The following is a 72,089-nucleotide window of genomic DNA, read 5'->3' on the forward strand; positions in this document are numbered from 1 at the left end:
TCAACCCTTACCAGGATGTACCGGTACCCATTTTGTCTAGGTAACTCTGAAAAATCTGCTTGCCAATAATCTCCAGGTTCTGTACCAGATTTCAGTCTACCCATTTGAACCTTTTTCTTAATCACTGGATTATTTTTCAAACATACCTCACACTTTGCAGTTACCATTTTAGCTATTCCCAACATCTTAACTGATATTTCTTGCTTTTGTAAAGATGTTACTAAGGCTTCTGTCCCCCAGTGACATTCTTGATGTCTCATTTGAATTATCTCTCTCATCACAAGAGGTGGAATTACTACCTGTCCATTAGGAGTTATCCACCATCCAGCTAAGTTTTTCTTAGCATTTAATAACTGACCCAATTTGTCATCTTCCTCTGAATATCTCGGTTTTTCCCTAGGAAGGGTTACTGTTTTAGAAGGAATTATTGCCATTTGCAATGCTTGTTTCTTTGCTACCTTTTTCTTTTTTTTTTTTTTTTTTTTTGCTGTTCTATCAGCTAAATTATTCCCAGCTATCATTTTTGTATTCCCAACCTGGTGTGCCTTACAGTGCATGATTGCTACTTGATCTGGCTTTTGAACTGCTTGCAATAATCGTAAAATTTCTGTTTGATGCTTAATGTTTGATCCTTGAGAGGACAATAACCCCCTCTCTTTCCACAAAGCTCCATGGACATGCACTACCCCAAAGGCATATTTTGAATCAGTCCAGATATTTACTCTCTTGTCTTTGCTTACCTCTAAGGCTCGAATTAAAGCGATGAGTTCTGCCTTTTGGGCTGATGTGGTACTCGCCAATGCTCCTGCTTCTATAACTGTAGCCTCTGTTGTTACCGCGTATCCGGCGTATCGGACTCCTTGTTCCATAAAGCTGCTTCCATCAGTATACAGTTCCCAGTCTGGTCGCTCCAATGGCACATCCTTCAGATCTTCACGACTGGAATAAACATACTCGATGGTAGCCAAGCAATCGTGTTCCAGTCGTCCTTCTTCCTGTACGGAACTTAAAAACACTGCAGGATTTACCAGGTTAGCTGTCTTTAGAATCACATCATCCTGTTCAGTCAATACCACCTGGTATTTCATCATTCGGCTGGGGGACAGCCAATGTCCCCCCTTCTGTTCTAGGACAGTTATCACCATGTGTGGAACATAGACTGTTATTGTTCTTCCCAAAGTCAATTTCCGAGCTTCTTGTATGAGCATCACTGTTGCGGCCACTGCTCGAAGGCAGTTTGGCCACCCTTTACTCACTGTGTCCAGTTGTTTAGAGAAATATCCGACTGGTCGTTTCCAGCTTCCTGTCCTCTGGGTTAACACGCCCAGTGCAAGGTGTTGTCTTTCATGTACAAACAGCTGGAAATCTTTGGTTAGATCCGGCAGTCCCAAGGCAGGTGCAGACATTAGGGCACGTTTCAACTCTACAAAAGCCTTTTGTTGTTGTGGGCCCCATACAAAGGGAGAGTTCTTTTGGGCCTCGCACAGCGGTTTAGCTATTAGCCCATAGTTCATGATCCAAAGGCGACACCACCCAGTCATGCCCAAAAATGCTCCGAGTTCATGAATATTTCTCGGCTCAGGTACACCACAATTAGCTTCTTTGCGATTTTTTCCTCATTGTCGTTGTCCTTTTGAAATCTCAAAGCCGAGATATATCACAGTCTGGCAGGCTATTTGGGCTTTCTTCCTGGATACCTTATACCCATTTAGTCCCAGGAAATTCAAAAGGTCAATAGTCACCTGTATACAAATAAATCTTTCTTCTGTAGCAATCAATAGATCATCCACATATTGTAAAAATAAATGCCCAGGTCTTGGTTTGTCCTGTTTCCAGATTTCAAGTTCCTTTGCTAAATGATTTCCAAAAATAGTTGGACTGTTTTTAAATCCTTGGGGTAATCTAGTCCATGTCAGCTGCATCTTTCGGTTTGAGGATTTTCCCATTCAAAAGCAAACAGTTTTCTGGTTTCCTTTTCCAAAGGTATACAAAAGAAAGCATCTTTTAAATCAAGCACTGTAAACCACTGATAATTCTCCCTCAATGCTGTTAACAGTGTATAAGGGTTTGCTACTACAGGATAAATATCCTTAACTATCTGATTTACTGCTCTCAAGTCTTGTACCAGTCTCTATTCACCCGAGGGTTTTCTGACTGGTAAAATAGGAGTATTATACTCAGATTCACATTCTTCCAAAATTTTATACTCCAAAAATTTATCAATCAATTTCTTCAATTCCTGTCTCGCTTCCGGTTTGATTGGATATTGTTTAATTCTCACGGTTCCTGCGCCTTCCTTCAAATCTATTTTAACAGGTTCTGCTAGTTTCGATTTACCAGGAATATTTGTTTCCCATACAGTAGGGATCACTGCCAAATCCACCTCCGGTGGAATTTCTTGTTCCTTTACCTTTTCTTGTATCATCAGGATTTCTCCCGTTTTTGACTCAGGTATTTTCAAGAAAAGTTCTCCTTCGTCAAAAACAATCTGTGCATTTAATTTGGATAACGAATCTCTTCCTAAGAAGGGTATCGGACATTCTGGTACATACAAAAATTCATGTGTAATTATCTTATTTCCAAATTTCAAATCCAGGGGTTGCAGGAATGGCCTGGTTTTGTTCCAGTTTTTCCTTTACAGGTATTTAATAAAAAAATGTCGCTCCTGTATCCACTCCCAACCTCACAATTTAAACAACATTTTTTTCCACTTTCTTATTATCACAAGTTATAGCCATTACCAAATTATCCCTGATAGTTAGCTTACATTCATCCTGCCAATCCTTTCTTTGTCTTAAGTAAAAAAACAAATCCACATCTGGCATTTTATTCCATTTCCCTTCTCTTTTACAATACAGCATTAACTGCAAAATAGTGTTATAATTCAGTGTCCCATTCGTGGGCCACTTTTCCTCATCATCCAATATATACAAAGGCCACCAATTATTACAATACTCAAATTATTACAATACTCAATCATCTGGCTTTTTTGCAGATCATCCTGTAAATTTCCCCAATGTGCCAATAAACATCCCAACAAAGAATTTTTCGGGATTTTGTCATTTACAGCAAGATTACCCATGCTTTTACTTTTAAACAACCGAGTTAACTTAGTTGCCATGGTGTAATTACTCACAGTACAATACACAATTATTCAACTCTGTCACTCCGATCCGCGGATCCACACTCCACACTCGCTTTCATTCTCAATTACACGTCTCACCCTTACAGCCACACTCACACTTTCCCACAGTTACTTTAAACAAACATATAACACAATATTATACCTCTTCATTTTCTTCTTAATACACAAACTCACAAAACAACAAAGAACACCAAAAACTTCTAACTTCTTGTTAGAGGCACTACCTTAGAGAACACTATAGCATATAGTTTCTCTTGTCTACACTTTTGTCCAACCCTGCAACAGCTTTCGCTTATGTCTTACGGGCAGAGTCCTAGTCCTACCCTGCGCAGCTCTTTCACCGCCTCTGTCAGGTAGACTTACTCAGTGGGACTCCAACCCACTCTTTCCCATACAATTATTATAGTGGGACTCCCACCCACTTCCTCTAGTGCACTTACTTACTACAATTAAAAAAAGAAGTGTCTTACCCAAAAATCCCAGGAACGTCGCGAAGAGCCTTACGGATCGGGGATCGATGGGTATCCCCGAGAAATCCTCGGTGCCGGCTGGAACCGACCAGGTCCCCGACTCCTCCGGTCTCCTTCAGCGAGGTCCCATCTGGGGTGCCAAAACTGTTACCGAAATCTCGGAATGAAGAACTTATCGACACCAATGTGATGTAGATAAGCAGACACTTCTTTATTGACGGCCGGGTGCGTGAGCGAGTCCTCTCACAATCAACGCACGCCAGGTCCCAAAATCAGACACCATATATAGAACTTATTCATACATGTTCATTAAGTATTCAAGCATAACCATGATATTTCCCGTAAATCATTAACATATTCTCCTCCTAGATCCGATTCTGCGCAGTAGAGCTTAGAAAGGTCTAGAAATGGGTCTGGGGTACGATTTGGGTAGGTGGTATATGAGTGGGTGGTCGCGATCTCCCCCTGCCGGAATCACCTTTTACTAAAGTTCACGGTTTCTTGGCAGGTAACTACAAGCTGTTCCAGTCGACTCTCCCCAGTTCCCATTCATCTCATATTCTGACATTTCAATACACCTCTGCATACAGAAGACTGGTTAATTACAAAGAAACCTTTCAACCCTAAAGTTATTACCTATGTTTCCACAATAGTTCCAGCCCCTTCTTCTAGCCTTGGTACAGGACGTACAGAAGATCCCATAACAACTTTTACTGTGTAGCTATAAGTTTCTTATAAATTATTTTTTTTCTTATCCTTCTATATTTTAATTTTATTAAATGATTTTATAAAATCAATTGATCAATCAAATAAAGTCAATCAATCTTAACTTATTAACAAATCGATAACAGTGGCTCCCACAGCCACTGGGGACTTGGGGACAGGCGCTGTGACGCGTGGAGGGAGGGAGCGTGGCAGGGGCTTGTTGTGCTCATCATCTCCCTGCCCCCTGCAGTGCCCGACATTGCAGCCGGACCAGACTCTTGTCCCCTGGCGCAGGGACCCTGGCACAGCGCTCCCAGTAAGATCACTGGCACAGGCTGCCCAGAGGCTGTGGAGCCCCCTCCTCTGCAGACGTGCCAGCACCACCTGGACACAATTCTGTGCAGCCTGCTCCAGGAGGACCTGCTTTTGCCGGGGGTGTGACTAGACGATCTCCAGAGGTCCCCTCCAGCCCTGACCATGGTGTGGTTCTGTGACCCCTGGCACTTTGGCTGAGGAAGAAGAGGCCAGGCTGCTCGAAGGACAACCCGACACACCAGTGCCTTTCCAGCTGCTGTGCAAGAAACCTGCCAATCCTCGCTAACAGAAGCTGGAACTTTGCCCGTGGGCTTGCTGATGTGCATGAGCACCGCAGGGCAAGAGCCTTCGCTCTTCCCCATCCTCCAGTGCCGGGCAAGTGCAGATGCTCTGAGGAGGGAGCGCCAGTCCCTGCAGGCCCCGCTGCCATCCCTGTCATGCAGCGTCTCGTCTTCCCTGGGCTCCCTCTGCTGTGTCCCGGAGCCCTGGCCTGGTGCGATGGCAGAGCCAGCCGCAGTAACGCGCATGGGACTTGCCCGGTCCCCCAGAGCCACCTGGGTGCTGGTGGGGAAGCCGGGGCTCACCCTTGGCCAGGCCATCGCACTGGAGCTGCCAGAGGGGCCAAAGCACAAGGAGTTCCCCACGGATGGCAGGGACAGGCCGCAGAGCCCCGTCGATGTGGAGCCACCCCCTGCAGCCCCTCGGCCACGGTCACGCATAACCTCGCTGAAGAGCTCATGCGCATCGTCCAGGACACCCTCGTGATGGCCATGGGGTACCAAACGTTTCTGCAAGTGCTGATGGCCAAGTGGCGAGGGGCGGCCTGTGCTGGGGCCCTCCCCAGGGTTCCTTCCCCCCTGCTCACCAGGGAAGAGGAGCAGCCCCAGCCAGGGGGTGCCAGGGCTGCTGGGGACCAGAGTGTGGCCCCAGGGCCTTAGAGCCGAGCTGCCGGGGGAAGGTGCGCACACGGACAAGGCTGCGGATGGGGACAAAGACCAAGATGAGGACACGGGCCCGGGCACAAGTAGCCCTGTGCAGCTTCCGTACCAGCATCTGGCAGAATGGCGGCATGGTGTCGGCTTCGGAGAGCCAATTACGGATTCGTTGTGAAGCCGCTGTATGAGCTACTGAAAGCTTCCTGCAGTGGCTGCATTGACTGGACAGAAGGGGGTAACGCTGCTTTCAAGCGCCTGGAGCGAGCTCTGACGGAGGCCCCCGTGCCGGCATTACCCGTGCTTTTAATAAAGACCTTTGATCTTTTCACCCAGGAGAGAGAAAGTACGGCCTTAGGAGTTTGGCACAAGTTTTTAGGGCCCCAGTGGCACGCTGTAACTGACTTCTCCCAACAGCTGGATGAGCTGAGCTCAGGATGGCCTGGATGCCTTCAAGCAGCAGCAGCAACTGGGCTACTGGTTCACGATTCCCCAAGTTCACCGTGGGGCAGAAGGTTACCGTCTAGGTACCACACTTGGTCATGACGGTACTGAAACAAAAAGGAGGACATCGGCTGGCCCCGGACCATTGAGGAAGTCTGCTCCAGCCCCCAGATCTCAAGAAGCAGGCTGGGAGCTGTATGCTGACGGCAGCAGCTGGCCCCGAGAGGGATAACAATTGCCTGGGTGCGCTGGAACTACCATCGACGACCTTAACAGAATCACAAGCTTTGCCCGCAAAGGTCTCTGCTCGGGAAGCCAAACCGAATGCCCTCGCGAGGGCACGGGCCCTGAGCAAAGGGAAATGAGCCCCCACACGGGCAGGCTCCAAGTATGCCTTTGGATCGGTTCATGCGCATGGAGCTCTTTGGAAAGAGAGAGGACTATCATCTGCTCGAGGAACTGTGCTCAAATATGCGCCTCAGATCCAGGAATTATTAAAGAGCATTCAAAAACCAGCGGCGGCCGCAGTTACGCATTGCAAGGCACGTCAAGCTGGTAAGACCGCTCCGGGATTAGGAAATCAGTGGGCAGGTATGGCTGCAAAGGGGGCTGCAGAGAAAGGTATCCTGACTCTGACCCCTGCAGAGGGGAGAGTCCCGCCGGAAGCAGCGCCAAAACATGATGAAAGAGGATAATAAGTGAATAACTAAGTCACTGGCCGAAGATCGGCTAAAGGGATGGGCAGTTCCACTGGGGAATTGAAAATTCAGTGAAACTCCTCCGCAAGGCACTTGTAAGTAGGGCCACGCAGAGGTTATCAGATCCATTACAGGGAGGTGTGAAATACACCTTAGAGACAATCCAAATGCTACTAAGAAGCTGATCATGGGGGTGACTAAGGTAGGAAATTCTCCTGGAGATTATTGGCAAATAGATTTCACCGGCTCACCCAGAAAAGAAGGATATCGATACATTTTGGCCTTGGTCGATACCTTCCCTGGATGGCCTGAAGCTGGAAAGCTTGTTGAACCAACAAGGCGGGGGACGTAGCCCAAATCCTGTTACAAGAAATTATTCCCCTCTTTGGTATGCCTTCAGGAGTGCCATCAGACCATGGGTCCCACGTTATCGCTGGAACCGTAAAAGAGTTGAGTAAAAATTTGTTCCTAACCTGGGATTACCGCACTCCATACAGACCGGAATCTAGCGGTCAAGTGGAGCGGGTGAACTACGCCCTTCAGCAACAGCTAGGAAAAAAATGTCAGGAAACACCTATGACTTGGGTTCAGGCACTACCTCTGGCGTCACTGAGAATCAGGTTCCAGCCTCGAGGGAAGGGCGATTTGAGCCCATACAAGCTGTCGCATGGATCGCCCCATCAGGCTGCACATATACCCTCTGATACCCATCTAACGGGGCAATGAAACGGGAAAACTCAGCTAGTTTCTTTAGGGAATATTTATTTTTAGGGAGTATTTTGCAGGAATTTCAGAAGTACGCGACGGCGCGTAGATCCTTGGAACTCGACACACGGCTCATCCCCTCCAGCCCGGAGACCGGCTGCGTATCGAGTGGTGGAATGCGGAACCTCTAAGGGGAAAGGGGAAAGGACCATATCGCATCCTTTTAACAACCTCTACAGCCGTCGAGAGTTGGGGCAAAGGACCCTGGATACATTATTCAAGCATGAAACGAGCCCCTTCATGACGGACGGCAGAACAGCTGGCCCCTCTCCAACTTAAAGAAACGGCATTAATGAATCGATGGGACAGCAGAAAAGGCCAGATAAATTGTTAAATCAATAGCTATAGGCATTTGTAGCGTGGTACAGTGTTTCCCACTGAAGCAGTTAGGAGGAAGTTGCTGTTCATCCTCCTACTGAGCAGCATAAGCCTAAGCGAAACACAGGAGAATGTGATCGCAAAACTGGTGCGAGAGCTGGGAAGAATGAGAAACCCGAGCGGCATCGGTGCTTGCGTTCCTGTACCTCCGTCTGTGGGAGACCCAGCACCTCAGGGCGTTCTCCCAGTTGATGACAGTTATTTAGAATGGGTAGGTCACGTCACCGGCAAGGCCCACAAAGCTGGGGCGTCCCATTTTCCTGGCAAAAAGGGCCGGTGTCGACAGCGAGGAGGCGAGGGACTTCACGCTCCATTGACCAGAGGGAATAGAACTCTGTTTTCACCAGGAACTGGTGAGTGCCCCCTCAATTCACCAGCCCTAGGTTTAGGATTTGCTTCCGGAAGCCTGGATGCAGTGCCACCTAACATTCCGTATAGGAAAGGCTACCCAGTGAAGTACAACTAGCCGGCAGAATGTGAAGACTTGAAGAGGTCCCCAAAACCATGGTCTAAACGAATTGAAGGGCAATGGAACTGCACCTCGCGTGTTTGAAGGCGTCCTTGACGGGGACATCAAAACACGTGGAATCTGACCCTGTCGAAACGGAACTGCACGAAGGTTGTTGATGGAAGAAAATGAGGATTTTGAAAGAGGGATTCTGGATAATGAATACCTGTAAGCAAAATCAAAATCAGGGAAAATCTTGTTCCCTAGGCCTCTCTGCTCCGAGCCTCTTGGTACGGGCAAGTGGAGATGGATACTAGACAGCGAGACTAGAGCTTGCAAAAATAACTCGACCAGTCACTCTAGGTGGACTGACCTTATTCCCCACCATGGAGACAGAAACCAATTGAATGTAAACATTGGGGAAAAACTAAAAGAGCTCAAAATGCAGAAGAGCCCTGGCATGGACCCCCCACTTTGGAACTGGCAAACTGGGGTCTTGGCAGCTTTATTCTAGCTGGCTTAATGGCACTAGAGGATGGATAGTTGCTAGAACATGGAACACGGCAAAGGGAAACACTAGCTAAAGCAGCGGAAAAGGGATTCAAACTGATGGGTGAACAAGTACAAGCAAATAGCAAGTGTGCTTTACAGAATCGGCTGGTGTTAGCTTTAGTACCGGCTGAAGCACATGGAATATGCGGGTACGTAAAACTAGATGTTGCTCACATGTCCCAAATGCTACCGAGGATCTCCAGAAACAACTGGATGAGATGCAAAGGGCTGCTTCAAGAGTTAGGCGGGCGGTCAATAACCGGGCGCCTAGCGAATCCCTTACAAACTATCCTTGTTACAACTACCGTTGTCGCAGTGTTGTTGACGACACGTAGCTGTATCAAATGGAACCTCCCCGGAAATCTATGTTGCAACGCGAGCAAATGTTATAACTATCCCATCTAAATGAGGCTTTTGATTTTGGAAAGATTCAAAGCCTCCAGAAAAAAAAAATAAAAGGGCGTGGGGGTGGTATTGAATGATGCCACCACATAGATAGGGCTCTATACACATTTGTGGCGCACTGTTCTGTCAAGGGGGGGTTGCTGGCTGAGCAAAGGGACAAGACGACCACGCTCTGCTGCAGTGAGTGGCTGTAAGTTACAGAAACCGGGCCACAACGCTGAGGCCGAGCTGACTCTCTAAAGCTGTTGGAAGCGACAAAGGAAGGGGCTTCTAATCGAGGGAGGCAGCCTTGGGAAGGGGGGAGCCAGGAAGGGACGGGGAAAAGAACTCGGTTGTCCAAGTTACGCAGGAAGAAGCCTCCGAGTGAGGGAGCTCTGGCCCCGAGGGGAGAGCAGCCGATAAGGCCTTGCAACCCACAGAAAGTTGGTCGAAAGTAGGGCGAAGGTGACTGTGGCAGTGGGAGATCGCAACCTCGGACTCACATGGCCCCCGAGAGAGGGCAGCCCCCGCCTGGGGAGATGCGCCCTCAATAAAAACCTTCAGTAGCGCTACCTGAGGGTGCGCACTAGTTTGCACGACTAGTGAGAAACTTGTGAGCAGTCCTGTGCGTGAATGGAAAGGAATGTGTAATGCACGCTGAATGTGCAAGTGCTCTGCGTGTAGAATGTGTACCCTCGAGCAACCTGGTGAGCGTGTTAGAGGGAAACATTGCCCCGTGCTGCCAGCGCTGTAACGAAGAATGCCTGCCTTCTACAACTTCAAATCCAGTCTTAGAGGGTTTTTCTCCGTCACCAGCTTTACAGTATCACATAAAGTGGGCAACTGCTGCCAGGGCTCGGGCACGCGCACAGGGAGCAGCCTTTCCTGATGGTCAGAGGGACCCTCCTGCGTTCCAGGGTGTGCCCATGGCCTCTGGGCCGGGCACTGGGCGGGCACCACTGTGAAGAGCCTGGGCATGGGCTGAGGGGCAGGGGCAGGATCTGGGGGTCTCCCCTGCCCTCCCCCCATCTCCAGCTCAGCGTGGGCTTCTCCACCCAGCAGCATGCCGGGGGCGAAACGGGCCCTGGATGCCAGGGCCACTTGTGTTCCCCAGGCATAAGTCTCGTTTCCCCCGGCTGTCTTTCGGGGTCAGTAGAGGCCAATGTTCTAGACGGGCGCGTGGTCGGGGTACCGATGGCGCAGCGTCAACCGCCGTTCTGTGCACACGCAGGTGCGAGTACATCTTCCCACCTGAACATGCCCAGAAGGGGCCCGGAGGGGCTGCATATTGAACGGTGGAGGGTGCTGATGGGTCGTAGGTTTTTTCTTTTCCTTCCCACACAAAATTCCACTGTGCTTCGTGGGTAGGTGAAAGTCTACACTTCAACGCTGTTTCTCGATGGGTAGTTTTTCCATAACACGTGGGATCTCCAGGTTTAACCCTGGTGCCGGAAAACTCCAACAAGTACACATATGCTGAATATGGGTTTGCAGCTCTGGGGCACAGCACGTTTCCTTTGGGTCCCATGACAATGTTTTGCAGCTCATTGTTCATGAACAATTTCTTAGGGGAGCATTCTCATGGGCAAGGGGATTTATTTCCCATGTATCAACTCTGTTCCCTACACCGCACAAAAAACTATTGAAGGGACCAAGCCCATACCCCATTTGTTACGAATCTCAAAAGGCCAAACCAGGGATAATGGGACGTTGCATTCGTGGTATATGGGCTCACCGTGGGGTCTCGATACAAACCGGATCCCGCCTTTCCAAGGGGTCCGGGTCCCCTGCTCAACGGGCAGCTGGTTGAGGTGCCCACCAGGCCCCTCTCTGCCAAGCTGCTTTCCAGCCAGGTGGCCCTAGCCTGTGCTGGTGCCGGGGCTTGTTCCTCCCCAGGGGCAGGACTCGGCACTTGTTGCACCCAGTGAGGTTCCTGCCAGCCCCTTTCTCCAGCCCAGCCCGGTCCTCCAAAGGCAGCGCAACCACTGGGGTGCCAGACACGACCACCCCCCATTTTGTGGGTGCCAGCAGTGCCCAGTGCCAGCCCGTCCCCACTGGGGCTGGGCACTGACGGTGTCGCAGCCCCAGCTGTGGGATGGATGGACGAGCCACAGCACCAGGGATAGAGAAAACATTTCTTTTTTAATATTTCAGAGGGGGGGAGCTTCCCAGGCAGTTCCCAGCCCTGCACTCCCCCAGCTGCTCACTGGCAGGGGATCGTGCTCCTCTACTGCAACTAGCGCTGCCACGGCGGGGTCTTGCAGAAGCAGATGCAGCATGGTCACCACAGGCGTCTCCACCAGTCCTTTAGGCAGCTCCCCGTGGGCACCTGCTGCTGGGGACTGGGCTCTGCCGGGGTACTCCTGCCCACGGAGATGGTGTTGTCCTGGCCACTGGTGCTGCTTCTGCCTGGCCCTGTGGGGCAGCTCTTGTTAACTTCCTTTGGGCTCCTCCTGCCCGCTTGTACAGGGCTGCTTCTGCCTGGTCGCGTCTCCTTATGTTTGTCCTTGTCCCCATCTGCAGCATTGTCCTTGTCTGCATCCGCCCCCGGCAGCTCCACTCTAAGGCCCCTCTTGCGCAACACTCTGGGTCTCAGCAGCCCTGGCTGGGGCTGCTCCTCTTCCCTGGTGAGCAGGGGGGAAGGAACCCTGGGGAGGGCCCCAGCCCTTTCCGCCCCTCGCCACTTGGCTGTCAGCATCTGCAGAAACCTTTCGTACTGCTCGATGTTTTCGAGGGTGTCCTGCATGATGCACATGAACTCCTCAGTGTGGTTCTCTGTGACCATGGCCGAGGGGCTGCCAGGGGGTGGCTCCACATCGATGGGGCAGCTTCTGCCTGGTCGCGTCTCCTTCTGTTTGTCCTTGTCCCCATCTGCAGCATTGTCCTTGTCTGCATCTGCCCCCGGTAGCTTCACTCTAAGGCCCCTCTTGCGCGACACTCTGGGTCTCAGCAGCCCTGGCTGGGGCTGTTCCTCTTCCCTGGTGAGCAGGGGGGAAGGAACCCTGGGGAGGGCCCCAGCACAGGCCGCCTTTTGACACATGGCTGTCAGCCTCTGCAGAAACCTTTTGTACTGCTCGGTCACTTTGAGGGTGTCCTGCGTGATGCACATTAACTCCTCAGTGCGGTTCTTTGTGACTATGGCTGAGGGGCTGCCTGGGGGTGGCTCCACATCGATGGGGCAGCTTCTGCCTGGTCGCGTCTCCTTCTGTTTGTCCTTGTTCCCATCTGCAGCATTGTCAGTATCTGTGTCCGACTGCGGCAGCTCCACTCTAAGGCCCCTCTTGCGCGACACTCTGGCTCTCAGCAGCCCTGGCTGGGGCTGTTCCTCTTCCCTGGTGAGCAGGGGGGAAGGAACCCTGGGGAGGGCCCCAGCACAGGCCGCCCCTTGACACTTGGCTATCTGCATCCGCAGAAACTTCTTGCACTGCTTGGTCATTTTGAGGGCGTCCTGGACGATGCGGATGAGCTCTTCAGCGAGGTTCCCTGTGACCATGGCCGAGGGGCTGCCAGGGGGTGGCTCCACATCGATGGGGCTCTGCGCCCTGTCCCTGCCATCCGTGGGGAACTCCTTGAGCTTTGGCCCGTCTGGCAGCTCCAGTGGGATGTTGAAGCCAGTTGGGAGCCCTGGCTGCCCCGCCAGCATGCAGATGGTTTTAAAAGAATACTGAGGTCCCAAGATGTTCATCGATGCTGGCTCTGCTGTTGCAGCCGGCCAGGGCTCTGGGAAGGAGCAGGGGGAGTTCAGTGAAGAGGAGCTGCTCCGGGACAGGGAGTGCGGCACGGTCTCTGGGGAGCAGTGCTCCACGCTTGACGCTTCCAGGCTTGCCCTGCAGAGGGGGAGAGGGAAGAGACCCCCGCTGCACCCGGCCCCTCCGGCAGGACTCACGGGCAGCACACCCTCCTTGGCCGGCAGGCAGCGCTGCCCAGCGTGGGCAGGGGCAGGGCATGGGCTGAGGGTCTGGGGCAGGACCTGTGGGTGTCCCCTGCGCTTACCCCATCTCCACGGTTGGTGTGGGCTTCTCTGCTGCTCCATGTGCCTGGGGAGAAGCTGCCAAGAGAGGAGATGGTGTGAGTGGCCAGCAGCCCAGAGCCCCAGGCCAGGCCTTCTGCAGGGTGTCACCCGTTTCCAGGTCAATTGGGGCCGGAGCCACTCACCGCTCTCCTCCTCGAACCGGGCTCTTGTCGTGCTCGTCTGAGGCTTTGTCTTCTTCCTACGCCCCTGCAGGACCCCAGCAGCTGGGTGAGGAGACGGAAACAGCTCCCGGCCCCACACCTTAACCTCCCACCCTACCCCTCCCTGCACTGAGGGGCAGTGCAGTGCAACTGTCACCTACCCGGAGTCGCCTGAACTGCAGTATGGCCGAGACCAGGCTGAGCTGCAGCACGAGCATCATGACGTGGAGCATGTCAGACAGCGTGGGGATGTCATGATGCCCCATGGCGCTGGCTGTGGTGTGGCCACGGTGCTCCGAGTTCTCAGCCCAGACCCACGGTGCAGATCCCCAGTGACCTACTGGGTCCCCAGTGAGAGGACACCCAGCACTGCTGGAGTGTGGCAGAGGCTGCAGTCTGCAGCCCGCCCAGACGGTGCCAGACGGCCCACTGCCTTCCCCGTGGGGCGCGCACCCCCCTTTTATAGTACGGGAGGCAGCCGCCCCCGCCCCCCTTTGTGACATCACTGGGGCAGTCACAGCCCCCCTTTGTGAAAATTCCTGGGGCAGCCAGAGCCCCCCTTTCCCTTTGTGACACTGGACAACCCCTGTGACCCGTTGCGACAGAGGGAAGACACAGTCACTCAGTATGAGTGATCAGCAGACTTCGTTTATTGCCTCTTACAGTCACCTTTTATGCCTTCTTATAATTAGCTCATACATATTACAAAAGTTAAGCTCATTATTGGTTAGTTGCCTAAATACCAAGCCCGCCCCTTGTTTCTCTTCTGTAGTTATGTGTTCCCACCTGCAACGTTCTTTTCCCACCGAAATCTTCCTGTTATTGTGTAACAAGGACAGCCAAAGACAGTGTATTTTTGCTTTACTTCAGATCAGCTGAGAGCCATGTGCATTTTTGTCCAGCCAGCTGGACTATGTCTATGTGACCCTTTTCAGCTAGGCAGTTATCCACAATTCCCCCGTTTTTATTTTGGGCGACATAGGCTTGGTTGACCATTTTCAATAACAGCTTTTAAACACAGGAAAATACACAGCCAACTTATAAAATCTCAGTTCAGAAGTATAATTCCTGAAATACTTGAAAAATAAAGTTAGCTTGAAGCTTTAATTTAGATGCTCTTTCTGTTCCAGTAATATAAAAAGTTTAGAAAATTCAAGGGTAATTTTAAAGTTCTGAACATGGACTAATGCAAGCTCAAAACCCAAAAAGAAACCAAACTGATGTTTGACTAGGAATATTTGCAAATATTTTAGTGGAAAATCCCCGACCATTAACAATTTTCTGTCCAAATAACAACTGCCCTTATGCAACCAACCAGTCCATACATTTTCTGAAGAATACCTCACTGATATCAAAGAATTAACAAAGGGGAAAAATTAGTTCTAAGCTATATACATTCATAAGTGGATTTTTCAATAGTTACATACAGATTTACACACTAAGCCATAATGGCTTGTAGGTGATACACACAAGAAGAGTACGTTGCTTATCTGTCTGAATGTCTATGCTAAATTTGACAACTGTGCCACAAGCCAAGCCTACATGGATGCTGTGTGTTATGCACGTTCCTTAACAAACAGAAGTATAATAGACAAATTCCCAAGATCTAGTCCCCAACCTAATTATATTATTTTGTAGCCAATTAAGGAAAATAACACAAATGTGCATATCTACATGTGCACACACCTTTTAGTTCAGAACCAATCCGTGATAAAAGGCCTTAGCCTTATGGCATCATCGAATCTTAACGAGTACAGTAATTAAAAATGCAGTCTTACTGTAAGTGCGATTTATGCTGACATTCCCTCAAATGCTACACGTGAGTATTTCTCACTCAACTGCCTCAAGTTAAAATAGTAGTGTTTGTTAATATGTATTAAAAAATCATTAATTCTCTACAATAGCAGTTGACTTACATAACACTATGTAAGCAAAAGAGGCCTAAGATGGGTCTTCTGAATACTAACAATTTATTTTAGACTGTCTAAACTCAGGTCTTCAAAGATTTCACTCTGCCAGACGTAGAAACACTGTTGCACTCCAGTTGTGATATCCCTTTTCCCAAGTTGTCACATGCACATCTCGCTCAAGCAGCATTATTGTTAAAGTTTCTCTCTGCTACATAAAAGCATATTGCACTTGTAGATACAAAAGACAGCACCCTTACTTAGATCATTACCTTATTACCTCATAACTCTTAGTATACCTTATATCTCTGATTTCATCACTTCAAAAATTCACCAGAAGCAGATAAAACCACAGCATCAGACTAAACTACACCTTAACTGCTGATTCAAATAAAGGCATTCTCTTCAGATATGCCTAATACTTACAAATAATTTTGGCTGGTTTTGATCAAAAAACCTATTATTACAATAATGATCAAAAATAATAATCCCGTTTGCAAAATGCCTTTAAGCCAGCCTCCTAGTCCCAACCAATTTCCACATTCAGAATACAGCATAAATACAGAATACAGAATAAATTATCTCCATCAAGGCAAAAAGGCTTCTCGTTAAACACAGAGATGTTTGCTAGTTCAAGGCAGAAACCCATTTCTTGTAGGGGACATCTGAAGCACTTTTTTTTTTTTTTTTTTTTTTTGGTGGGTTTGTAATCAAGTCCGTATTTTTCCTTGAGGAGCTTAAGCTGTTCCTCTTGTTTCAGGAGTGTTTCCAACTCTGATTTGTCCAATAGGTCCGTATTTCCCAAACATATCATACATTTCCTCCGCCGTGATTTTATACGGCAGGTTCCGAATATAAAGGATCCGATGGATCTCTGGGGGCAGCCGGATCTTAGCTCGCTTGGCCGCTTGCATCGCCATGGCGCCGATCGGAGCGGGGGGGGGGTGCCGCCTTGGAGAGAAACCGCGGCCGGGAAGGGGCCTGCCGGGCTGCGCCGCCGCTCGCTGCTGCCGCGGGGGTCCCGGATGCTATCCCATACGCTAATAACCCGGGTAATTCCTTTTTACAATCTATGTCCTGAACGCTCCGCTTTTCTAAAAAGCATATGAACGAACCGTACGTCGCTTGTCTCTCCATACCGTCTTCAGCGCTGTTGCAGCCTTTGCGAGACTTCGGCGACACGTGGCCGGCGGGACCCTCTGTAGGTGCTCCCGGGCGCGGGGACTGTGCCCTTCCACCTCCTGCGCTGCTTTCAGGACCGGTACCCGAATCTCCGTCAAACCGTGGCTCGCAGGTTCAGCCCTCTCTAGGGTCCCTGTTCGGGCGCCATTTGTCGCGACGGAGGGAAGACACAGTCGCTCAATATGAGTGATCAGCAGACTTCGTTTATTGTCTCTTACAGTCACCTTTTATGCCTTCTTATAATTAGCTCATACATATTACAAAAGTTAAGCTCATTATTGGTTAGTTGCCTAAATACCAAGCCCGCCCCTTGTTTCTCTTCTGTGACGTGCGGAATTAGACTCTATAACTCGAAAGTTATAAAGTAGGTATGTTTATTGCGCGCAGATGCACGGGGGATCGCTCCTCCACAAGCGTGCATACCCCAAGTGACGAACCATCTCACATTTATACAATGAACAAATGAATATTCAATTAACGCCTATACATATTCGTTACCTAAACCCCGCTTCGTATGTTAATTAGCTTATCAGTCCCTTTCCTGGAATGTGGTGGTCTTGCAGGTTTGTAGGTGATTCATGTTCTTGTGACCATCCGATCTTCTTCAGGTGATTCATGTCCTTGTGACCACCCAATCTTCTCCAGCAAGGAGACTTAGCACTCCCTCCCTCTAGATAGCGTTTGAATGTCTCTCATCTTTTCTCATTCTCTTTTAAATAGCCCCTTTGTTAGAGGAAGAGGGGCAGGCGTCTCCTCAAAACTGTAGTTGTCACCGCACCCATGACTAGTCACCATACCCACATTCCTTAAGCAGACACATACAATCACAATCCATGTCCATTATCCCCATTTCGCACTATTTCTCCATATCAATCCCCCCTTTTCTATTAAATTAAGTAAATTCTTTTACTTAAGCAGTCTTCCCGAATGATATAAAGCATCATACATAAGTGTTACCCTTTTAAACATTCTCCAAACCCACAAATATAACATAATGGTTAGTATTAAGGAAATTCCTAAACTGATCAATAAGATCACAATGGGGTGTACCATAGTGTTAAGAATTCCTGTTGCAGAAGGTGACCAGCCAAAGAGAGTATCCCACCAATTATGGTTTCCATCCTGTTCTACCTTTTTAAAACTTTCTTGATCCCCTCTACATCATGATGGATCATAAGAAGAGTTTTGTGTCCCTTTTCTTTGGTTTCTTCCAGTATACGTTGTAAATCTGCATGTTTTAATAGTTCTTTTATACAGTCCTATGGGGGTAGGAATTATTATCTGTGATAGGGTAAAGTTGGATTTTAAGAATTGATGAGACACTACTGGGGCTGAGTAACTAAAATTGCATCCTGCGATAGTAGTAAAATTACAAATACAATAATTTGAATACTGTGCAGTCTCCTTTACCTCCCCATCTATGGTTATTGTGTTACACTTAGTTCTCAAACACGCACATCCCTTCCCTGCATATATAATTACTGTTTTCAAGTTTGCATTTGGTCGGGCCTCGAAATGACATATTTTCTGATCTGTATCTAAACAAGTATCCTGAGCCATTATAGTATTGCTTTCACAGAGGAAGCCCTGCTGTTCTCGCATAATACAAGATTCTAAATCTACTGTTTGCCACTTGTCGCCTATCTTTCTGGCCCATGTTCTATGTTCAAAAGGGTATAGGAGCACCCCATTACGGTTAATTCCAAGGGCTACAATGGGGTGTAGGGTAATTATTACTGCATTATGTATGGTTAACACAAAAGCTGTGATGGTGTGTGTGTTGGGGTCGTAGGTAAAGTTCACCATATTCCACCATGACTGGAGTTTTCTTTCTACCTCCGTAGCATTGTCCCAAACCATCTTTTGAATTTCTGTAGGAAATATGCCTTCCTCTCCTTCTCTTATTATGGATGCAGCTATTGATTGCATCCACATTTGGGCTTGGATACAACTTAGAGCCAGGGCGACGTCATCCTGTAAACCACCTAACGCCTTAGTGATGAGCTGATGATCTTCCATGTTTATTTGTTCCCACCTGGGGAGTACCTTCGATATCAACCATTGATGTGCCCCTAATGCCAATAATGAAGATTTTAGTGGTTGTTGTAGTTTTGATAGATCGGCCGTGGTGGCAGCTAGTTTATTCATTATCACCTCTGAGTCTATGGAATTTAATACTCCGAGTCCTGTTCCCAACATTCCAGTTACATCTCTCACTATTCTGTTTCGATAAATATTTCCCCTTTTTCTTAACCAAGTTGTCCATCCCTCATAAGAGGTTCGTAAGAAGGGGGAACAGGATGGCTTAACATCAGAAACATTGACTTGTATTTTTAACTCTATTCTTTTAAGAGACCATTCTGGGTTAAACAACATTTGTTGCTGACCTGTATTTCTGATTACATATGGTCCAATTGTATAAATTTTTGGATCTGGTTTAGTTAATTTAAGATCAAGCGTTAATGGGGTTGTTGTAACTGTGGTGGTGGTAGGAACAGTGGTTAGCATGATTGTTATTTTGATCTTATAAGTCAGAGCTGTTCTTGGGGATTCCTTTCCTAGGCATATTATAAAGATGGGCTTGGTTAAGGTAAAATTGTGCCAACATTCCCGTGAATTAAAGCACATGGTTGTATTTAGAAGGGTAAATTCCTTATCTACCTTTCTGACATTAATCACGGTGTCTCCCGAAATCTTGGTGTTATCCTTTTCATTATATGTTTGACACCCTACTTTTATCCTATCTCCTAATTTTCCCCATAATCGGTCGACTTTGTGTACATCCTCCCGATCCCATTGATTCCTTTGGTACACCTCATTTTCAGAAAAAAACACCATAGCTAGTTTCGTCTTTGAGTCCACCTTTCCCATTATTCCAGTGTGTTTTTTCTGGGCATGATTCCAAGGCCAATTATCAGGCTCTTGGTTGTAGGCAAGAGAGAGGGTACCAAAAAACACAAATGGTTTAAACCCACTATTGATCATTTTAAGAATCTAAATGTTCCTCATATATACATATAAAATCTGTTTTGATCAAAAATATCTTTGTTTGAGTTGGGGCTTACTGATAACAAGTTGGGCAAGACTGGCCACTGGCTCAGTCCCAGACTCTTTTGTTCTATATTGTTTGTTGTGGTGCCCTTCCCATCTGGTGGATCCGCAACCGCTCAGGTTCACTTACTTGCCACCCACATTGTTCCCATTTGTCCGAGTAAATTTGAGTTTCAGTTCTTTTTTATCTGGGGTTACTTTCCAGGAAGTTGCAGGGGCTTTCTTAATCCGGGTATGGTGAATCCAAGAATTCTGTCCCTCAACCTTGATTGCAGTGTAGGTGGTGAGTAGGACTTGAAAAGGTCCGGCCCACTGTGGTTCCAGGGTTTTATCTGCAAAACACTTAACGTATACATAGTCTCCTGGTTGTATATCGTGACCAGGTCCATCCAGACCCCTACTGCGTGTTCCCATCACAAGCTTCTCAATTCTTATTGTTTGTTTAGTGCCACCATATAGGAAGTCATTGTTTCTTCACCAACCTGTGAAGACATCCCCTTTTGTACCCCATAGGGTCGTCCATATAAAATTTCAAATGGGCTAAGCCCCTCTTTTGCTCTCGGTCTAGTTCGAATTCGTGTAAGAGCTAGTGGCAAAGACTGGGGCCAAGTTAGATTTGTTTCTTGACCTAACTTGACAATCTGTTGTTTGATTAGATGATTCATCTTTTCCACCTGGCCACTCGATTGTGGTCGGTATGGGGTATGTAATTGCCAATCTATTCCTAGATGGTGGCTGATCTGTTGCACTATTCTGGACACAAAATGTGGTCCTCTATCCGAGGACATTACCGCTGGGACTCCAAACCTAGGTATTATCTCTTGGAGTAGTATTTTGGTCACTTCCCGGGCTTTAGCAGTTCTGCACGGGAAGGCTTCTGGCCAACCTGAAAAGGTATCTGTTAGTACCAATATCGATACCCCCCTTTTCTAGGAAGTTCCGAGAAATCGATCTGCCAATGTTGCCCAGGAACATTTCCTCTCCCAATTTTTCCCAACTTTGGCCCCTTGGTAATCTTAGGATTAGTCTGGAGACAAAGATCACATTGTTGGGTTACTTGTCTAATAGTAGTATACAAATTTCGTGCTATTATGTTTTTAGTGAGATCCTTATATAGAGCTTCTGCCCCCCAGTGCCTTTTTCTATGTTCTTCCCTGACTACTGACCATACCATGTAGGAAGGAATCACTATTCTCCCCTGTGAGATTATAGCCCACCCTTCCTCATTATATGATCCCTTTAGGTCAGAAATCAGTTTGCGATCTTCTTTAGTATAGTCTGGTTTACCTTCTAGAGATATTTGTCCATCGGGTATTAGCGCACCCTCTACCTTGATTGCTTTTCTGGCTGCCTGTTTTGCTTCCCTGTCCGCCAGTTCATTTCCTCTTTCCAATTCTGTGCTCACTTTCTGGTGTGCCTTAATGTGCATAATTGCCACCCTTTCAGGAAGCTGGACCGCATTTAGGAGTTTCAAAATTTCTTCCGCATGTTTGATGATTTTTCCTTGGGAGTTTAACAGTCCCCTTTCTTTCCATATTGCTCCATGAGCATGTACCACTCCAAAGGCATATTCAGAATCAGTCCAAATATTTATAGGTTTTCCCCGAGCTCTCTCCAGAGCTCGAGTAAGGGCTATGATTTCAGCCTTCTGTGCCGAAGTGTCAGCCGGTAGCGGCCCCGATTCTATCACTCCTTCAGAGGTTGTAACAGCATATCCGGAATGTCGCTTTCCATTCAGCATATAGCTGCTCCCATCCGTGAACCAATGTTCAGCTCCATTAATAGGAACATCCTTGAGATCTGTCCGACTAGAATAAGTGGCTTCGATTGTTTCTAGACAGTCATGATGGACTGATTCTCCAATATTCCCATTAAGAAATGAGGCCGGATTGACGATGTTTGTAGTCACGATCTCAACATCATCTTGTTCCACCATTATGGCCTGGTATTTTAGGAATCTCTGTGGGGAGAGCCAATGCCCCCCTTTTGTTTCAAGGACTGCAGACACTGTGTGGGATACTAAGACAGTCATTTTCTGGCCCAGGGTAAACTTCCGGGCCTCTTGGATGTTTAGGATGACGGCTGCTACTGCTCTCAGGCAACCAGGCCACCCTTTTGCAGTGGCATCCAGCTGTTTAGAGAAGTATGCCACTGCCCGTCTGTATGGTCCCAAATCTTGTGCCAGTATTCCTAATGCCATTCCCTGTTTCTCATGGGAAAATAGGAAAAATGGCTTACTCACATCAGGAAGTCCTAGTGCTGGTGCCGACATCAAGGCTTTCTTCAGTTCATGGAAAGCTCTGTCTGATTCAGCATCCCACTGAAGATCCTTCTGATTAGCTGCTATCAGGGAATATAATGGTTTAACAAGCAAGCCATAATTACATATCCAAAGCCGGCACCATCCTGTCATTCCCAGAAATGTCTGCAGTTCCTTTACAGTTCGTGGTCGGGGGGCTTGGCATATGGCTTCTTTTCGGGCCTTCCCCAGGACCCGTTGTCCGGCACTGATCTCGTACCCCAGGTATGTGACCTGTTGTAACACCACCTGTGCCTTCTTCTTAGAAACTCGATATCCCTGTAGTCCCAGAAAGTTCAGCAGACTCACAGTCCAAATAATACAAGATTCTTCGGTTCTGGTTGCAATAAGAAGATCGTCTACATATTGTAACACTTTCCCTTCTTCTGACGGTGGTTCCCATAACTCCAAATCCTTTGCTAATTGGTTTCCAAAAATTGTGGGGCTATTTTTAAACCCCTGTGGCAACACCGTCCATGTGAGCTGGGTCTTTCGACCGCTTCTGGGATTTTCCCATTCAAAAGCAAAAGTTCTTTGGCTGGCTTCATGGAGAGGGAGGCAAAAGAAGGCATCTTTTAAGTCTAAAACTGTGAACCAAGCTAGGTCAGGTGTCAGGGTGGTTAGTAAGGTATAGGGGTTAGCTACTACAGGATACAGATCCTCTGTTATTTTGTTAATGGCCCTTAAATCTTGAACTATCCTATAAGACCCATCAGGTTTTTTAACTGGGAGGATAGGTGTGTTAAATTCTGACTCACATTCTTTTAGTAGTTTTAGTTCTATGAATCGCTCTATGTTTGGACAAATTCCTTCCCTATCTTCCCTTTTCAGTGGGTATTGTTTAATTCTTACCGCACTCTGTCCTTCCTTTAATTTTACTATTACAGGTGATGCATTCTTGGCACGTCCCGGTATGTCAATTGCCCATACTCCGGGATATACCTGATCAATAATTCTGGTATCAATTTCCCTTTTTGTAGGAGTATTGGCCAGAGATAGGCTCATAACCTGTATGTATTGATGATTATTTACCTCCAGAGTAACTTCCCCTTTTTTAAATTTGATTGTTGCCTCCAATTGTTCTAATAAGTCCCTACCAAGAAGGGCCTTTGGGGAATTTGGCATAAATAGGAATTTATGGATCCCCATCTGTTTTCCAACTTATATTTTAAAGGTTTACAAAAATAAGCCTTTTCAGTTTGGCCAGCTGCACCTTTTACTGAAACATAATCATTTCCCAAAGGCATTAAAGCCTGGTTCAAAACTGAATAGGTGGCTCCTGTGTCTATTAAAAATTCCACCTCCTCCTGTTCTTCTCCTAATTTTAATTTTATTAATGGGTCGGCTAGTCAATTTTCTTCTTCCCTGTGAGCTATTGTTTTCCCTTGATTATTGCGCCATTTAGTGTTTTCTTGATGTCTGCGTTCAGGGCATTCGTTTTTCCAGTGTCCTGTCCTTTTGCATATTGCACACTGATTCCTACCCAGGGGTGTCAGCCCACGCCTTGATTTAACTTTAGATTTTTGATTCTCATTTTCTCTTACTACTGCTAATATTTTCTTTTGGTCCTGCTTGTAACCTTCTTCTCGATTACTAAATATTCTCCATGCTTCCTCTACTAATTTTTCCAAGTCTCTATTTTCAGGAGGTCTCAATTTTTGCAACTTGCGCCTAATATCCCCCTGTGATTGTCCTAAAAAGAGGGATATTAGCTGCTGTGCGCCTACCTCCGAATTTGGGTCCAGAGACGTGTGCCGGCGCATTGCATCTCTTATTCTGTCTAAGAATTCTGAAGGTGTTTCAGAAGGACCCTGTCTAACCTCATATAACGCTGCCCAATTTATTGTTCTAGGAATTGCTTTCTCCATTCCTCTGAATATCCATTCCTGGTACGCCTGTAATCTTCCCATTTCAGCGGCTCGGTTTGGGTCCCATTCCGGGTCCAACAAAGGAAACCGTTCTCTATAATTATCTCCCTTTATATTATAATGTTCCTTTGCGAGATCCCCCGCTGTTTTTATGACTAATTGTTTTTCAGTTTCAGTCAAACAATCTAATAATAATTGTATATCACTCCAGTCAGGATTGTGCTGTTTTATTAGAAATTTAAAATTCTGTGCCGTCTTTATCGGATCATTACGGTATTCTCGGGCAGCCTCTTTCCATTCTCTCAGATCAGCGCCCGTGAACGGAACTTTTATTTTCATTGTTCCTCCGTCCGGATTTACGGCTTCTCGGAGGGGTGCCTGTAAAATAGACTTCTATCTGGTGCGTGAAGACACCGGACTATTTGGAGCCGTAATGGCAGTTTTTGTGTTTCCTTGTGTGGCACCGGGTGTTTGGCTTTCTTTATAAATAACTTGTGGAATTTCTTCCTCTTGTTCGCCTGGGGGTGGACTGGGAGCCCTGGCCGAACCTTGTCTCTCCACTCTATAAGGTGGATTAAATAAATCATTTAATTCGGGCTCTTGTTCTCCGTTTAATTTGATACACCTTTGTCCAATACTACATGCTGAGCAACATCTTTTCAACTTTCCTTTATGCTCCCTCCTGTCCTCTCTTTCTAGTGCTAGTACCATAGGATCCCGAGGGGGTACTAAGCCGCAGTCCTTTTGCCACTCAGGTTTGTCCCGGAGGACGAAGAACATGTCTGCATATGATACTTCATCCCATTTTCCCTCTCTCCTCAGAAACAACATTAATTGCAGGAGAGTGTTATAATCTAACGTTCCTCCCTCCTGAGGCCATTTCGCATCACTCTCCAATTTATACAAAGGCCACCACTGATTACAATATTTAACCAATTTCCTTCTGTTTTCGGTACCACCATGTCCTACAATATCACTCCAATGTTTTAATATACAACCCAAAGGCGATTTTTCACAGGGCTTACTACTTCCATTTCCCATTTTGCAATTTTAATTACTTTGTTTTTCTCTGGCCGCCTTAGCCACCCAAGGTCGGAAACGCGGATAGAGCTTCTTACTCGTTTTGCACTCAAACGCCTGTCTCAAGCACTCTTGCACTCACACTTAGTCAAAATAATTAAGCTATACACGGAAAATCAAAATGCGCATCTCAATCACACCATTCACACTCTCCGGGCAGCCCGCAGTCACACAAGCAGTATGTTATACGGTACCGTGCACTTATGTACAAACTCTTAGGAACACTAACAGTTCACAAAGTATGCATTTCAATGAACAATTGCCAAAAAGCAAACAACAAACAAAAAACAATTTTTCCTGGTCTTAAGCAGAGTGTTAAGTTTTCCGCTATTTGCCACAAATTACCAGAATATTAATATTTTTCAACATACATTTCATAACTCCGAGTTTTGAACATATAACAAGACAACACATAGAACAAACAAGACACAGAGCGCTATTTCAGTTGTTACATTCCAGGAATTCCCCAATTCTTAAGACAACCTAAAGGAAGTTTTTAGCTTCCTCTTTTTCCTACGCAAAAGTTTCCCTTTTGCTGTGAGGTCCCTCTTATTCCTGTGAGATTCCGCCTTATTCCGTCCCGCCCCCCGCTTTCCGTCACGAGGCCTCCGGGCTTTTAGGAATGGCAGTCACCTCGGGTTTGCTCGATCTGCCCTCAAGATTGCTAGCGGCCACCCCTTGGTCAGCAAACCCCCTCCCAAGGTACCTTTCCTCCTGGGGACTACGCTGCGCGCCGGACGTCCCCGTGCGTCTCACCAGCCGCCCCGTTACTAAACATACCGTTTTATCCGTGGATCCAGGGGTTTCTCTTCTGCTCCCGGGTGAACAGCTGAGAAGAGGAGGCTCCTCCGAGGAAATCTCCCGGGGCGCGCCTAGGAGCGTCCGCTCCGCAGCTGGTCCCTCAGCCGAGCAGAAATCCTCCTGGCTGGCTCGCCAAAACTGACGTGCGGAATTAGACTCTATAACTCGAAAGTTATAAAGTAGGTATGTTTATTGCGCGCAGATGCACGGGGGATCGCTCCTCCACAAGCGTGCATACCTGAAGTGACGAACCATCTCACATTTATACAATGAACAAATGAATATTCAATTAACGCCTATACATATTCGTTACCTAAACCCCGCTTCGTATGTTAATTAGCTTATCAGTCCCTTTCCTGGAATGTGGTGGTCTTGCAGGTTTGTAGGTGATTCATGTTCTTGTGACCATCCGATCTTCTTCAGGTGATTCATGTCCTTGTGACCACCCAATCTTCTCCAGCAAGGAGACTTAGCACTCCCTCCCTCTAGATAGCATTTGAATGTCTCTCATCTTTTCTCATTCTCTTTTAAATAGCCCCTTTGTTAGAGGAAGAGGGGCAGGCGTCTCCTCAAAACTGTAGTTGTCACCGCACCCATGACTAGTCACCATACCCACATTCCTTAAGCAGACACATACAATCACAATCCATGTCCATTATCCCCATTTCACACTATTTCTCTTCTGTAGTTATGTGTTCCCACCTGCAACGTTCTTTTCCCACCGAAATCTTCCTGTTATTGTGTAACAAGGACAGCCAAAGACAGTGTATTTTTGCTTTACTTCAGATCAGCTGAGAGCCATGTGCTTTTTTGTCCAGCCAGCTGGACTATGTCTATGTGACCCTTTTCAGCTAGCCAGTTATCCACACCTGTGACCTTCCCTGGGGATCTGCGAAGCTCACTCACTCTCCCCTTCCCCCGGCGAGGGTGGGCAGGGAGAGCAGGGAAGCGGCCTCTCCGCGTAAGCCGGGAGACGTTTGAGCAGTGGCAAGCCATGGCTGCCTGGGAAATGCCGGTGCTTGACTGCTCCCCTCTTACTGAAAAGTTGAAGGACTGTAAGGCGTGCCTTTCCTCACCAGGGATGGCACGGGGCCATGTTAGCTGGCACGATTCAAAAGCTGTAGCAGATAGAATGACACCACTTAGGAAGGAACGAGAAGCGTGACCAGGAAAAGCCACGGTGCGTGCTGTGTTGGGAGCCGCACGAGTGGCGGCCCAGAAGGAGAGGCGCCTGATTAAACCAACTAATGATGAAATGGTTAAACCCTTGCAAGAACATATAAAAACCCTGCAGAGCCAGCTAAGTGCTGAACGTAACAGCACTCAGCGACTCCACACGCTCTCTCAGATGCATTGGACGGAGAACAAACTTAACGGTCCGAATGAGAGGAAGGGGGACAAGGATCTCCTGATCAGACAGATCTTAATTCTGTTGTGGATAGTCTGCTGGGATTTACAAGACTGGCACGGCTGGCCGAGAAACAGGGCCCAAGACCTTTGTACTTGTCTAAGGAGTTGGAAATGGACCGAGAAATATTTTACCCCAGGAATGAGGAAGTCCTAATGAGGCCGGTGATTAAGCTGAGACCACCGACAGCAGCCAAGGTGGGGAAGCCCCACACGTTACTATCCAGACGGTGCTGCACTCGGCAGCCAAAGTGTCGAAATTCCAGGAAAAATACACCAGGTTAGCTCAAGAAACTGAGACAGAGTATGTATGGAGAGTATCACTGACAGGAGGCTATCGAGTCCTGCTGTTGGAGGACGAGGCCCAAGGGTACTGGGGGCCAGGGGTTTCCTAACTGCTGATGACCCAAGGGGGCCGTGGTCGCTAACTCTACAAGCTGCCTATTGAGCAGGGGACCCGGACCCCTTGGAAAGGGGGGATCCAGTATGTATCGAGACCCCATGGTGAACGCATACACCATGAATATAACGTCCCGTTATGCCCGAGTTGGCGTGTTCAAATTCGTAACAAAAGAGGTACGTCCACCATAATCGCTCTTTCATAATCAAGCACTTTCATAGCGTGGTCCCTCAAACGTTAAACAAACGTGGTCCTTAAACATTCCAGATAATAGAGTTGAAACGTGGGTAATAAATCCCCTACCCCATGAATACTCCCCTAAGGAATTGTTCATAAAAACTACCACCATAGAGCTACTTTTAAAGATACTTTTATTTACAGCAACACAAAGAGCAGTAAAAAAAAAAAAAAAAAAAAAAAAGATAAGATATGCAGCCACTTGTAACTGTCCCTTTTAATCCTCCCCCCACCCTCTACCAATGCATTCTGGATAGAAAATCTTTGCAGAAATATTTTGTTGCTCTTGGACCTACGGGTGAATAGCTGTCTCACCACAGTGCAGCAGCATTGTTTCAGTCCTGTTTGGTCCCAGTCAGTGGCTGGTCAGGATGTTGCTGAGGCTCAAAGACACAGGCTCTGGGTTCAGGTGTGTCCCAAAGGAGAAGCAGTTCCCACCACCACCAATAAGCAACAACTCCTTCTCATCTGGCAGAAAGACACTACTATGCTTATGCAGCATTAATGGCCACTCCAGCTGCTCCTAAAAAAGCAAAGGAGATTTTGAATGTACAGGACTTCAACATGTGGGTACCTCATAATGCTGCAGAGATACTTCATATGGTACCTTCATTAGAAAGTTAAGAACAGCCACACTGGGTCCCACCTAGGACCATTTAGTCCACTATACCACCCACAAACGTGAGCAGAAATAGATAGCTAAAGAACACAGGAACAAGGAAAACATGATACACTCCTGTAGTATACTCCACTCACCCAGTAACTTGCAGTTCAGTGATTTTTAATGAGAGGGAATGTACTTCCTGAGCCTTAATTTTTTTCCTTCCAAGAACACAGCCTGTCACTTTTTGAATCTATGTAAACTTTGGCATCCATGTCCTATGGCAAGGAGTTAGAGCTTACCTATGTTTCACACGAAGCACTCTTTTGAAGTGTATTGCCTGCCAGCTTCTTCTAATGTCTCCCAGTTCTTATATCAGAGGAAGCAATGAACAGTTGTGCCCCCTTCACCACAAAGGAGACAGCCTAAAGTACACAGTTATACATCTGAGGTCCAAGAAACATCTGATTTAGAACCTGTGTATCTGACAACCTGAAGAAAAGCTCTTTCATGATGACTTCCAATATTCAAAAGCTCAGGAAAGCGAACCTTGGAGACACACTTGTTGCAGGTATCAGACTGCAGCTGTAACAAAGCTGCTGTGTTGGCAATTCAGGGGCCACTGCAACCTGAAGAGGACATGTTGTAGAGGCTTCCCTTGTAAAATGCTCCAGACAGAAGGCAACTTTTATGACAGCACCTTCACCTTCATCTATATTCTTGAAGAAAGGTTAATGATTAAGAGATATATTATCTGCCCATGGTGACTGTTCCATGGCTTTTTCAAGCACAGAGAAAGCTGCCAGCCAATGGTTTTGGTGCTGTCACCTTCTAATGCATGTATCAATGCTGTATCCAGTACTGCACAGAAAATCACTGACAATCCCAGTCTTTCAAAACTTGGGACCAATCACATATACTGTACAGTACTATCAATATTTTAGCACAGTACTGGTAGTTCCAAAAGCCTACAGAGCAAGTAGCACCTAAGTCCAAGCAAACAGCTCATAAGCAAAGGCAGCTACCAATCCATCTGCATCCACTTATCCAATGTCAACAAAGAAGTTCTATTCTTTTAGATGCAACTTTATTATCACGGTACCCATTCTCAGCACTATCCAACAAGGATAGCCTGTATTATCTAAAGGATATTAGGTCACTTATAACTTCTGCTACAGAGTAAGAAATAACTCAATTACATTTAAGCGTACTTCATGCTTTATGCCCTCAGGAAAATGCTGCAAGGTCAGCCAGATGCACACATGCTGCCTATTATAAAAAACAGACCTGTCACAAATTCTAGTTTCACCAAGGACAGGAACCATATGTACAGATACCTAAAAGAAATGTGTTTCTTTAAGTAAAAGATAAATAAAAACTTGTCAAGCAACGGAAGTTTTCTCATAGAATGGTTTGCATTGGAAGGGACATTTAAAGGTCATCTAGTCAAGTGTCTCTGCAATAAGCAGGGACATCTTCAACTACATCAGGTTGCTCAGAGCCCTGCCTAGCCTGACCTCAAATGTTTCCAGGAATGGGGCATTGACCACCTCTCTCTGGGCAACCTGTGCCAGTGTTTCACCACCCTCATTGTAAAAAAATTCCTCCTTGTATCTAGTCTGAAGCTTCTCTCCTTTAGTTTCAAACCATTCCCCCTTGTCCTGCTGCTACAGACCCTATCAAAAAGTCCATCCCCATCTTTCTTATAAGCCCCCTTTAAGTACTGAAAGACCACAGTAAGGTCTCCCTGGAGCCTTCTCTTCTCCAGGCTGAACAACCCAAACTCTCTCAGCCTGTCATCACAGGAGGGGTGTTCCAAGCCTCTGATTATTTTTGTGGCGCTCCTCTGGGCCCACTCCAACAGGTCCAGGTTTTTATTGTACTTCAGGCGGCATTATCACAGGTGAGGGCTACTCACAGATTTAGACTAAGTTTTGCCCAGAGTATGCCAAAATCCTGGTATGTGACATCACCTGTATGATTGTTCTTCACTGAATCATAGAACAAAATCACAGAATAGATGAGGTTGGAAGGGACATCTGGGTATCACCTAGTCCAACCACACCTGTTCAAGCAGGCTCAACTACAGCAGGTTGCTCAGTACCTTGCCCAGTCAGGTGTTAAGTATCTTCGATGACAGAGAACCACAGCCTCTCTGAATCTGTTCAGAGTTCAATCACCTTTACAGTAAGAAGTTTTCTTATGTTTAAGTGCAGTTTCCACTATATCCATGCCATTTTCTTCTTATACTTCAGGAAGCAGCTATAGCACATACCTATTTCCACCATGAATTTTTTAATGAAATTATACCACAGACCTCCATGAAGACTAATTTAGGCTCTGGTTTGATCTGTTCTCTTCTTCCATAGGCACCCTGAAATTACTGGGCTTGTGCCTACCTCAGTTCTGCTCCCCCTGTTTGGAACAGAGCAGCTCTGTGCCCTCCAGTCTTCTGCACACTCAGACTCTCCCTCTCTTAACACTGTTCTGTACTCTTGGGTTGGTAAGAGCACTTCAAAATTAGATTCCATCTCAAACAAGGAATGTTTATTCCACTCACAGATTTGCCTGTTTTGCATTCCCTACTGTGTTTCAGGGAATACCCCTACAGTTAACATTCCTTCACACTACACTGTTTACGCTGAAAGAAAAATGTCAGTACTTACCACATTAATCGTATAGTCCAAGCAGAGACCAGTCATTAAGTCAAGAACAGTGATGCCTGGCACAGAGGATGAGTGAAACCACACTCCACCAACAAGCAGAAGTTTTCCATCATGCACATGTGCAGTATGTGAATACCTGTGAGTTCAAAATGAGAAACTCCATTAGTCAGAGAGGTAGGTAGATACAGGCTGAAGATTCACTGCTGAATGCCTTCTACTTACCTTGGGATGAGAGAAGGGTGCGTCTCTACTGTCTGCCACTGAAAGCCATGTTCAAGCTCCCTCAGAAAGAAAACTGAACCTAAGGGCTGCTCAGCTTCTCCCAGACCTCCTGCAATTAGCACTCCTCCCTTCCAGCTGCAGGCACTGTGAGAGTGACGGCTTTCTGGTACTGGACCCTCAACAGGAATCTAGGAAAACGTAAGTCCGAGGGTCAAGTTGGGCAAGCTAAATGTCTCCTTCATGCCAAGGCTCTTAAATGATCTCTTCCTGTTGCATGTCCTGTGGGATGTAACAGTCCTTCCTGCCATAGGATAGGAACAGTTGCTGGAGGGGAACAGGGTAACCACGATAGGGAACAATTCAAAAAACCCAACCAACACACATTCCCCTAGGGACTGCTGAGTAGAAGTGTTTCCATTTAGACTATCTCCGATATGTCTCTGGCCCTCAGTGTATTTAGTACCATTCAGTCTTGAGAGGGTTTTACTTCTGCACATTTATTACAGGCAACTTTATGTGCATTCTTACATGCTGCTTTCTGTTCAAGACATGCACCTGAGAACCACAAGTTTACAAACACAGGGACTAATGCAGTGACCAGCAAAGCGCTCAAACCACAGAGCAAGGTAAAATGCTGAACTGCAGTACTAATGTGCAGAAAGCAAACCTTTAGTGCTTGCACTAAATGAAAAAATTTAAGATGAGGGATTTGAAAGAATATCATATCAAAAAAGCTGTGGAGAAAATTTTGGAGGCCATCTGGTCCATTGCTTTCTCCTAAAGCAAATGGAACTATAGCTATGAAAGTCTGCAGTGACAAGACTTTTCATCTCTTTAGGCAGTCTACTGCAGCACTTTACAATCTTCATAATTAACAGCTTCTCTCAGTGTCCTGTTGAAGTTGCCCTTTCTATAGATTTCCTGTAGTGCTCAAGGTAAAAATGGAGAACAATGTTTGTCCTCTCTGTAGCTATATTTTACATATTTGAACACTTCTTTCTATCTTGAAACTTCTCCAGGCTCAATAGCCACAAGCCTTTCAAAATCTTCCGCTATAAGGTATGTGGTCTGGTCATTCTCTTGCATACCTCTATAGAGCTGTATATAGTATACATCCTGTCCACCCCTTTTTCTCCGGAATCAGCTCTGAGTATTCTACAAGGATCCTGCTGAGATTAAGAACACTGAAGAGAACAGAAGGACCAATTCATGTGTCTTAGAGATAACATTACTGGTTACATACCTGAACACACTGTTTAGGCCCTCCACAACAGCATGACCCTGCTTACTCTTATTTAGCCTGCGATCCCCTATAATTATGCATAATTCTGCTATGCAGTATTTTTAAAAATTAGTCTATCTTTAATAACCTGCAATTTGTTTTTCCACAAGTACTTCCTCCATGTCAAAGTAATTTTGAGTTTTCTTCTTGTCCACTAAGGTACTATTGAGACTACTCTGCCTGATGTTAACTACCTGTAAAATACAAATACTCTTCACTTCATCATTTTTGTCATTAATAATCAGACCCCAGGACTGATCCTGTGGGACACCATTTCCATAGAGTGTCATTTCTAAATTTTCTCAGTTTGACTTCCAAATAATTTTGCACCACCCTGCAACACTCATCTTTAAACCATGTTTTCTTAGTAACGTTATGAATGTGTCACACAAGGTGAAGTCCTACTAAAGTCTTGATACATATGCATTCTTCAGAAAAAAAAAAATCTACTGCCATGCCACAGAAACACAAATAATGTTAAACAAATAACTTCTTGGACTCTTCTTGGTGGTCACTTACCTCCCAATTATCTTCCAGATATTTATAATCTGTTACTATCAGTTTCTGTATTTTTGAGGACCTGAGATACAGTTGATTTGGCTTCTGTAGAAGTTCAAAGCATATGTGGAGGGTGAGCACCTGTTTCATTAAGTTTACCGGATCACAGTCACTTTCAATGCAAATGGAATAAGTAAAGGGGGAACTGATAAAACAAAACCAGAGACACAAACCTGACAGACAAGGGACAACAGAGACAATACCAAAGATCAAAAGTCTCCCATCACTAATTCATGGGCCATTAAGAAACTCCAGGCACAGCTTGAGGATGGTCAACCTGGACTTTGAAACTGATAAGAAGGTGGACGTGACGAACAAGAGGATTCAAAGACTCAAAGGAGGGTCCTGTGGGACTAAACAAAACTTACTAAGAAACGTTTACAAGAGGATCATTAGGGAACAGAGGGGGAACAAACACAAAAGGGCACAGAAGGGGTCAGTCGCATGTAAACAGTCACCGGTCAGTACACTTGTCTGACTGAGCTCTGCACCTGATCAATCTATCTTACTGATTAAATCCTTTCTTAACTACCTTTCTGTGTAATATCACACTCTACTCCATGCAAGTGATGCACGGACTAGGTGCCTGCAACTGCAAAGACAAGCATTAATGAATATGGAACCAGAAAACGGAGTCAGAGCAGCAGGGGAAAACACTCCTGGGCCTTTTGTGCCCACAGCTAGAACAAGCAAGAGCCTCAGCATCAGGAGTTGGAGGTGCCACAGATCTTGAGAGCATCTTCATGGCTCTCAAAGACTTTGCCTCCAGACTGTCAGCTACTGGAGGGGCCGGTGCGAGTGAATTTGGGACAACAAACGAGTCAAACTGGGAATGCAAGCACTCCTGGGCCTGTGGCATGAGTGGAAGACAAGACCATCACAGGTCACAGGACCTGTGCATGACCCAGAGGCAACTACTTGGGTGACTGGGGCAACTGAATCAAGTGAGCAGCTCAGCTTCAGCAGCTAGAATAGGACCACGGATTACGGCACCCATGTGTCTGGATGCCAGCTGCTAGAGGGCAGACTTGTGTGTTTGTATTTTCCCTGAACCTTGCACGTATGTGAGCATTCCAAGTCTTGTGCTCCACACCTTTCACCATGTTGGTTGCCTTCAAGGAAAGAATCACAGAACCACAGAATCAGAGCATCTCAAGTTGGAAGGGACCCATAAGAATCATTGAGGCCAACTCCCTGCTCCTCACAGGAGTATCTAAAACTAAACCATATGACTAAGAACATTGTCCAGATGTTCCTTTACCTCTGACAGGCTTGGTGCTGTGATCAATTCCCTGGGAAGCCTGTTCCAGTGACTGGCCACTCTCAGTGAAGAGCCTTTTCCTGATGTCCAGTCTGAACTTCCCCTGATGCAACTTCATTCTATTTCCTCATGTCCTGTCACTGGTCAACACCTCTCTGCTCCACTGCCTACCCTGAGGAAGCTGTAGACTGCGATGAGGGCACCCCTCAGTCTTCTCTTCTCGAGGCAGAACAGGCCAAGTGACCTCAGCCACCCCTCATAAATCTTGCCCTCAAGACCTTTCACCATTTTGGTCACTCCCCTCTGGACATACTCTAATTTGTCCTTCTTAAATAAAGGCACCCAAAACTGCCCACAGAACTCAAGGTGGGCTGCACCAGTGCAGGATAGAGTGGGACAATCACCTCCTGACCAGCTAGCTATGCTGTGCTTGATGCACCCCAGGACACAGTTGGCCCTTTTAGCTGCCAGGGTACACCACTGACTCACGTTCAATCAACCCAGTCCCCAGATCTCTTTTGGTGGGACTGCCCTCCAGCCTCTCATCCCCCAGTCTGTATGTATAACCAGGATTACTCCATCCTAGGTACAGAATCTGGCACTCGCTCTTGTTAAATTTCATATGGCTAGCAATTGCCCAGCTCTCTAGTCTATCCAGATCTCTCTGTAAGGGCTCTCTGCCCTTGAGGGAATCCACAGCTCCTCCTAGTTTGGTATCATCAACAAACTTACTTAAGGTACATTCAACTCTTGCATCCAGATCATTTATTAAAACATTAAAGAGCACTGGCCCTATACTTGAGCCCAGTGGAACCCCACTGGTGACTGGCCGCCAGCCTGACGTAACCCCATTTACTAACTCCTTCAGTCTGACCTGTTCACCCATCATATTATGGGCTTGTCTAGCTGTATGCTGAACATTTTGTCCAGGATACTGCAAGAGACAACAAAAGCCATGCTACAATCCAAAAAACCCACACCTACTGGTTTCCCTTTATCAACAAGAAGGGTGACCTTGTCATAAAATGAAATTAAGTTACCTGAACAGGGCTTTCCCCTTTGGGAACCCATGCTGGCTATGACCAATGACTGCACTGTCTCTCAAGTGTTTTTCAGCAACTCCCAGAAAAACCTCCATAATTTTACTAGACACTGAAGTAAGACTGTCAAGCCTGTAATTACTAGGGTCTTCCTTCTTATCCTTCCTGAGAACTGGAACATTTGCCAGTTTCCAGTTGACTGGGACCTCTCTAGACTGAAGACTGTTGAAAAATAATGGAAAGAGGTCCTGTGATAACTTTACCCAGCTCTTTCAGTACCCTCGTATGAATCCCATCGGCCTCATAGATGTATGCGCATTCAGCTGAGGCAGCAAGTCTTGAACAAATTCAGAGTCAGCTGGGAGTTCATCATTCCTCCAGTCATGGTCTTCCAACAGTGGGCTCTGGAGGTCCAAGAGCCCACCATTGGTTTAAGAGACTTGTTCTCCTCTATCCCTTAAATTACCATGTTCTGCTGGGCAGAGGGATAGGGAATCCTCCATATCACGTGTCTTGTCTGCCTGACAGGTTTGTCCCAGGGAAGGTAGGATTCCAGTAGACAATCTCCTTCGCAGACTCCCTGATACTCCTCAACCTACTCACCTCCTCCTGGAGCACTGCCACTAAGCAGAGGAGCTCCTCCACCTGGGCACACCTCCCACAGGTGTGCTCACTGTTGCCACCGATACTGGTACCGCAGTGGGGCACACCCTGCAGCCTGACGGCTGGGTAGCAGCATGTTCCCATGGAAGCTCTGCCTGGGAAGCCGTGTCAGCTGCAGACATAGCCGCCTACCAGACAGGTACCACGGCTCCCTGTTCGAGCCAGCCAAGTTACAGCACCCTGCCATGCAAACCGCCATGACACGCCCTGGCTGACACACCAGGCCCTGCCTGCCTGCCCTGGTCCCTAGTGCTCCCCAGGGGTTTCTTTTAGAGGTGTGGGGCTCTTGGCCGCAGTTGCTCCTGGCCCCCATCTCTGCACTCCCCTGAGGTTTTCCCAGTTCAGGAACCTCCCCTGCACCACACGCTACAGCATCCACAGCAGACTGTGTCGGCACTGGAGCCGCTTGCCTTGGTGACCGAGAATGCTCATGGGGAAATCTTATCAACATGCATAAATGCCCAATGGGAGAAATGAAAGAAGAGAGAGACAGAATGTTCCCAGTAGTATCCAGCAACAGGGCAATGGGCACAAACTGAAATACAAAAATATCCACTTAAAGATAAAAACTCCTCACATTTTATTATGAAGGTGGTCAAGCACTGGCACAAGTTGCCTAAAGAGGTTGTGGAGTTTCCATCTTTCAAGATAATCAGAACCCAACTGGACAATATCCTGAGCAACCTGTTCTAGTTAGACCTGCTTTAAGCAAGGGGGAGGGACTAGGTGATCTCTAGATGTCCCTTCAAATCTCAGCTATTCTGTGAAGACTGTATTCCGCTGAAGAGCAAGGTGCTTACAAGTTAGCTCTAACTCTAATCACTATAGAGTGTGATAGTACTACCAGCGTCACCCACTTCAGTATGGTAATACCACTGTGATTTAGTTGGGCTTGCAATACAGCAGCATGCACCTATGAAGCAAAGGCAACTTCTACTCCCCAGGGCCTCCCTAAGTTCTTACCACAGTGCAGGAAAGTTCTTGAGTGTGCAGGAAATACCAATCACCTAGCACAGGCTCCATAGCAGAGCGGCCACCATACAGAAACAGATACTTCTTGCCTATGGAAAAAGGTGAAAAGAGAAGTTAGAATTTGGTACGTCACAAAAGCAAAAATTTACTTCGTTAAATTTTTTGGTTAAATTTCCTGTAGAACGAAAGCTAACCAAAGACAGAAATTAATGCAGTCAGGCAGTAGTTTTACACACTTTATATTAAGACATAGCAATCCGACAAACATTTCCAGACTTTAGCAATAAATGCAAGAAATTGTTTCAAAGATACAGGAATTACTCTTCTATCTAGACCTTTTATAAGACACATGGAAGACTAAATATTTTTATTAACATTTTTCATGTTTGTGGTCATTAAGAAGACCCTTATCATCCACTTATATTATGTAGTTTCTGAATATGTAAAGTCTGAATGGAAATCATACACTATAGTCTCAAAACCAAAAGGAGAAAGCACGTTTTTTAATATACCTAACGGACGTAAGGAATGAAAACTAGGCAATGGGAAGATTACACCTGTAGAACTAATAAAACTAGAAAACCCTAAATACATAAATCATAGCACCACAATGACATCTGTTTATCCCAAGAAAACAGATAAATCCTCATAAGGCAACAAGAATGTCTATTTGTTCCTGCAAAAGGGAGATAATGGTAATTTAAGTGTGTAGGAGTTAATCTGGAGAAGCCTCAAAAAGGAGATACAAAATGTGCAAAAGTACTCTTGGTAGCTTTCAAGGATGTGTGTTAACTGCACTATGTACTGTCAGCTTACTTCTTCGTAACGGACTGGGCAAATAACACAATTGTTGGTCACTTCAGCTACAAAGCAAAATCAGGGCAAAAATAAAATGATGCAATACAGTCCAACAAAAACAAAAACCAACGTATCATTTATAAAACGTTATTTACCCATTGAGCAGTTGCTTCTTTGATATAAAATTTTGACTAGAAGGCTGAACTCTAAATTACATTACGGTGTTAATTAAACACTGCTCCACAAATTCAAAGTATGCTCCAGACTAGACTAATGACTGCTTAACAATTCCCCTGGTGTTCCCCTTCAATAGCTCCCTGCCAGCTAGCGGAGAATGAAACAGTTGAAGAAAGGACAGCTTTCACTCCCTGAATTCCACTAGGACCCACCACTGCTAATAACTGCTGAAGTTTTTGCCCCGTACAGTCGATATATTTACTAAACAAACCTTCAGCATGCCATTGCAGGGCTTGATTCTAGACCTATTCAGAACTACTGAATATTTGACAATTGCTACTAGAAGAGTAACATTTCGTCTGAGGCACTTCTCCTGGATAAAGAGCTAGGGATCCTGCTCCATAATGCTCCAGAATTAAAATATTATCCTTCAGTGAGGAAGTTCTGAAACTTCTTTCTGGTGTGATCAAGCATGAATAACTTCAGCCATAAATGATCCCAAGACCCAGCCTTCCAGAACAGATTATGTCCCTAAGGTTTCAATGCTACTTACCACTGGGTAATGCAGCATACAAAAGAGGAAATCATCATATTTCAAGTGTCAAGAAGAGATCTCAAAGCTTCTTTTAATTTCTTTTCTACTGGCAGGCTTAAGAAGTAGGACAATATGGATCTCATGAAGCTTAACAGGGCCATGAGAAAGGTCCTGCACGTGGCCCAGGGCAATTGCCAGTATCAATACAGGCTGCAGGATACATGGATTGAGAGCAGTCCTGCAAAGGAGGGCTTGGGGATACTGTTTGATGAAAAATTAAATACGAGCCAGCAATGTGCACCTTTAGCCCAGAAAGCCAATTGTACCATGGGCTGCACAAAAAAAAAAAGTGTGGCCAGCAGGTCCAGGGAAGTAAGACCCCACCTGGAGCGCTGCATCCGGTTCTGGGGTCTCCAGTACAAGACAGACATGAACATCTTAGAGTGGGTCCAGAGGAGGCCACAAAAATGATTAGAGGGCTGGAGCATCTCTCCCGTGAAGAAAGGCTGAGAGTTGAGGTCGTTTAGCCTGAAGAAAAGGCTTTCCAATGACACCTTATTGCAGCCTTTCAGTATTCAAAGGGGGCTTATAAGAAAGAGTGGGAGAGACTTTTACCACGGCCTGTAGTGACAGGACAAAGGGTAATGGTTTTAAACTAAAAGAGGGTAGATTTACATTGGACGTAAGTAAGGAATTCTTTACTATAAGGGTGGAAAGACACTGGAGCAGGTTGCCCCGAGAAGCTGTGGATGCTCCATCCCTGGCACTGTTCAAGGCCCGGCTGGACGGGTCTTTGAGTGACCTGGCCTAGTGGAAGGTGTCCCTGGCCATGGCAGGGGGGGTGGAACTGGATGGTCTTTATGGTCCCTTCCAACCCAAACCATTCTGCAATTCTAGGACTTACATAATGGCAGAACAGTATTCTCCATTCTGGTTTTTGTTCCTTTACTAGCAATTCTTTTAACGCTAAGAATTCTTAACATTTACTTTGCTTTTCTTGTAAGCATCTGTTTATACAAAGCCTCACTCACTCGCAGTGCTAGGTTACATGCTAAAAAGCTCACCTGCACAGTCAAAGAGGAGCACAGAGGCAAAACAAGGTGGCAGAACCCAAATAATATCCTGCCTCAGCTGCTTCCAGGAGAGCAATCAAGCCATAAAAGGCTCATTTCCTCACACACAAGAGGAGGCACAGAGAAGCAGTAGCAGTTGTGCAGGCAAGAGAACCCCAATTACATGCTTACAGAATCAGACAATATGTCCCAGCTCCTCCCAGAGCTGTCCAAGGGGAACTGTCAGCCCCATTACCAGCTGTGAAACTCATCAAAATGAGCAAACAGGAGCAACTCTCTGGAGGTGGGTACTGCAGGGAAAGAGGATTTGGGGTTTGCGTAAGACTTATGGGGTGCTCAAGAGAGAATCAGAGGCAGGAAAAGGGATGGATATCAGTGATTTGTGGAGGTACGAACACAGGAAGACAGAGGGATAAAAGGATAAAAAGGGCTAGTGACATGTAAGCAGGTTGCTGGTCAGTATGCCTGTCTGGTCACATCCTGCATCTTAAACAGGAACAGCTGGAAATGAGTCTTTTAATTTGTGGGTAGGTGTGTTTGTGAGAGCGGAGCCAACCAAACTGCAGTTGCAAGTGTATAGTAGCACTTTAAAAAAATGCATTATGAACTTTTTTTCCAGCACTATACAGTCATTTCTATTTTTTGATTCCTGCCCTGCATCTAGAAAGCTAACAAGATTACAGCTCATCTATAATAAAAGTCATTATCACAAGGTATCTGTCATACAGGTTCTGTAATGAATTGACCATGTATTAATGGTATAGATAATTGAAATCCTGCCAAATTGTTGGATCAAGGAGTTCAGTTGCTCAGTTCAGGAAACTCAGCTGAGACTACTCAAGTCTGTCCCTTTTGTCAGATTTAGCAAAGCCTCTCACATATACTTCTGGGCTTGACAAACAAAAAGGCACAACAAGAACTGGGTGGATACGATAAGAATACATTCACACAAAATTTAAGCCTTGACTCTTTTAAGCCCAGGGGAAAAAAATCACCACTGGAACAAAACCTGTACAAAACGTAACTGGATTCTCTAAAGTGGTGATGAATCTATCAAGATCATATGCTTTCAGAAATGTTCAGCAAAAAGCTATTGTTTCAAACGAATACAATGCACCAACATTAACCGCATAGCCTGTACTACATAAAAAGTAAGGTTATATCATGACAATTTGCCTTTTAGACCTCACTCTCTGGACAGGACTACCCCATGTATTTGGAATTTCTATACCTCTGCATACCTACAGCCATTTCCACTCTTTCCAGGCTTTTTACCTTTGAACATTACTTCAGTTGTACTGTGTCTCCAACGCAAAGCAGCTGGTTCAGCAGCAGGCTGCACACTTAAAAGGTCCACTGTAATATCACCTAGGTCAGAAGCATTACAGGTTTCAGGGAAATTTAGCCACAACATTCCCAAGCCTGCACTCGCTGGGGATGTTCGTCCTCCTACCACCAGGGCCAGGCTGTTCGAGAGACACGACACAGTATGGTACAACTGCTCATCTGTGGAGATACAGAACATCACAGGTCACACTGGTCTTTCTCCCATGAAATGTATAGAATCATTGATTCATTTAGGTTGGAAATGACCGTTAATATCAAGTCCAACTGCATCACTAAACCATATCCCTAAGCACCATGTCTACATGCTTTTTAAATACCTCCAGGGATGGTGACTCAGCCACTTCCCTGGGTAGCCTGTTCCAGTGCTTGACAACTCTTTCAGGGAATAATTTTTTCCTAATATCCAACCTAAACCTCCCCTGGTGCAACCTGAGGCCCTTTCCTTTCATTCTACCACTTGTTACCTGGGAAAAGAGACCAACCCCCACCTGCCTACAGCCTCCTGTCTGGTAGTCATAGGGAGTGGCAAGGCCTCTCCTCAGCCTCCCCTTCTCCAGGCTAAACAGCCCCAGTTCCTTCAGCCAGTCCTTACAAGCCGTGTACTCTAGACCCTTCCCCAGCCCCCTGCCTGGCTCTGGACACACTCCAGCACCTCAATTTCTGTCTGTCTGGTCGTGAGGGGCCCAAAACTGACCCCAGGATTCGAGGTGCAGCCGCACCAGTGCCCAGCACAGGGGGACAGGCACTGCCTGGCCCTGCTGGCCACGCTGCTGCTGACACCGGCCAGGGCGCTGCTGGCCACCGTGGCCACCTGGGCACACTGGGGGCTCATGCCCAGCCGGCTGCCGACCAGCACTCCTCCTGTGCTGGGCAGCTTCCCACCCACTCTTCCGCAACTCTGTGGTGTTGCACAGAGTTGTTATGACCCAAGTGCAGGACCTGGCACTTAGCATTCAGAACCTTCAGATCTCTTTGACTGCCAGCATAACCATGCTGTGACATCACTTTTCCACTAGACATTTATTTCATTGTCAGCACAAAAACGACTTCCATACGCTTGCATCAGTATGGGAACTCACCCCATTTTTTATCAGGATTTTTCTTTTTCACACAGCCAGCTTTCCAGTAGCCTGCATGCTTAATTAGCACATGAAAATTTCTCATACAGCAGTGCTGTCCATCCTCCTCCCCAAAGCCTCCAGTGGTGAGAACCACATTGGGTTTTATAAGAACAGAGTGGTGACTGTAACATCTCAGGCCAGAAACTTCAGAGTGCATTGCACACACTGCTGCAGTGATACTCCCAGCCATCCTGACAGAACCTTCATGATGAGAAACTGCAAGCCAAAGAGAATCAAAGAACTTATGCACAAACAAGAATCAAGGACTACGTTTTAAATGAGAGATTGAGCAAGTCTGTACAGCTTTTCAAGAAAAAAAAAAATTGTGAAGCAGGTTGACAGGGGACACAGACAACCTGACATGCCCTAGAAATAAAGCCTTAATGGTTTGAACTACCACTGTGCCAACTTTACTTCTGTTTACTGCTCCCTCAACTCCTGACACAGTTCTGAGATTGCTTTAATGGGGTGGAAGTAAGATTAAGAGACTGCAGTATCCTAAACTGCTGTAGCAAGAGAGGAATCACTGCAATACCTTCAAAGGGAGTACCTTTCTGATGAAGACAATATTTGGCTAGTTGAATAGCAAAGAACAGCAGAAAAAGGACAAAGACCCGGAAGCTGGATTTCAAAGTTTCTTGATAGATTTGGATCCTACCTTCAGAAAAGCACTGAAATACAATTCTAAAGCATGAGGAATAATCTCTGTTAATTCCAACAGCCCTACTATAAGAGAATATTTTCAGTTATCTAGATACTTTCTCTCTAAATACTACATCCCTTAGTGTGAAACAAGCTTTAAACACAAGACTCTAGCTCACTTACACGTTGTACAAATTGTTTTAATGACTTTCAAATTTGTGTCTTCTTTGCTTTAAGCAAGTGCCTTACTCTTATGTTGTAAGAGATGATGAGGTGCGGGAAAAGCAGCTCTCAGTCTATTTTTCTGTATGCCATACCCAGAAAAATTACGTCTACTGAATGCTGCTTAGTACAAGACTTTCTATTGTTTGATGAAATAAAAAATTTCATCTTCTTGGACTTGCATGTCTTTCTACAGATTATTTTTTTTAAGACTGATGGGTGTTTTCGTTTCAGAAAATATACTTACTGTGCTCTGTTAGAAGGCTTAGTACTTGCAACTGTCTTGAAGAGGGACCCAAATCTATTTGATAGGATAGCTGGGGGCACATACTGGTATTTGAGACATACCTTTTGCCATTCCCAGTAAAAAAATATCTAAGAATGGATACTTTACCAGACTTTCAAAGCCCCTGCTATCAGTTTTGAATACAACAGTCAACAGCAAAAAGACCCTATTCCTGTCTCTAATGAATCAAGTGTCTTCACTGTACTCATGTCAGTTAAGCAAATGCCAGATTTTTTTTAACTTATGGATAGAGCCTGCGCGTTTAGGAGCTTTTAAGGTTTTAACATAAGGACTAGTGACAATCACACAATATATTTAACCACACCCACATCCATTTAGCTTCAATTTCACTACACATTTTCAGATCGAATCAAGACACAACACAATAGCCTTGTTAGGTTAACGAACGTCATCCTGCCTTATCCTTTTCCAGCTGTTTTTCCTGCTCCCTAGAACATGGATTTCGACTTCCAGTTGCAGACAGATCTACTTGTGGTGCTATACTGCGAACAAGACTAGTGATGTGAAACAGCTTAAAAATAACCTTCTGCTTTCCACCCTGAAAAAGGAAGCAAACAGCCAAAAGCAGGTATTTCTTAGATTGCTACTGCTGCCAAGTCCTTTTAATCACAGAAACACAGTCTTGGTCTTGGCTTTTCCCTAACTGTACCACTTTTCTCCTGTCGCGACGGAGGGAAGACACAGTCGCTCAGTATGAGTGATCAGCAGACTTCGTTTATTGTCCCTTACAGTCACCTTTTATGCCTTGTTATAATTAGCTCATACATATTACAAAAGTTAAGCTCATTATTGGTTAGTTGCCTAAATACCAAGACCGCCCCTTGTTTCTCTTCTGTAGTTTTCTGTTCCCACCTGCAACATTCTTTTCCCACCAAAATCTTCCTGTTATTGTGTAACAAGAACAGCCAAAGACAGTTATTTTTGCTTTACTTCAGATAAGCTGAGAGCAATGTGCATTTTTGTCCAGCCAGCTGGACTATGTCTATGTGACCCTTTTCAGCTAGTCAGTTATCCACAATTCCCCCGTTTTTATTTTGGGCGACATAGGCTTGGTTGACCATTTTCAATAACAGCATTTTAACACAGGAAAATACACAGCCAACTTATAAAATCTCAGTTCAGAAGTATAATTCCTGAAATACTTGAAAAATAAAGTTAGCTTGAAGCTTTAATTTAGATGCTCTTTCTGTTCCAGTGATATAAAAAGTTTAAAAAATTCAAAGGTAATTTTAAAGTTCTGAACATGGACTAATGCAAGCTCAAAACCCCAAAAGAAACCAAACTGATGTTTGACTAGGAATATTTGCAAATATTTTAGTGGAAAATCCCTGACCATTAACAATTTTCTGTCCAAATAACAACTGCCCTTATGCAACCAACCAGTCCATACATTTTCTGAAGAATTCCTCATTGATATCAAAGAATTAACAAAGGGGAAAAATTAGTTCTAAGCTATATACATTCATAAGTGGATTTTTCAATAGTTACATACAGATTTACACACTAAGCCATAATGGCTTGTAGGTGATACACACAAGAAGAGTACGTTGCTTATCTGTCTGAATGTCTATGCTAAATTTGACAACTATGCCACAAGCCAAGCCTACATGGGTGCTGTATGTTATGCACGTTCCTTAACAAACAGAAGTATAATAGACAAATTCCCAAGATCTAGTCCCCAACCTAATTATATTATTTTGTAGCCAATTAAGGAAAATAACACAAATGTGCATATCTACATGTGCACACACCTTTTAGTTCAGAACCGATCTGTGATAAAAGGCCTTAGCCTTATGGCATCATCGAATCTTAACGAGTACAGTAATTAAAAATGCAGTCTTACTGTAAGTGCGATTTATGCTGACATTCCCTCAAATGCTACACGTGAGTATTTCTCACTCAACTGCCTCAAGTTAAAATAGTAGTATTTGTTAATATGTATTAAAAAATCATTAATTCTCTACAATAGCAGTTGACTTCCATAACACTATGTAAGCAAAAGAGGCCTAAGATGGGTTTTCTGAATACTAACAATTTATTTTAGACTGTCTAAACTCAGGTCTTCAAAGATTTCACTCTGCCAGACATAGAAACACTGTTGCACTCCAGTTGTGATATCCCTTTTCCCAAGTTGTCACATGCACATCTCGCTCAAGCAGCATTATTGTCAAAGTTTCTCTCTGCTACATAAAAGCATATTGCACTTGTAGATATAAAAGACAGCACCCTTACTTAGATTATTACCTTATTACCTCATAACTCTTAGTATACCTTGTATCTCTGATTTCATCACTTCAAAAATTCACCAGAAGCAGATAAAACCACAGCATCAGACTAAACTACACCTTAACTGCTGATTCAAATAAAGGCATTCTCTTCAGATATGCCTAATGCTTACAAATAGTGTTGGCTGGTTTTGATCAAGAAACTATTATTACAATAACGATCAAAAATAATAATCCCGTTTGCAAAATGCCTTTAAGCCAGCCTCCTAGTCCCAACCAATTTCCACATTCAGAATACAGCATAAATACAGAATACAGAATAAATTATCTCCATCAAGGCAAAAAGGCTTCTTTTTAAGCACAGAGATGTTTGCTAGTTCAAGGCAGAAACCCATTTCTTGTAGGGGACATCTGAAGCACTTTTTTTGGTGGGTTTGTACTCAATTCCGTACTTTTCCTTCAGAAGCTTAAGCTGTTCCTCTTGTTTCAGGAGTGTTTCCAACTCTGATTTGTCCAATAGGTCCGTATTTCCCAAACATATCATACATTTCCTCCGCTGTGATTTCATACGGCAGGTTCCGAATATAAAGGATCCGATTGACCTCTGGGGGCAGCCAGATGTCAGCTCGCTTGGCCGCTTGCATCGCCATGGCGCCGATCGGAGGGGGGGTGTGTGGGGGGGTGCCGCCTCGGAGAGAAACCGCGGCCGGGAAGGGGCCTGCCGGGCTGCGCGCCGCCGCTCGCTGCTGCCGCGGGGGTCCCAGATGCTATCCCATACGCTAATAACCCGGGTAATGCCTTTTTACAGTCTATGTCCCAAACGCTCCGCTTTTCTAAAAAGCATATGAACGAATCGTACGTCGCTTGTCTCTCCATACCGTCGTCAGCGCTGTTGCAGCCTTTGCGAGACTTCGGCGACGCGTGGCCGGCGGGACCCTCTGTAGGTGCTCCCGGGCGCGGGGACTGTGCCCTTCCGCCTCCTGCGCTGCTTTCAGGACCGGTACCCGAATCTCCGTCGAACCGTGGCTCGCAGGTTCAGCCCTCTCTAGGGTCCCTGTTCGGGCGCCACTTGCGACGAGCGAGGGGAAGCACACGGCCGACTCAATATGAGTGATAAAGCAAGCTTCGATTTATTACGGCGCGATTATGTCTTATATACAGTTCCAGTTAATTATGCCTACTAGTCATCTGCTGATTGGCTAAGCTCTAAAGGGTTACATTTTCATACATCCTCCTACTTGCGGTTTCTGCGGATAGCTAGCTACATATTTTTTTTTCGTCTCTTGTCTACGCGAATTCCTCAAAGTTATTTACAACATTAGGCACAAGGTCAGTGTTTTTCTCAGCTTCCTTATCTGCATGCCTCAGCATAGCTGCAAGGCCTGCTTCAGCTAACTTACGCTAACTTTGTTTCACAAAGATCTTTAAGGGAGTCATGGCCATGATCACACAGCCATTCTGCAACATTTCCCCCTTTTTCTCTTTGCGCAAGCAAAACTTGTGCAGTTACACGCTCGAGTAATTTTTGAATACAAGAGAGAGCACAGCTTAAACATGCGAGTGCAATGATAACAATTATTACTATAAGCAACACACTTTACAACAGCCCTTTTAAACTACCAGAAGACCGCCCTAATAATAGAGCACCATAGCTTTGTCCATTAATTATCAGAGGTCCTCGGACACGAGTTGCGATTTTTTGTGGTCGGTTGTCAATTAATGTTGTATCTACCGCTGTTGCCAGGTCCAGGCCAAGGCTCCTTCGGGTGGCAGGTTGTAACACGGTGTCTGCCGATAAGAGTTGGTCATGTCTCCTGGAGGGGGTGTCGTGAAGGTGACAGGAGTCGCGATTAGGGTTGACGCGCTGCGGCTCCTCGCGCTCGGTTTCCCGTCTGCCGACAGACATTGGTACTGTGGGTCCCTCGCTGACAATTTTGGCACCACACTTGACGTTGTCGACATCAGTCACGGGTATGTCCTGGCTTCCCGCATCGATAGCAGGGGAAGTCTCGGCGCGTGGTGGTCGCTGGCTTTGGGGGCGCGGTAGCCCCAGGGGGGCGCAGAGGCGCAAGCGCTGCAAAAGCCTGACTTTGGGCTTGCACTAAATCTCTCCCTACTGCTTGGATTGCTTCCACTAGCAAGGCTTGCTGACCTACTGGCACCCAACTCATTCGCTCTAGCATTGTTTCTACAGAAGAATCTAAGGGCAGGGTTACTAAAATGCCTTTGGTGTAACTGTTACTATTCTCCAGAATACACTGGCACAATAACGGCCCTTTCATAAAGTTAGGTATATCTGGTGGGCTCACTGTGGAGGCCTGACTCATTCACTGTACTACGTAACTGACTTAATATTTTCCAATCAAAGCCTCCCAGGTTCCCTGTCTTTGGTTAGCGGCATTCATCGGATACGTTACAGGGAAAGCTTGTGGGGGGTTGACTTGCTCAGCAATATCAAATATTCCCTGAGCAGCTGCTTCTTGTGCTATTTTTTGCCAATTAATGCACGTAGAACGCACCAGTTTGTTTACTGTATTTTTTGTTCCTTTTTTTTTTTTTTTTTTTTTTTTTGAATTTTGTATTGACTGCCCACTGCTATTTTCTTCCTCAGCAGCACATTCGTCAGATGTGTCCCCGCCCTCTGGCCCCCCCGAGGCTACTTCGCCGGAGGGGGGGGGCAGAGGACACAAAGGGTCTATAGGTGGTACAGAGAGCACTGTTTGTGATAAAGGGGGTATTGGAATGTAATTTTCACATGGCATAATTTTTCCTGCATTAGGATCTGCGCTTGCAAGTCGGCTTGTTACTGCTGCAGCAAGGCGCTTTTCTGCTTGATATCTTTTTATACAATTAATAACTTCATGCCATGATTTCATCAATCTTTTTGCTGCCTTATCATCATCTATTACTAAATCCCATAAACAATCCCCATAATTACGCCATTCTTCTACTTCAAACATATGCTCAGGATCTGCAAAATATCCTTTTGCTTTACCTAATACAATTAACCCGGCCAGATCTTTTAAAGGGCCTACTCCCCCGCTTTTCTAAAAAGCATTGTAAAAGTGCTAGCGCTACCTCTTTTTCCATTGTGCACTCGTTAAAGTCCTCTTTGTTGCAGCCTTTTCCCTTGGATAGCAGCTCACGGACGGCGAACCCCTTCTTTAATTATCCTGGGCTCAAGCACGGATCGGGTACGATGCCAGCATCAGCCGATCTTCTGCTCTCTGGTCGCTGCTACCAGTGCTTCTCCGTCCTCGCTGTCCGGTGAAGAACAAGGTTAGGGGTCCCTGTTCGGGCGCCATTTGTCGCGACGGAGGGAAGACACAGTCGCTCAATATGAGTGATCAGCAGACTTCGTTTATTGTCCCTTACAGTCACCTTTTATGCCTTGTTATAATTAGCTCATACATATTACAAAAGTTAAGCTCATTATTGGTTAGTTGCCTAAATACCAAGCCCGCCCCTTGTTTCTCTTCTGTAGTTTTCTGTTCCCACCTGCAACATTCTTTTCCCACCAAAATCTTCCTGTTATTGTGTAACAAGAACAGCCAAAGACAGTTATTTTTGCTTTACTTCAGATAAGCTGAGAGCAATGTGCATTTTTGTCCAGCCAGCTGGACTATGTCTATGTGACCCTTTTCAGCTAGTCAGTTATCCACATTCTCCTACCTAAAAAAAGTAACGTACGGATTTAAAAACATTTCAGAAACAGAAATACTACATGTACAATTCCACCCACAGGGGATAACAAAACAAAACTTCACGACATGCTCCTGAGTGCTCTGCTGGACGATACTTTGATAGCGCAGTAAGTAAACATAACAACCTTTTGGAAGCTGGAAGGATAGAACGGCTCAGAGGACCATGTATAGAGGCAAGCAGGAATAAACTGAAAAAGGAGAGCCTGTGGGTTACCAAAAATAGAAGGAGGATCGTGGTAGACTGGCATTGCAGCCATGCACTGGAAGGCCCCACATATAAACAGAAAGAAGAGCTGTTCAGACTGGAAGGTTCAATGAACTATAAGAATGAAATTGATCAGAACCACTAGAGTCAGGAGGTGGCCCTGGCCTCACTATGGACAGCAGAACCATTGTTAGAAGGATGGAGAAAGCTACTCGGGTGGCAGCATCCCATCTGTTCCTTCCAGGGTTTTACTGTCTCCTAAAATCTCTCAGTGAAGCCTGCAGGAGATAAAAGAATACTATGAAAACCAGTCAGTATGTACCTGTCATACTGGATAACAATGGTGTCCAGGAAGGTTCCACCCCCTTTGACGCAGTCAAGACAAAGTAATGGGAACATTTGAGATGCCATTCCTGCAGCCAAGCCCAAAAACAAACAATCCCCCTCAAAATCTTATAGCAATAGTAAGGATCTCAGAACGGTCAGGGTGATCAAAACCTAGCCTAGCACTGTTTCCAATGGTGGCCAAAATCAGAAGACTAAAGCTGAATCTGAGAAAGAGCAAGTGTGTCAATACCTTCCTCACCTCAATCTTCAAAAATGTACAGCTCAGGGATTTTCTAAGCAAGAAGCTGAGTCTTTGTACTGAACAATCCTCAATGGTTTTCCCATCCATTAATCTATTCAGTTGCTCTTTGAACTCACATAAACTTTTATCATCTGTAAGCTGCTGCAGCAAGGAGTTCCACAGAATAATTACATGTTGCATGAGGAACTTCTTTCTTTTTTTGGAATCCGCTTCCCTTTATGCTTCCCAGTTCTAATCATAGAAAAGAGTGAGAGCTGTATACCAGAGGGATTAAGGTTTCCTAAAGGTCATGGAGCAGAAGTGATCCCAAAGAAATTGCAAACGTTCAAAGGTGCAATATGGTCTCAGCTGGCCAATGATACATAAATACGATTTCCAGTCTGGCCTTGGAATACCTCAGAGGCAGAAGCACAAGCACAAGGATTGCACAGGTAGTCAGGAGCAACACTAGGGTCCACCCTGGCTTTTATGGACATCAGGGAATTTAGTATGTTCATTCCCATGGGGTGGGATATATTCAGCCAACTGTGTGACTAGAAGGCATAAATATGAATTTAAAAGGCACAAGAAACCACAATATTAGCATCACTGCCCAAATATCTACCAAAGTAAAAAGCATCTTTTGAAAAGTGATATCCAAAAGTTAATGTAAATACTGAAGAATTGAAGAATCCACTATTTACCCCTAGACAAATTATTCTAAAAATTAATTGTCCTCAGCACTAAGTGTATATTTTACATTTCTTACCTAATTCAATCAAGCTTGCTTATAGTAAGATCTGGACCTTACTTTACCTCAAAGGCTAATTGTAGAGCTCTCTGTTACCACGTATCTTACTCCTGTGCACATTTTTCAGCTCAGACTTGTGTACGTGTTAACCTCCTCTATAAAGAAAATGATAAAATGTCTTTTCTTTCTCACTGTATGAGCAATTGTCTTGATCTACAGTAATTCTTGCAGGCATTTCTACACCACTTTGCAAATCTGCCAGCATCTTTCAGTGATCAATTTTGCATTCATGTAGCAGAGCAGATCCTCCATGTTGGCAAAATAAATGCAAGCAAGCTAACTTAGTTTTCATACTGCATGCTGTTAGATTTCTAGAGAGAATTATAAACAGAAAATCACAAAATTGAAAGGGAAACTTCTAGTAAGTGCCCTACAGGATCTTTATCTTGAAGTTACTCAGTATCTTTGACTTCTCTTCTACACTTGAAATAGTTGCAAACTTCGCTAGCAGTTAACATAAAAACGGCAAAGAACAGAGTCATAGTTAAATTTCAGTCATTAATATAGAAAATGGCTGCACAACATCAGACCAAAAACATCTGAAACTAGTAACCTGAGTCCAACAATGACAAACAGTAACAGCCTACAGAAACACAGGAGAGCAGGACGAGTGCATCTACTTCTCCCAGGACAGCTCCCAACCATTTGCAGTCAGGAAACTCACAACAGGTTTATCTTTATATTATTCAGTAATCCTCAATAGACTTCTCTTTCATTAAAATAATTGCCCCTTGAACCCATGCAAACTTTTAGCATCAACAGCACCTTTTATACCACCAGCTAGTTTGCTATGCTAAGGCTGTCTCCCTAAGAGACCGCTCACTGGGGAAGGAACAAGCAAGAGTCTGCTTCCAGTGCTACCTGCCCCAGCTTCAAGTGGAGCTTCCTGCAGGCTCTGCATGAACTGCCTGATTCAGCATCCTTTCTGCCTCCATGAACACCTATGCTTCAGCAACTCTTGTACAGAACTATGACCATAAGAAGTTGCAGACACCTTATCATATCAAAACCAGGTCACTGGTGTTCAGAATAAAGAAGAGTTACCTCATATTCATCAAAAGGCTCCAGAGCCTGCAATTTTTGCTGCTCATCTTCCAGAGTACAACAGGTGAAAAACATATTCATATCCACGACGCTGCACTCAGTCCAGCCCTAAAAAAGAAACCCCTCAAAATTATTAGCTCTGGAAGGATAGACTCACTTCGCACAAGAAAACAAAGACCCTAAATTAAACACCTGCATGGGCCTTTAAGACTGTCTAGCTGGAACAAGAGCAGCCCAGAGTCTGGTAAGAATAGATCTCTTACCTGTAAAGCTCCTAAGAACTTAATTTATACCAAAAGCCTCAGAGGAACCCATCTTGCCTTAACGCCATACCAGAAAGCAGACTGCAAGTTGGTTGGAAAGACCTTCAAATGACTAGTCATGCTACTAGAGAAGGCAGTGGCCCAGCCTTGGCCCTGTCTTCTTCAACCCGTAACTGACACATCTGATGACTTCCAAAATTATTTAATGCTACAATCTTTCCCAGGTAAGACACACTTCATGTGTTCCTTAGAGCTGCAGGTACTTACCTTTTCAAAAAAGCGCCTCCGCTGTGCCTCACAATCAGGGTACTTTGACAAAGAATGAAGTGTAGAGTTCAGCTGGCTGAAATGTGCTGCATGACACATCCAAAAGGGTCCTCTGGGTGCATCTGCTCATACAGCAGAAAGCATGCCTGAGAGAAATGCTCTGCTGCCCACTGAATCAAGGCATCTGACCTGTCAGGCAGATCGTGTACAAGGAATTAAATCACTGAGGGGCAGACAAAATCTATCCTCCTGCAACACTATAAAGCATGCTACTAAGGCATCCTGACACAGGTAATATACCAAAGAGAATCCTGTGCTGGGAACTTATGAACCTCTCCTCTCCCATCTGTGCAGAGAATTCAGGGGATGAGCAGAACAAAAACCTCAAAATCACATGTTCAAGGTTTTTCTTATTTTTCCTCCCTTTTAGGATGTCATGGACATCAATTATCCCATCACAATTATGATGTAAGGAGCTGTTTGGGACTTCCACAGAATTGCTGAAGCTTTAGTTACAAGACAGCAGGTCTCCCAGCCATGAGTGGCGTACATAAAAAGAAACTTGTTCTTTTCATTTTACCACCTAGTTAACAGCAGATAACTCAACTGACCTGCTGTTTTCCACGTAGGTGAGCACCACCTCTGCTATGAAGAGGGTGGGAATTTCTTTGTCTAGCCCTGCTTCCTCCAGGGCTCTCTCCAGCTCAGACAGCTCTGATAAATCCACTCCCAGTAGTTTATAGTCCCCTCCAGAAAAGGTAATGACTCCTGGGAGACAAAAATTATCCAGCCTCACTACAGTGCTGATGCAATACTGAGACCAAAAGGGACAAACAGGAATATCAGCCCCACAGGCAATCGCTCACAAGCCTGTGCCCATCAACTCAATTTCTCTGGGACATGTACAAGAAAATCCCCATTGCTAAATGAACCATAAAGGGATAGTGTCAAGAAGCAATCCATTAAATGCAGATCGAAAACTCCATTATTCTTAATGCAAATTTCACCTACAGATGTCTCACAGAATTATCACATTTAGTATACCAACAAAACTTTATCATATTTACTTTAAGAACATTTTTATAGAGCCACTATAATTCAGAATCAAATCTGAAGGGCTCTCTTTTACAGACCTTTCAGTTTAGCTAAGTACCATTGCTTTGACAGAATTTGAATGGTTTGCCTAACAACCATAAAACCATTCTCAAGGGTTTTTTGAGGTTTGTTTTTTAAAGATTTCTTTCTGTAAAATTGCATTGAATCCTGAACCAGCACATGCTAGCTCCCTGCAAATACCAGGACTAGTCTTCCAGATCACCGCTCTCAGAAATAAGTTCCAATTTATGATTTGCAAGCATTAGATTTAGATTAGATATAAGGAAGAAATCCTTCCCTGTGACGGTGGTGAGGCACTGGAACAGGTTGCCCAGAGCAGCTGTGGGTGCCCCATCCCTGGCAGGGCTCAAGACCAGGCTGGACGGGGCTGGAAGCAGCCTGGGCTGGTGGGGGATGTCCCTGACCGTGGCAGGGGGTCTTTCAGGACCCTTGCAACCCAAGACATTCTGTGATTCTATGATTATAATACCATACCTCTGTACTCCATAAGCTATAGCTTGTTAAGCTGTTTCAACCAAAACCAAATCAGAAACAAACTGTAAAGTACCTTTAGAAATTACCTACTCTATGTCTCTGTACCAGTGCAATCCAACAACTACCCCTGCCCTGAGAACTGTTAATTACACTTCTCAAAGGCATTCATTACTGGAGGCAAAACAGCCTTCTCTAGAAGCCCATCTCCATGTTCCCTATTAACTTCTTCTGACAACTAACTGATCTACACATCACTTCCTGCCCTCTGGGCACAGAAAATAGGATATTCCCAACTCTTTTGACACCTGCCTTTCAGCTGAAGTAGTTGAAGATTATTGGTACAGACAGAATTCTTTGCTACAGGATGCTGCCAGTGAATGGATTCAAAACCAACCACAAAAACAAGAATGGATTCAGGAGGAAACTGAGCAAGCTCATGGAAGAGCTACTCACTAAGACTTATCCAACTGTTCATGGCAGCCAGGGACTTGTGCTCTGCACCTGTCTTCCATCTGTATTTAAACCGATTATTACAGTCTAAGCATAGCAGCCTACTGTATTTCATTACTGTCCCTACTGTATTTCATTCCAGACTTTCCAGACCATTCGTGTACTTTATCAAAATCCTACTCTCATCCACCATATTCAGCTCTCCCTGTTTCTTGCTGGTTTATTACATTTTCACCTTCTACAGCATATCATCTAGAACATTAACAGACACCCTCAAGGAAATCAGATGCAAGAGGAATCTCTAGTGAACCCCATACTTTACATTCCTCGATTTTTCCACTGAATTGCCCCTTAGTATTTAGCTGGCATAATAATCCTTTCAGCTTTACTTACATTCTATGGTAGTTTCATAAGGCTCATTTTTCTCCTGCCTTAGAGAGGGAAAAAAAAAAAAAAAAAAAGGCAGGTAACATAACAACTAATGTTTTATTACAGTCAATACACCCAAGAGTCATACCTTTTCTCCTACCCATAAAGGCCATAAATCACAGTATAATTTAGGTTGAAAGGGGCCTCTGAAGGTCATCTAGTCCAACTCCCTGCTCACAGCAGTTACCTGTTTCAGGCTGCTGGAGGCTTTGTCCAGTCAAGCTCTAACTATGTCCAAAGCTGGAGTTTCTACCGCCTTTCTGGGCAATCTGTTCCCATTTTTAACTACTCATGTGGCAGAAAAAAAACCAAGAAACAAACATTTTCATTACACATTACTGAAGTTTCCTTTGCTACAACTTGCAACAATTGCCCCTTGACTGTTTGCTTTGTGCCTCCAAGAAAAGTCTGGCTCCACCTTTTTCATCCTCTCCTGTTAGACAGTTGAAGACTGCAGTAAGCCTCACCTCAGTTCCTAAGGCTGAACAAACCCAGTTCTCTCAGCCTGCCCTCCTATGTCGTGCTCCACCACTTTATCGTTCTTGTGACCTCTCACTGGACATGCTGCAGTTTGCCACTGCCTTTGTATTAAAGATCCCAAAGCCAGATGCAGTACTTGAGAAACCATAACTGAAAGAAACTGAACCTGGTTTGATATAATCCATTCCCGACAAATCCATTCCAGCACCTACACATCTTTTTTTCATCTCCCAATGCTTACAAATTATCTGTTTGTTCCAAAAATTTTCAGCAAAACCATGCTTTTTGTCTACAACTTTGTAGTTCCTCTACCATCATACCTCACTTTCTAAAGGCTGAAGTTATGTTTGCTTCTTCTAAACATTTAGTATCCAGAACACCTTCCATAAATACCATACCTAATCCTTCCCCTCCAGTATCTCCCACCAGTGCTGACAACTCTTTCATTCTTTTGATCAGAGCAGCTTTTTGGCATGCCACATTTAGGAAATCCACCTCGTATACCACAGTGTGATGCAGAAGACCTACGTCCTTCAAACGGAAGCGTAAGGAGTCAAAGCCAGCACCTAAAGACAGGATCTGCAGATAAAGTATCAGAAAAAGTTATACTCATGTCTAGCAGCATCCTGAGCATCTAGGTGTGAAAAATATTCAATAACATCATCTATAGTGACAAAATCAGGCAATCTCCTGCAAGAGGTAGAAGAGTTTTGTGTAGGTACTGCCCCCCTCCCACATATTTCTGTCAAAGTGACAAATGGACAGTCACAGTAGTGCCAGTCAAATCTCTGAGTTCATTCTGTTCAGATGCAATAGTACGCTACTGCTGTGCCAAGATGCCAAAAAGTCTTTTCACACATGTAATGGAAACTGCCAGTACACCCAGAGAGAGAAAACGTACCTGTGTCCTAGGGTAGCTTTGGGTCTTCAGCAGAAAGTCTTGAACACAGTGATCTACAGCACAGGCACGGATGTAGTAACCCCTGTGGAAAGAAGTTCAGTTGTAATCACTGTCCAGGAACTCTATTTCTCCACCACTGGCATCCTGCATTTCAAAAACCTTTTTTTCTCTCTATCCAGTAACCCCACATCGATAGAACTGCACCGCAAGATGTCTGATGACATGTCATATCTAGAGCTTGTTAATAAATACAGATCTTCTGTATTCAGTAAGTGTACTAACCAACAAGACTACGGATAACCCAGAGAAAACATGCAGTCATCCTAGCTGGACCTGTTCCATTTTGCATACATCAACCATCACTGGGTGAAAAAGTATGAATCCGTACAGTCAGGATGCTCCTCTGCAATGTGGGTGGCCAGCGCCAGAGTTCCTGCCCCAAATCAGATTCCAACAACAATATGAAATTAACTCCGTTACTTACAAGGGGCTATTGGGTATATCAGAATGAATGACGGTGCATGCAAATGCAGTGAGTGGGGAATAAAAAAGGAAGAGAAGCAAAGTCAGGGAAGGATTTTCATTCTCTGTTTTTTGAATGAATGGAACTAAGTAAGTCTAACTCCTGGAAAGCATTTACCATTTGCCTAGTCCAGCACAGACTAGCACCTCTTTTTCCTTGGCACTGTCTTTTAGTTAGTTTCACCACATCCCCACCAGGCTTACCAGTTCCTATCAACCCCTTTAACAAGCATGTTATCGTCCCCACACCTCAAAAGGGCTACAGATTTCACTAGCTATTCTAAGATGTCCCAGAACTCATTATGACAGTGTTGACAACTGCAATACTTAACTCTTTCTATGAATTTAGTATTTAGTTTGGCTTGCCAATGTCATGCAACAAGTCACACAGGCTCAGCTCCCTGGTGAGCAACACTCCTTTCCATAGGCCTGCAAGCTTCTGCACGAATACTGCTTTTTTTTCGCCCCCCTCAATGAAACTCCTTTGGCGATGGGCAGCCATTTGATTGCATTAAACCGTTAGTCTCGTATTATGTAAACTCCACTACCATATCAGCATAGAACCCTCCACACATACACATTAAAACATTCATGCCTGTGTCCTGCAAAGCTCCAGAGAAGACCTACTGATAAGATACCACTGACTCAAAAGATAATATTGTTACCCTGAGCCACCAAATACCTTACCAAAATTACAATGTTCTTGATAATTAATGAGAAAACTACTGATGTGCTAAGATTTTCGGTAAGTTAGTATTCAGATCCTAAGCAGTTTTCAGCAGCATTGAATACGGGAATTAGGAACCAGTCCGGTGACACATTTCACTCAGGACAAAGCTTTCAATTTTTGCCCGTAAGCCATGTAAAATTATACTAAGTGTCTAAAAAGGTGACATCACTGAAAGTCAGTGCTCGGCAAGTTGCCACTCTGTCACCGTGTCCTAAAAACGCATTTCATGGAGTTGTGCCTCCAACCGAAGCGCCAGGAGCCTGGGGAGCCGCTGGAGCCCCTCCGCAGCTGGCAGGGGAGGCTGCGGGCCGCCCGCACCGGGGCCCGGCAGCCGCCAGCCGGGCACCCCGCGCCGCGCCCGCTCCTCACCGGTGGACAAGCGGGGCCCGCCGCCGCCGCCGCCCCACCAGGAGGGGCAGGAACCGGTCCTGGATGTAGCCCCGCGCCGCCGCCGAGCACTTGCTGAGGGCGCTGCTGCCGCTGGCGCCCTGCACCCGCCGGGGGACAAGGAGGACACGGCGCTGGCGCAAGGCCGTGGCGACACCGCGGGCCGAGAAGCGCCCGGGCCCGCCGGGGCGGGACGGTGGGGCCAGGCGGCGCCAGGGGGGCTCCGAGCGCAGGGAAGGGCAGTTCCCGCCGGCGCCGCCGAGCCCCGTTCACGTCCCAACCTCCCCCCGCGCCCCCCCGAAGCCAGGCCAGGCCCCGCCACCCGGGCCGGGACCCCGCCTACGGAGGGGCCCGCCCGGGGATCACTCACGGCAGCGGGGCACGGGCCGCCCGGCCGCCCGCGGCCCATCGTACGCGCGGCGCCGCGCTCTGACGCTCGGGCGCAGCCGGTGACGCGGCGCCCGCCCGCGGGGCGTCGGGGGCGGGGAGCTGCCGGTGGCGCGCGCCCCCTGGCGGGCCCGCCGCGCTCCGCCCGCCGCCCGTCCCCCGCCCCGCCTCCGAATGCCGGCTCCGCTCCGCGGGGCGACTGGCCTGGACCGGCCGCCCGCGCGTGGGATCCCGGGCCCCGGCGGCCCGGCCCGGCCTGGCCGTCCCCCTCCCGGCGGACCCGCGAGCGCGAGGGGTCCCAGGGCACGTCGCCACGGCAACGGGCAGCCTCTGCGCGGTAAGCGGAGGGGCGGGGGGAGAAGGGCGGAGCTCCCCGGGACAGGGTGCGGGGCGCCAGGGTCAGGATGCGGAGCTCCTGGGGACAACGTGCGGGGCTCTCCGGGGCAGGGTGCGGGCCTCCTGGGGGGAAGGCGCGGGGCTCCCGGGGCGGAGGGCAGAGCCCGGCGCAGCGGCACCCCCAGGCGCTGTGCACATGCTCCGCTCCCTGTGCGGCCAGTTGGAGCGGGGCTGGCGCTGGGTGGCTGTTGGGGACACGGCTTCTCGAGGGTGGACAAGCTGTAAGTGCCGCGGCCAGACAGGCAGGGCCATGAGGGTGTCTGTGCTTGGAAGTGGTTTCATGCTATTTGTCTTTAGGCTTTGTATTAGCAGTTGTAGAGGAGCCATAGCAGCCTGAGCTATGTAAGATGAGTCACGAGTACTACGGTTACTGCCCTATTCGGTGTCTCTATGCATCTTGTAAGCCACAAATTAGTATATTGTGCATTCAATAAGTTAGTCTCAGAATGCCACTTTTATGGAGAATGGTCAGTATGCGTATTTCTAACTGGGACCCATAAAATTCAATCCTCAGCCCAGTGCTAGCATTTTATCAACAGTCACATGATTTTTTTTCTCTGAGGTGTACTTGATTCATGTTGCCTTTTAGGTGACTCCTGGCATGCCTGAGGTAGGCAGTCCTACCTGCTGCAGTTATAGTGCAGGACACATTACACTATGGTAGCTCCTATAGTTCTATTTGTGTTCTCTATGTGTGCACAGTTTCTGCAGAGATCAAGGCTTCCTTTTCCTCCAGGTGCCCTTTTCCTAGCTAGGGGAAACCTCCAGGTTTCCCTTTTCCTAGTTCATCGTTTGTCCATCTTGTCACATTTCTGGGATCTGGAAATGATGTTTTGATTTAGTTACAGGTTAAGACTTACAGGGCATGCTAGCCCATCTTGCCGGCACTTCAGATCCTGCAGGATTTCCAGTTACACTAGCATCCTGAGGATTATGATGGAACGAAACACATGGCAGCAAGTTGAGGAGTGGCCACTGAACTCACTGCATCCAGCCATCCCAGGAAGTCCTTTCCAGTCCTACATTTCTATATACATAACAATCTTCTGTGCAGACTCTGTGAGCAGACACTGAAACATGAGCTGGACATCTTGGTTTAACACTAGAACAGAGACCAGAACAGTTGGGGGTGGGGTGGGGGGAGGTTAGTTTCCTGTCCTTAGTACAAGACACCACATGTGTGCTCCAGGAAGGGAGTCTCTGTATCAGATTTCCTTGGTAAAGGATGAGAACGTGGTATGCAGCCATTCTTGGGCCTGTGTGTCCGATCCCTAGCTGTCACAGATACAAAATCCTGTAATCACAATTTTATCAGGCTCTGGTTTAGAAGCAGATGGGATTTTTGCTTCTATGTCCTTGGAATGATGTTTTGGAGCCTGATTGCTGCAATAGCTAGAAATCTCCTCCAGATTTCTTGTTGCATGTATTAATGGCCAGGATTTCTTGTTGCATATATTAATGGCCAATTTGTATCCATTTCTTCTTGAGTCACAATTAGTCTTAATCTAAAATTTTTCATTTGCCTTTCAGGCACTGACTCCCAAGTGTGCAAGTAGACAGATTTATCACTTCTTGGTCTGTTTTGCCAGACTAAGGCTAGCTAAGAAAGTTCTGCTAGTGGGAAGTAGAAAGCTTTTAAATCCATTTCTGAGAGGGGATGGATGCGGTGTGCAGCGGGTATGCTGTCATAGACCTGGCACTTCCCTCTGGTTTGGACATCTTCACAGGCTGACATGGGGGAGGAGATGCCTCTTCCCTGGTGTGCATGGGCAACCTTCCCCTGCCTGGTCTCTCCTCCCACTCCTCTGAGGATTCCCCTGGGGCTCTGCACGACATTCAAAGCTTGTGAGGAATGCACAACTCACCCCAAATAACAGAAAACACATAGCAGAGCAGCACAGGCATCTAGGGGCCCCATGCTGCTCCCACCCCCAACTGGGCAGGCGGTCTGAGTAGAGGGGAGTACATAATGAAAAGCATTTGCTGCAGCAGCTATCTATAGTCTTTTGTCTTTGGGATCGGGCAAGGGACAGGCGTGGCCCTGCCTGCCTGACCTCAGAGCTGACGTCAGAGAACCCCAAATGAATAACAGGGAGTGCTTCAGAGAGAGAACAGCCAGGCTACCCAGCATGGAAGGTGAGATGCCAGTACCACTAAATGAGAGAAGACATAAAATGGGAGGTATTGTTCGCACAGAAGGGTGCTCTGTATCCACAGTATCAAGACTCTAGCTTCAATTCAAGGTGGGCCAAAGAAGTCTGGGTCTTTCCATTGGCTGACTCAGTAACACAAAATCTGTGCTTCTGATCTACTTCAATCATTTTCCCTTACCTGTTCTGCTTTCTTAGCCACTTGGGTGTATGCTCAAGGTTATCAGTTGCAGCACAGGCTCTGTATCAGCTTGCACCTGGTTCTAGAAATGAGAAGAAGGTTACAGATCTGTGGTGTGCTAAACAGTAGGACTGTGTTAAAAACTGCTGACCAAAATATTACTGATATTGTCCCGTTGCTCCCAATCGCTGCAAGAACAGAGGCCAGATTCATCTGCCAGTCTAGGACAACGTGGTAAGAATTGGATCCAGGAGAACATATAGTATGAGTCTCAGATCTCAATCATTTTATTGTAATGTAATACCACAGTGAGGTCTCAGTGACAGGGCACGGCCTTGTCAGGCTAAGGCCAGTGCAGCAAAATGTAGAGATAAACAATGTAAGTTATCAGTCCAAGAAGCACAAAAAAGTCTTGAGTCTACAACCTAATTACTTGATAAAAGTACATCTGTGTCATCAAACAGGCTGTGATTAACAAAGCAAGTACAACCACAGAATCACAGAATGGTTTGGGTTGGAAGGGACCATCTAGTTCCAACCCCCAATCCATGGGCAGGGACACCTTCCACTAGACCCAGTTGCTTAAAGCACTGTCCAACCTGACTTTAAACACTTAGAATGCAATCACATGAACCAACTTCCTAGTCATTGTTAGGAACGTATACATCTCCAAAAAAAATCCATCACGGTGAAAGAAGATATTGTGATTTTCTTATTCTTTGGTGTTCAGTGGAATGTCTTCTTCCAAAAAAGTGATGGAAATGAAGTTTAGAAGATATCCTTGGATACTAATGGCAGTGATGTTGGAAGTGGAGAGAAGAAACAAGCATCCTGTGTCTTGTCACAGAAGTTACAAAGTGCAGGAAACAGTTGTGAGGACTTTTAAAAGATAAAAGAAGTAGTTTGTTTTATTGCCTTGTAGAGACTGTACGGTAGAGAAGAGGGAACTGAGGTAAGGATATGGCTTAAATACTAGCCTGGATAATAATATTTGCACCAGTACTACAATGGACTTTGATTTGTGAATCAACAGGGAGGGTGAAAAGAACCAGCTGGGGAGATGTGAGGACAAAGAATGTTTTTCTTTTGTTTTTGTTTTGCAGAGATCATGGACCAAAGGATCTTGGGGAATTGCCAGTGCACTGATACTTGTGGGATGAAAATGACGTGTCTTGTGAAATTGTTGGACACTTCATACAGTATCAGCCCTGGGCAAAATAGTGGAAGGGTTGACCACACATTGTAAGAGGAAGTGATGTTTGTCATTAACTATACAACCAATATACATTTCTAAGTAAGATAATTATACGTCTGGAATACCATCAGTGGAGATATGTTGATATCCTGGGAGGTTTGCTTCCCTGTTTTATTCCCATGTAATGCTGGGGTCTTTTAAAATCTCCTTGTTAATAATTCAGAACTTCATTAAATGATGTTGCCCATTCCATGTTAAAGGACAAGAGCTTGACCTTAGGCACTGCTATGACCAACTCTTTCTGAAAAACTACCAGAGCTTTTAAAAAAAAGTATTGAAGTCTTCTCCTTGCAGGAGGATGCTCATACACTTCACATCAAGTGATACCAACCCCCACTCTGCCTTTCATTTGTGTGGCGGGAGGCACTCTTCATCTCCTTACTCGCCACAGAGCTCCTGTACTACCTGCCACTTTCCCCATTTTAATTAACACGTTACCAAGTGTATCTGTTGCATTTACATTCAGTGATTCTCTACATTTTGTGAATAAACATGGACTGGGGTAAAGCACCCATGATACTTCTGATAAACTGGTATGTCCCTTTATGCTGTATTGCACACGTGTGTTAGTACTTCAAAGTACTTCAAAGGCCTTGTCACACTGTCTCAGTTTGCCTTTTCTCTTTGAACAGGTTACACTCCAATCTGAGTCATTGTCCAGTGTGGATTTTTTTCAAGAGGTACGAGCAAGATAGGAACCTTTAACTTCCACTGAGGGAAGTTTCAAAAGTAACATTTCTGCCTGTGTTTAGGGGCCTGTTGTATGGAGGTGCTGCTCCCCCAGCTGCTTAAACCAGAAGACTCAAGTCTCTCAGAGCTCCCTTTGTATTTTAGAGATAAAGACCCTGTCTTTTTCTTCTCTCCAAATGCAAAAATTGGCTGTTTCATGATTTCTTTGGTGACTTGAAAGCCTTCAAAAATCTGGCTCTTATATGGTTTCCTCCTCAAATCTGTCTCAATTGCCTGTCTGTAAAATGGGGATAAGACCAAACTTCATACCTCCAAGGGGGAAAGCATAAGGAAAAAAAGAAAAAAGGAATTTTAGTACATCAGAGATCGAGAAGGGATTTCTGTAAGGCATTTGTCAGTATTACTTGAAGAAGTACATGATTAAATACTGAGCAGTAATTCATCCACTTTTGACTTAAACTGTTGCTGTATTTTATAATGGATGATTGTAAGCCAGCAGGGTTGTTTCTAGGAGAGTCCCACAGAGCAGTTCATGGTTACAGATTGGCAGCTGTGTCCTGGAAAGCAGGAATTGAAGGCGTAATTGATTGCATTACATGACCAATAGAATATGAGTTCATTCTCTGATAAAATAGCTATGCCAAAAGGTATTTGGAAGAGTATATAAAAGGGACAATATAATTAGAATAGAGTAGAATAGCTCAGTTGGAAGGGACCTACAACAATCATCTAGTCCAACTGCAAAAAAGGATTAGTACTACATATGTATATTTTATTAGTATAATAATTACTGGCATAACATCTGTGTTCTGGGATCAGCATTTCAAACCCATTCTGGTTACAAGTTGAGTTCTGGTTTGAGGTCTCCGCTATATTCAGGGATTGAAGGCACAGGGTCTCTTCAGTTTTAAAATGGTTGTAAAATTAACCAGTATGGAACCACAACAGGACTTTCAGAAAATAATGTCCAATCTGTATTTAGACCATGAGTAAATTTTGTCAGGGTCCCAGGTATGTGATGCCTTCTGCGTTCTGCTGGCAGGTGACATTATTTCTTACCAATTTCCTGATGTTTCAATGAAATTGCCATGTTTGCCAGCATAGTGCTGCTTTCCCCAATTAGAATTCCCCATCCACATGATGTTAAAATCAGAATCACATCACCAATTTCTTCCTAGGAAGCTCAGATGAACAGGACTAGCAAAGGGAATGTATCTCTCCAGTGTCCCGACACCCAGTTCTGCAACTTCCCATTCTCTCAGCTTCACCCTGCTGTTTTCTCTGCTTGCAGGAACTCATAACCTAACACAGACATCTAGCCAGTCTTCAGGGAGTCTCTGGTCAATGAACTTGGCCTTGTTTATAGCATCTGAGCCACGATGTCATCACTTTGAGGCCCCACACAAAGATGGCAAGGAAGGAAACAATAGAAATTGTGCTGGCCCCTGCTTTCTTGTGGTGAGATCTGTGCTTGCCAGAAGCTTCTACCCTTTGTTCTGGGCTGGGAATGGGTTTCATAATGGAGAGGGAGGCACTTTCCGTTCTGAGGGGAGAAAGCAATACCAAGGAAGGTTTTAATTATCTCCCATCAGTGCAGAGCAGCTGTGCTGCTTGCAGTTGCAGGAGTTGGTGAGCAGTGCAGTCCCAGTCCAGTCTATTGCAGTGAGAATGACTGCAGGAATGGAGCATGTTCTCACCCCATGGGAAAGGGGTCCTTGTTGGATGACAAGACCAATTCTAAGTAAGATGCAGAATGGAGCTCTTCCCAAGAGGACAGGACTCCCTCTGCCAGTCTCAGAGCACTACAGTAAAGCAAACACCACTTAGAAATGGAATTGAAGCACAACAGGCTTTTCTCACCTTTGTCCCATCTCTCAGCTCTGCTTGAGGTGACATTGTACTGTGGAGAACGGCACTCCGGGCTTGTCTTTCTAACCTGTCCGAAGGACTAATGTAGAACTCAGGCTACTGCTGTCCATAACCTAGCAGGGAGTGTGGCAACCACATGGAAGATGTTCTTGTCTTCATTTTTATGCTTTGCAATCATGCTCTTTTCTTCCAGGGTAGCCTGGTACAGTCCAGCACTTTGGGGTCCTGGTGTGAAAATTATCTGCCCAGCATTTTTCAGATGCTTTGAGGGAGGGTTCTCATTTAGGTGCGATTCATATTTTTTTATTCCTCCTGTCTTCCTGATGCTAATTCTCCATCTTGTTACCCTTATCTGTTAATGGTTCACATTACCTTTGCTAGATCCTTTCTGTGCCTTGTTTTTGCTTTCATGTTGAAAGTATAAATCTAAATCCTGCATCCCTATTATAAGAGCTGCTAATTCCTTCCCTCCCCCTTCGTTCGATCAATGTTTCCTTCCATCTTTTCTGCTTACTCACCAGGTCATGTAGCTAATTTTAACATCGCCTTGCCTTCTGCTGCTGTTTCTGAAATGCCCTCTGTAAAAAATGCATCTGTCCCTGGCATCTTCATGGCCTCTCTATGTCCTGAGTCCTTCAGAGACTTTGATGCCTTTATTTGACATTTCTCAAGGTCAAAACTCCCCATGGATCATGTTGTTTGAATTGGGTCAGGCTGAGGGGGAAGAATGCTTTTCCATTGCTGCCTCTTCACCTACCCTGCTTCCTTTCCTCTCTTCCTCTTCAGAGCAGTGCTGTGTTCAGCTTTTCAGTGTTGCTGTCACTGGGTCCACCCTGCCAGCTTGTCTCTCTTCTTTCGATTTCTGGTATTTTCTCTTCTGCTCACATTCATCACTTGCTTTCCTCCACTGGCTAATTCTGTTCATGCTCTGTTGTCCTCTACCCTTGATTCATTTTCCCCTTCTCTTCCATTACAAGCTCAATCCTGAAAGTCCTCAGCCTTTACATACTCCTGGAGTCTCTTTCACCTGCTGCACTGGTGTTAGCAAACTCCCATAAACGGTCTGAATTCTGCCACTTCACTGCCTTTCCTCTCACTCTCATTTTGCCATCTTCCTAGTTTAAAATGGGAAGGTTCAAAGTTTTACTTAATCCCTTATCCTCAATTTCAGGTTCCTTTAGCCTCTTTTAGCTCATTCCTTAAACTCTTTCCTCCTGCTACTTTCAGTTCATTCTTTGTTAGAGCTCTCTGCTTCCTCCCACAGGAAAGGAACAAGAAGTAACCTTTTCTGTCTGCCTTGGTTTCATTCTTCTCTTTCTTCTTCCCATCACAAATGCAGAATTTTCTTACCTACTTTATTCTGTTACTGTAAGCCCAGGTAGCATGTTCTGAGGATTTCAAGTGCAGCATTTGAAAGAATTTATGTGGCTCTTTCATCGTTTACACGAGAAGGGAAGATGACATTTGTAGATGGCATTTTTACAACAAATAGTGAGTTTGCAGCACAGTGGGCTCTGGACTTCAGCCTCCAAGGCTACAAGATACAATGTGAGTGAGAACATAAAACCTGTGATGCACAAAATCACTCAAGCACGAAGCAAGTGCTGTGAGTTGTGTTAATTTTCTGTGACACTTAACACCTTGTATTTTGCTTCTTTGTTTGAGAAATAAAGAATCTATAGTAAGCATACCACAGAAGACCTGTAGTTATGTGTAATGTGAGGGATAATGTTTCTCAGAATTACAGGGTTCTAGAAGCTGCATATTGTTCGTTCAGTCACATGGCTGTGGCAGAGGATGCTAAAGCCACTGCACTTCCCAGTGTTTCTTAGGTGAGTGATGTTGGATATGTTGTCTGTGTGCAGATCTGGACACTGGGTGGAACAGACCTGGGAAAGTGCTAAGAAGAGTCTTTCACCGTTGACAGTAATTAAACCAGAAAATAACTATTCTTATTCTGTATTAGAACAGAATATTTCCACTTGGAAGGGGCCTACAACAATCATCTAGTCCAACTGCCTGACCACTTCAGGGCTGACCAAAAGTTAAAGCATTAAGGCATTAAGGGCATTGTACGAATGCCTCATAAACACTGACAGGAGTGGGGCATCAACCACCTCTTTGGTAAGCCTGTTCCAGTGTTGACCACCATTCCTATGAAGAAATGCTTCCTAATGTCCAGTCTAAACCTCCCCTGACACAGCTTTGAACCATTCCCACATGCCCAGTCCCTGGACACCAGGGGGAAGAATCGGCACCTCTGTCTCCACATTCCCTCCTCAGGAAGCTGTAAAGAGCAATGAAGTTGCCCCTGAGCCTCTTTTTCTCCAAACTAGACAAACCCAGAGTCCTTAGCTGTTCCTCATAGGACATTCCTTCCAGCCCCTTCATCAGCTTTGTTGCCCTCCTCTGTATGCATTCAAGTACCTTAATGTCCTTCTTAAATTGTGGGGCCCAGGACTGCACATTGTACTCAAGGTGAGGCCGCACCATCGCTAAATACAGTGGGACAACCCCCTCTCTTGGCCGACTGATTATGCTGTGTTTGATGCCCCCCAGGACGGAGGTTGCCCTCTCTGCTGGCAGGGCACACTGCTGCCTCATACTGAGCCTGCTGCCAGCCAGCACCCCCAGGTGCCTACCTGCAGGGCTGCTCTCAAGCCACTCCTCTCCCAGTTTGTACTTCTGCCTGGCATTACTCCACCCCAGGGGCAGACTACAGCTTTTGGTTTTGTTAAATTTCATGCCATTGATGATTGCCCAATGCTCCAGTCTACCTAGATCCCTCTGCAATTCCTTATGTCTCTCAAGAGAGTCAACAGCACCTCCCAGTTCAGAATCAGCAGACACACTAATGGTGCATTCCACTCCTGCGTACAGATCATAGGTAAAAATACTGAACAGACCTGGCCCTAGCATTAAGCCCTGAGGAACACCACTGGTGACTGATCACCAGCCAGATATAACCCTTTTCCCTACAGCCCTTTGAGTGCTGCCATTCAGCCGGTTCTCAACCCAGCACACCACGTACTTGCTCATCTCACAGTTGGACAACTTGGCCAGAAGGATACTGTGAAGGGCAGTATCAAAAGCCTTACTAAAATCCAGAAAAACTACATCCACCGCCTTTCCTTCATCCACTAGGTGGGCGACCTTATCATAGAAGGATATCAAATTAATTAGACAGGACTTTTGCTTTGTGAACCCATTATGACTGTGCCTGATAACTGCATTGTCCTTTAAACACCTTTCAATAGCACCCAGTATGATTTCTCCATAATTTTTCCACGTACTGAGGTTAGACTCACGGGTCTGTAGTTGCCTGGGTCTTTCCTCACATCCTTGTAAACTGGAATGACATTGGCTGACTTCTAGTCAGCAGGGAGCTCCCCAGACTCCCAAAGCCTTTGGTACATGATTGAGAGGGGTCCTGCTGTAACATCCACTACTCCTTCAGTACTCTGGGATGAATCTCATCAGGCCCCATGGATGTTCAGCTGATACAACTAGTCTACAGGTTCAGTGTCCATAAATGTAAAGTCAGGGTTCCCACAGTTGTGGTCCTCCAACTCAGAGGACCGGGGAGCCCAAGGTCTATCATAAGCATTAAAGGCTGAGGCAAAAAAAAAGCATTGAAAGCATTCCGTGAGTCCTCTTCCAGCATTAGAAGTAACTGGTGCAGCAAACATGCCCATTTAGAATAGGAAAGAAGAGTGCTTCAGTCTACTTTCAAACATCATTCAGACATGGAAGAAAGAAGCAGAGGATGCCAGGGCCAGATGAAATCAGGAAGCATCCAGCTTATATAGCATATTTCAGGAAGAAAAAGCATAAGCAAGATGTATCTCTTGGTGTCCAAGCCTGGAGAGAGATGCGTCACACAGAAACGTATCCCAAATGAACAGTGACAGCCATGCACTATTCTGCCCTCTTACTACCCACCCATTTTCTCAGCCATGCTCACATTAGATCAAAAGCCTCACAACTGTAACAGTGGCACATAATATTCAAGTCACTGCACAAGTCAGCCTTAATAAGAAGGAAAGCAGGAGATCTATAGTGCCCTGCCTCCTAGTAGGTCAATACCTGAATATGCAAAAATTAAAAATTAATCTTGCTCTGCAACATGCTGTCATCGTTTAACTCCACCTGACAACCAAGTACCATGCAGCCACTCGCTCTTTCCCCCCTCCCCCCGCAACAGTGGGATGGGGAGGATAATTGGGAAAAAGGTAAGACTTGTGGGCTGAGATAAGAACAATTTCACAATTGAAATAAAATAGTAATAATAATAACAATTGTAATGAGAAGAAGAGAGAAGGAGAGAGGAATAAAACCCAAAAAGGAAAAAAATAATAATAAAAAAAACCAAATAATGCACAATACAATTGCTACTGCTCACCCACCTGCTGGCCAGTGCCCAGCCAGTCCCTAAGCAGCAATTGCAATGCCCCAGCCAGCTCCCCCCAGGTTATAAAGTGAGCATGGTGCTCAATGGCATGGAATACCCCTTTGGGGTCAGCTGTCCTGGCTGTGTCCGCTCCCAGCTTCTTGTGCCCCTCCAGCCCTCTCGCTGGCAGGGCCTGAGAAACTGAAAAGTCCTTGACTTAGTATAAACATTACTTAGCAGCAGCTAAAACCGTCAGTGTGTTGTCAACTTTATGCTCATACTAAATCCAAAACACAGCACTGCACCAGCTACTGAGAAGAAAACTCCATCCCAGCTGAAACCAGGACACATGCAAACAGGCAACCTTGGGAGAGCTGCTGTTCTAAGAAAAAGACACACACAGTTAAGATTCACAGAGGTATTATAACAAGAGGAATTAGGTCACAAGAATAGAGAGAGAAACAAGGAGTGTTAGAGTCTCTTGCAAAGGGAAGGACTGTGGAGAAATAGAAGGTGGCTTGTTACAGGATTCTATGATGCAGCACAAAAACATCTGGACTTGCAATAGCAGAGCGCCCTACATTAACAGCAGGTATCATTCACTGGCCAGTGTGCATTTTTCTGTCTCTGGCAAATGGTTCTGTAAAATGCTGCAAAGAAACTACTGTAATACCTGCATCATCATCAGAGTTTAGCTAAGCATCCGTCAGTGATGATCAGGATATATACACAAAATTAAAGCTTGCCCTTCCTCTGCAGATTACCAGCTCAAAGCCTCCAGATCAAGAACAGACCCATTGGGCATTATACCTTTTGGACTGATATCTTCATTTATGGAGTATGCATTTCACATCCCTCTAGATACATGTGGTGAGCGTTTCTTTAACTGATAACAATAATAAAAGAAAACCTTTTAATGTGATAAAATTTATGCCCAAATCCTCAGTAATCTGGTTGTTTCAAAAATTAAGATAGAAAGAAACTATATTTAACTTTCTCATAAAAGCAAGAAAAGATGTTCTAACCTGTGTACAAAGGTTCTAGTGGCATTCTGGGGAAGTGTCATGATATGCTTCCTCTTTTCTCATGTTTTGCTAGGTATGTGCTGTTGAAGAGAGGACACTTGGCTAGATGCGTCTTTGGTCTAACACACCATAATTATTCTAATGTATATGTTATAATTCATACAATATATATTAGAACAATGTGTATGTGTATACATATATTTATAATTTATATATATAAACACACATACACACCACCACTCCATACACACCTCTTAGCTTTGACACTACTTTTTCTAAGTCAAGTATTTTTCTCTTTTGGATGCTGATAGGGAATATGACAGCTTTTTGGGGGGTATTGTTGGTTTGTTGGAGGGGGGTTTCCCTGCAATTTTAGAACTTAATAGACAGATATAAGAACTTGCAACACTCCAAGAATTTGCCAGCTCTCCCTTTTGTATTTCACCAACACACAAGCTCCTGAGAAACATTGTGAAGTTTTTCTTTTATAAAACATCACATCTTCCAGAAAAAAAAAACAAAACAGACGTCTGTATTGAATCACAGAGAGATTCTTAGTGTGTAAATATAGGCCTACACCGTTGAAATAATACTGATTTTTGAGGATGGTGGGGGAGAAAGAACCCCGGAAAGTTAATGTGCAACTACTTCTTGAACAAAATGTTTGTTTTAATGAAATCAGTGCAGCTTCACTGAGTTACACGTGCTATGGCAATACACTTCTGAAGAGTTAGAAATGATACTCAAACTGCCAGTGAAATGACAGGGATTACCATCTAACAAAGTAAAAAAAAATATCTGATTCCTCTACTGTTGTGACCGCTGCTTATATGATTTTACTTTGAATACTTTTTCAGGTTTGTAAGATGCATGATGAATACAGACTGCTTAAGTTGCTTAAGATCATATTTTGTCTTCACTAAAGAACCACAGAACAGCCTTGGTCAGGGCAAGCCCTGGTATGAATACAAGCTGGGGTATGAATGGATTGAAAACAGTCCTGCAAAGGAGGACTTGGTGATATTGCTAGCTGAAAAATTGGACATGAGCCAGCAATGTGTGCCTGCAGCCCAGAAAAGCAGTTGTATCCTGGCTGAGAATACAATATCCAGGTTGAGAAAGGTGATTCTCCCCCTCTATTCTGCGCTGGTGAGACCCCCACCTGGAACACTGCATCCAGTTCTGGGGTCCCTAGCACAAGACAGATATGGATCTGTTAGAGCGGGTCCAGAGGAGGCCACAAAGATGATTAGAGGGCTGGAGTACCTCTCCTGTGAAGAAACGCTGTGAGAGTTGGGGTCATTCAGCCTGAAGAAGGCTCCAAGTACCCTTATTGCAGACTTTCAGTACTTAAAGAGGGCTTACAAGAAAGATGGCGACAGACTTTTACCAAGGCCTGTAGTGACAGGACAAGGGGTTATAGTTTAAAGAAAAATACAGTAGATTTATATTAGACATAAGGCAGAAATTATTTACTATAAGGGTGGTGAGTCACTGGAGCAGGTTACCCTGAGAAACTTTGGACGCCCCATCCCTGGCACTGTTCAAGGCCAGGCTGAACAGGGCTTTGAGTGACCTGGCCTAGTGGAAGGTGTCCCTGGCAATGGCGGGGGGGGGGGGGGGAACTGGATGGTCTTTAAAGGCCTCTTCCCACCCAAACCATTCTGTGGTAAGCACAGAACCACAGAATCACAGAATGGTTCAGGTTGGAAGGGACCTTTGGAAGTCATCTTGTCCAAGCCCCATGCTCATGCAGGATCAGTGAACTGTAGATCTCCTCAGTTAGCTTTTTTTAAACTCATAAGTGCAAATCAATTTGGCCTGTTGATTTAAAAAAGCATTTGTTATTGCTAGACTGCTGTTTATTACCTGCTAATGTTTTCATCTTGCATCTCACACATACAAAAGAGAATTTTGACTGTCATCTAGCTGGACTTGTGCAAAGCATTTGACGCTGTCCTGCGCAACATCCTTGTCTCTAATTAGAGAGACATGGATTTGACAGATGGACCACTCAGTGGATAAGGAATTGGCTGGATGGT

General features: G+C 45.5%; 1 pseudogene; it reads right to left on the bottom strand.

Annotated features, from left to right (window-relative positions):
* Positions 1-28,022: 28,022 nt before the first annotated feature.
* On the bottom strand, positions 28,023-57,973 carry LOC101920282 (tRNA wybutosine-synthesizing protein 4-like; annotated as a pseudogene).
* Between the last annotated feature and the right edge of the window lie 14,116 nt (positions 57,974-72,089).

This window comes from Falco peregrinus, chromosome 4 (assembly GCF_023634155.1).
Source record: "Falco peregrinus isolate bFalPer1 chromosome 4, bFalPer1.pri, whole genome shotgun sequence".
Classification (NCBI taxonomy): domain Eukaryota; kingdom Metazoa; phylum Chordata; class Aves; order Falconiformes; family Falconidae; genus Falco; species Falco peregrinus.